Source organism: Rhinopithecus roxellana, chromosome 16, assembly GCF_007565055.1.
Source record: "Rhinopithecus roxellana isolate Shanxi Qingling chromosome 16, ASM756505v1, whole genome shotgun sequence".
NCBI classification, from domain to species: domain Eukaryota; kingdom Metazoa; phylum Chordata; class Mammalia; order Primates; family Cercopithecidae; genus Rhinopithecus; species Rhinopithecus roxellana.
Window position 1 is genome coordinate 104,693,242 of NC_044564.1, and position 72,089 is coordinate 104,765,330.

The window sequence follows — 72,089 nt, forward strand, 5'->3', positions numbered from 1 at the left end:
GCATGGGCTCAGGTACAGGGTTAAAGTTGCTTCCCTGAGCCAAAGATCCAGTCCTCTTGGGTCGAGGTACCAGGCTGGTGCAGGTGCTGAGGAGGCATGACTGCTCTGCCGGCTTGAGTGTAGCTTCTCTACTAGGCTGGGAAGCCTGGTTCCCAAGAGGCAGGTTACTGTGTGGGCTTGGGCACTGCAATTGCAGCTGCTTTCCTGGGTCATAGCTCTAGTTTTCTGGGCCTGAGGCACCAGGTTGGCTTGGGCACCAAGGCTGCAGAGCTGCTTCACCACGTTAGATGTGGCTTCCCCAGCAGAGGGGCACCAGGGTGGTTTACATGATGGGGAGTCATGGCAACTCTGCTGGCTCAGGCACTGCTTTCCTGGGGATGGGATGCCAAGGCTCTAAGTAGTCAGGAGTGGAATGCAGTAGTCACTGGAATGGGGAAGATGGAGTGTCTCCTAGGCAGCCTGTTTCCAGGGGTTGGTGAGCCCAGCTGATGAATGGTGTACTACCATGTGTGAGCATGGTGCAATGATGGTGGAGACTCAGAAATGGAGAGGTGCAGCGGCTACTGACCCCCAGAGGCAATGGCTTCCATTTCAAGATGGCAAGTGCAGTGGCCACTTGGGACACGAGGGTGGGTGGGGTGGGGCACAACATGGGCTTCTTTGCTGGAGTAGAATTGAATTCCAGGCAGCTCCCTTAAACTGGGTTCAGGCTCCATGAGGACTGCAGGGTTCTCTCATAGCAAAGACTGCAGTGGTGGTAATGGGAGTTGCTGGAGGCTTCCTGCTTACCTTTTCTCGGCAGAGAAGTCCCTCCTGGTTTCCAGCTGATCCCATATGGGCAGATGAGGTAGCAGAGGCAGGGTGCTTTGTTCCCTTTTCTATGTAGTCAGCCTGAGTTTCTGTGTTTTATAAAGTTTCTACCACTTCCTCGATGTACTCCAGCACATTCTTTTAATCATTCTTGTTGAAATGTAGTTGTTTGTTCATTGTCTTGGTCCTTTTCTGTGGTAGAAATGATAATTAGGCACTTCCAGTTGGCCATCCTGCTGATGTTACTCTCCCATTCTCTTTTATTCTATGTGTTAAATGTGTTTCTTGGACTGAATTTTTATTATCCTTTTACTTTTTTCTTCCATATGTTCATTTATTAACTTCCTAGTATTTTTATTTTATTGGGCATTGGGCATCTCTCTGTCTCTGTCTCTCTCTTTAAAACACAGAGCCATGTTTCCTGCCATTGGGAAACTTTGAGAAGGTCTCAAATGATTACAATATAATAACTAAGCGCTATAGTATGGGAAAGTGGCAAGGACAGCAGAGAGGAAGGCTTCAATTACTTTGGGGCAGTTTTGGAAGACTCCCTAGAGGGTGAGACATTTCATTAGAGAAGATGAAATGTGACAATGCAGGGAGTGTAACATATGCCGTGGTTCCATAGTGTGGAAAAGCCTTAAATAACAGACAGTTTGATTAGTGATTGCCAATCCGGCTTCTAATTAGAATCATCTGGCAAACTAAAAAAATGTACTGATTTTGAAGTCTAATCGCCAGAGAGTCTTATTGAATTACTTTTAAATTGGGACCAGACATTTCTTTTTCAGCACCATTTAAAGGAATACAAAGCATATGCAAGGTATCCTACATATGCTATTTAAATTTTTTAAAAAATTAATTAATGATGACGGACAGTGTAACATATGATTGTCTTCATTTTGTTGATTAAATTTTTATCTTATTTATTCAGCATTGGAAATGTGCCTGTCCTTCTGCTAGTGCTGGAAATCAAATGCTGGATAGGGTACAGTCCCTACCCTCAAGCATTAGTTTGAGAGAACTCTGTAACAGACATTACTGTCATTTTACAAATGAGGAGTTGTAGGCTTAGAGTGATAGTGACAGAGGACAGACAAATTCTCGCGCAGACAGGGATGAGTCTCCGGTGAAAACCGACCTTCAAGCCAAATACAGCCTGAAGCCTGAAGATGGATATGTTGGCTGGATAGACTCCCTTTCACAGATTGTATTATACAAATGTCTATCTTCTATTCCATGGGGTCCACAGAGTGTGTGCTCCTAGCAGTGAAGGCATATGATAACTGTGTGGTCATCAGCAAATTCCTGAGATACCCCCTCAATATAGATAAGGTGCTTTGGCCAGGCGCAGTGGCTCATGCCTGTAATCCCAGCATTCTGGGCGGCCAAGGCTGGTGGACTGGTGTGAGAACTTCTCACACGACCGGTGTGAGAACTTCCTCAATGCCTTTTAACCAATTGAATGGTGCTTTTTCCAAGACCATGCATGGACCCTATCAGCACCCACTCCCCCATTCTGAGCCCATAAAAGCCAGCTAGACTGAGCCAGACAGATGGCGACCCACTCTCGGGTCCCCTCTTTGCTGAGAGCTTTTTTTTTGTTGTTTGTTTCTTTCTTTTCTTTTTTTTTTTTTTTTTTGAGATGAGATTCCCCCTTGTCGCCCAGGCTGGAGTGCACTGGCGCGATCTCGGCTCACTGCCACCTCCGCCTCCCGCGTTCAGGTGATTCTCCTGCCTCAGCCTCCTGAGTAGCTGGGACTACAGGAGCACACCACCACACCCAGCTAATTTTTGTATTTTTAGTAGAGACAGGGTTTCACCATGTTGGCCAGAATGGTCTTGATCTCTTTACCTCGTGATCTGCCTGCCTCGGCCTCCCAAAGTGCTGGGATTACAGGTATGAGCTACTGCATCTGGCCTGGTTTTGCTGTTTTAATGACAGTATTGGAAGGCTTTGCAGAGGATATGACACTTTTCCCATGTCTTCTGAGATTTTACCAGAGAAGAAGGAGAAATGTGATCATGCAGAAGAAGTAGCATGTACTGTTGCACTTAGGTGTGAAAGAGCTTGAAATAATTGTGTAAATACATAGAGAATGGAAGACAGTATATGGAAAGGGGGATGGAGTCAATATGGGCATAGACAGAAAAGGGTGAAGTATGTAGCTAGAAATGTAGGTGAGGGCCAGATAACGTCCCTGGGTAAAAAAAACAAGCATAAACAAATAAATATGTAAAACGTATTCCAAAGTGGGCTGACAAATATGTTTTATTTGTTAAGGACTTATGTTGACTTCTCTTGGAAAGGCTTAATTACAAATATTCTTTGTCTTATTCCCATAACTTTACATGAACTTCTTAGATTACTTGTCTCTATATTTTTATGAGGTCACAGTCATTTTCTTAAAGAGAAATATTAGATTATTAATGTTGAAACTTCTTTCTAATGCTGAAATTTTATTTCTAGACATAATTGTCATTTCTTTTGTTCTATTTATATTTAAACTTCTTGCCTCAAAATATGTGAGCTTATTTTGTACATGAACTCAAAGATGTCAGATTCTCATCATTTTTCCAGCACCAGGGTCTACTCATACTGATCAAGTTTTTCATAGCCCCAAGCACCTCCATATTCCCCAGGCTATAGATGATAAGATTGAGCATGAGCATTACTACCCCATAGAACAGTCAACCAGTTTCTCTGAAGTAGTGCTATTAGATGTTGCCTTTATGTACACGAAGAGGATTGTTCCATGCAACACAATCACCACTGTTATGTGGGCTGAACGGGTGGAAGAGATCTTTTTCCTTCCTTCAGCTGAATTGATTTCAATACAGCATAGATAGTGAAAAATATAAAAAACTGAATATAAAGAACTGAAATGGTAGTAATAAAGTAAATAAAAAATTTACTTTGGCCAATATTATTATATTCTCATTCAAGGAAATATCTATGCAGGCCAGATGCATCAACTGTAATATTTTATAAAAATGGTTAATGACATGTTTTCCACAAAAGTACATTCATATGTAACTGTTAATACATTTTGTGCCAGTCTGTTGAGAAATCCTAATTCATAAGAGATAGTGGCCATGAAAACACAAAGCACCTTGTTTGGTTTATTTTATATTATTTTTGAGACTGAGTTTTGCTCTTGTTGCCCAGACTGGAGTGCAGTGGCACGATCTTGGCTCACTGCAACCTCGGCCTCCCGGGTTCAAGTGATTCTCCTGCCTCAGCCTCCCAAGTAGCTGGGATTACAGGTGTCTGCCACCGCACCCAGCTAATTTTTTGTATCTTTAGTAGAGATGGGGTTTCATCGTGTTGACCAAGCTGGTCTTGAACCCCTGACCTCCAGTGATCCACCAGCCTTGGCCACCCAGAATGCTGGGATTACAGGCATGAGCCACTGCACCTGGCCAAAGCACCTTATCTATATTGAGGGGGTATCTCAGGAATTTGCTGATGACCACACAGTTATCATATGCCTTCACTGCTAGGAGCACACACTCTGTGGACCCCATGGAATAGAAGATAGACATTTGTATAATACAATCTGTGAAAGGGAGTTGTTTTTTCCCTCTGATAGGAAGTTTATCAGGATTGAGGGAGTAAAAAAGGATGTAAGCCAGATATCCAGGAAGGAGGGATTGCCATGGGATAAATATAGGTTGGAAACGAGGAGTGGTGGGATGATCTAGATTCTGTTCCCCAAGAGGGTCACTGGATACACCACTAAGCATGTGACAAAAAGGAGTTTTTGTCAACTTATGAGTACTCAGAGAGACTTATGGGAATCAACTCAAACTCAGTTGTTCAATTAGTCCTTTCCATGTACTTTTTCATACTGGAGTATGAATAATCCAGAAGAGGACACAGCATGTGAGTTAAACGAGTGGTCCCATATTATGTAAAGTAAGAGGTCATAGAAGTTGGAGGTCCAACAACTATGCTAGTACTAGCTGGAGTAGTGGTAACAGGAATGAGATTAGCTTATGGGATTCCTCTTTTAGCTCTTAAAGCAATTCAGCTATATTGGTAGGTCATTAAATATGCAAACTTCTGTATTTCACTTCCTGAGATTGAGGCATGAGGTCTGAGGAAGGGAAGAGCTATTTGCATTTTAAACGAGTGTCGGTTATTACTGATACAGTTGATCCACAAACTCCACTTTGAAAAATTAGCATCAGAGAGAGCATACTTTAATCTGATCAACAGACTTATTTATTTGGATTTATACCATACAAATCATTAACAATACCATTGGTTTAGGATTTTATAGTTTACAAATATGATCACGCACATTACTCATTTTATCATCACTATAATTCTCTGAGGGAAATGAAATCTTGAAAGATGAAATTTATATAAAATTATAGTGTGAGTGGGCTGCTATTTAAATCTGAGTTTTCTGATTTTAAATCCCATTTTTTTTTAACTGTACTTCATTGGGTGAGAATCAGACATCTTTTAAATAATGCTCTCCAGGTTATTCTAATGTGCAACTGAAGAAGAACGTAACTGATTTAGTCATTGTGCTTCTCAAACTTTAATATTCCCAGGAGTCACCTGGGGAATCTTTGTAAAAGATTCTGATTCAGTGGGTCTGACGTGGGTTCTGAGATCTGCATTTATCAACATGTTCCCAGGTGATGTTGATGCTGTTCATATACAGAACACTTTGAGTAGCAAGGTATCTCTGACCATCTCTCTTTAATACCTTAGAGAAGACCATTGGTGCTTTAATTGTGTGTGGGACAGTAATTAGATAGCTGATGTGAAACAATACTCTAGTGAGACGTGGAGATAAGACTTCTGTATAGCTTATTGCAAACAATTTTGAGTTCTTGATATTTTAGAATTAAAAGCAACCAAATTGCACACAGGAGAACCTGCCTTTTATTTCTGTACATATGAAAGTCATTTTCTTCTACTTGTTTAATTTATTGTTAGTACCAATATTTTCCTAAAGAAGGAATTTTGAGTCAGGTCAAGAATCTGAGTTGTGAACCAAAGAGCATAAAGAAAATGACTTTAACTTAAAAAAATTAATGGATAACTATTAGTGGGTGACCTTCTTGTTTGTAATAAATGTATCACAGAATATCATTTTAAAAACAACTCTGCATCTGCATGGTGTTCTACCTCAGCTGCAAAATATATCCCTAGACAAATAAATTAATTGACTCAATAGATGAGTATACTTGGTATTAATACTTAGTATTTTCAAACAATGGTTTTGGTTATGGTATAGGATTTGCCTTATAATAGTCATTTGCCAATAGGTTATGCTGCTCCTTAATTAAACAATGTTCAACATAGAAGAGAGTTTCTAATCCTGTTGACTTTGGAAAGGAGGATTGTCATCCAATTCAAGATTCCCTAAACTATGCATGCCTCCAAGTAGAGCAGGAAAATGTGGATAGGACAAGATATACTCCTGTTTGGTACTATGTATGATTAGAATTTGATTGACCATAGGAGTGCAATCTCAGTTGGACAGCAAAATTCTAATAGAGGCTTTGAATAAACATCAGTAGTCTGGGGTTCATACTAAACCTGTTTCAGGGAAAGTATGAATTAAATGGAAAGCCATTCCTTCTCTTTTCTCCAAAATGTTTATTCCTATTTTAAAGTTGCTTTAAGAAAATATTTATTTTATGCTGAGAATGAGGTAGTACATTTGGTACTCGAACATCCTCAAGACAGTTATTCCCAAAGAATTTTACTTACAAACATCCCTATGGAATCCACCCAACCCTTTTGATCCATTTTTTTAAAAAAGATAATAGCATAGAGGCCATTATTTGTATTTCTCTTGTAATGCTAGTGTAACTTCTTTTTCTTTTCTTTTCTTTTTTTTTTTTTTTTCCAGATGGAGTCTCACTCTGTCTCCCAGGCTGGAGTGCAGTGGCGTGATCTCAGCTCACTGCAAACTCCACCTCCCGGGTTTACGCCATTCTCCTGCCTCAGCCTCCCGAGTAGCTGGGACTACAGGCGCCCACCACCGCGCCCGGCTAATTTTTTGAAGTTTTTAGTAGAGACAGGGTTTCACCATGTTAGCCAGGATGGTTTTGATCTCCTGACCTCGTGATCCATCCGCCTCAGCCTCCCAAAGTGCTGGGATTACAGGCGTGAGCCACTGCGCCCGGCCAACTAGTGTAACTTCTTTAAACATCAGTTGATAGATTCCAAATGTTTGATCATTGAAAAAGCACTGTGTTTTAAGGCTTCGTGCTAGAGACTTCTGGCACTTATTTTTTTTTTTCCTCTAAAGTGAAGTCTTATATTCTGTTTGGGTAAAGATATTGAAAATTTCAGACTATCAAGAGTCCCTAATAAATTATTTTTATAGGACTTGGAGGATTGGATAATTTTGTTATCATTTTTATACTTGTCTATTGTGATGAAGGGGAAATATAAAATCATCATAGTACATTTATTTATTGGAATATTTGTAACTATTAAATAACATTTTTGAAGAATTTGTATTAATATAAAAATACTTATGTTAATATAGTTAAAAGAAAAACCAAACAGTATTTAGCATTGTTTATAAAACCAAAACCTAAAGCAAGAAAACTTATTCAGAATAAAGACCGAAAAGAAACCTCCAAAAGGCCAGGCACAGTGGCTCCCAGCTGTTGGGAACAGGCCCTCCAAAATCTGGCCATAAACTGGCCCCAAAACTGGCCATAGACAAAATCTCTGCAGCACTTTGACATGTTCGTGATGGCCATGATGCCCACGCTGGAAGGTTATGGGTTTACTGGAATGAGGGTAAGGAACACCTGGCCCACCCAGGGTGGAAAACCACTTAAAGGCATTCTTAAACCACAAACAATAGCATAAGCGATCTGTGCCTTAAGGACAAGCTCCTGCTGCAGATAACCAGCCAAACCCATCCCTTTATTTCGTCCCATCCCTTTATTTCCTGCAAGGAATATTTTAAATCTATAATCTATAGAAACAATGCTTATCACTGGTTTGCTGTCAATAAATAATGTGGGTAAATCTCTGAGGCTCTCAGCTCTGAAGGCTGTGAGACCCCTGATCTCCTAATCCACACCTCTATATTTCTGCATGTGTGTCTTTAATTCCTCCAGTGTCGCTGGGTTAGGGTCTCCCCGACCGAGCTGGTCTCGGCACTAGCACTTTGGGAGGCTGATGCGGGTAGATCATGAACTCAGGAGTTCAAGACCAGCCTGGCCAACATGGTGAAATCCTGTCTCTACTAAAAATACAAAAATTAGCCAGGCGTGGTGGCGGGCACCTGTAATCCCGGCTACTTAGGAGGCTGAGACAGGAGAATCACTTGAAACTGGAAGGTAGAGGTTGCAGTGAGCTGAGATCGTACCACTGCACTCCAGCCTGGGCAACAGGAGTGAAAGTAGGTCTCAAAAAAAAAAAAAAAAAAAAAGAAAAAAGGAATATCCAGAAAATTTATCTTGGTATCTTTTCTGAAATTTCTAAGTTTTTAAAATAAATATGAATACATAGGGATAAAAGAAAAATGTAACTCAAAGTGGAAGCAGGGGCATAATTATATAAGAAAGATGACTCAGTAGAAACTGTCAAATCTTAATTTAAATAGGCAATTTCTTTAGGTATCTGGAGATCACACATAAAGGCTGAGTTGTGCTGCGTGCCCATTAGGATGTTTTTCACATCCAAAGTTATATCAGAAGAAATAACTGTACTTTTAACATTTTTCTGATAGAGGAATACTTTAATGGACCCTTTAATTTTATATAAATGTGACCTATGTCCCAGGTTTAATGAAATAGGTTAAAAAAACAGTAACTAAAACTTTGCCAAATAAAGTAAGTGAACAATCTCATTAGCTTGAAACTCTGTTCTGACATGACTGATTTGGAGGCTTTACTTAAATAATGCTGGATATAGGATTTAGGGGTCCCTTGTGACTTGGCAAGAAAGAGGAGGGAAAAATGAGTAAAGAGCTCACCTTTTTATTTCTTAAAAAAAAAAAAAAAAATACATAGTTACAAAACAAAACACAGAAGTCCAAAACCACTTTCTTCTTAGGAGAGAAGCTATATTAGTCTATTTTTCTGCTGCTGATAAAGACATACCTGAGACTGTGAAGGAAAAGAGGTTTAATTGGACTTACAGTTCTGCATGGCTGGGGAGGCCTCCAAATCATGGTGGGAGGCAAAAGGCACTTCTTACATGGTGGCAGCAAGAGAAAATGAGGAAGAAGCAAAAAAGAAACCTTTGATAAATCTATCAGATCTCATGCGACTTACTCACTATCATGAGAATAGCACGGGAAAGACTGGCCCCCATTATTCAATTACCTCTCCCATATCACTCCCACAACACATGCGAATACTGGGAGAAAGAATTAAAGCTGAGATTTGGGTGGGAACACAGCCAAATCATATAATTCCATTACTGGCCCCTCCAAATCTCATGTCCTCACATTTCAAAACCAATCATGCCTTCCCAGCGGTCCCCCAAAGTCTTAACTCATTCCAGCATTAATCCAAAAGTCCACAGTCCAAAGTCTCATCTGAGACAAGGCAAGTCCCTTTCACTCATGAGCCTGTAAAATCAAAAGCAAGCTAGTTACTTCCTAGATACAATGAGGGTACAGACATTGGGTAAATGCAACCGTTCCAAATTGGAGAAACTGGCCAAAACCAAGGGGTTATAGAGCTCATGCAGGTCTGAAATCCAGCAGGGCAGTTAAATCTTAAAGCTCCAAAATGATCTCCTTTGACTCTGGATCTCACATCTAGGTCACGCTGATGCAAGAGGTGCACTCCCATGGTCTTGGGCAGCTCCCACCCTGTGGCTTTGCAGGGTACAGCCTCCTTCCCAGCTACTTTCACAGGCTGGTATTGAGTGTTTGTGGTTTTTCCAGGTGAACGGTGAAAGCTGTTGGTGGATCTACCATTCTGGGGTCTGGAGGACCATGGCCCTCTTCTCACAGCTTCACTAGGCAGTGCCCCAGTAGGGACTCGGTGTGGGGGCTCCAAAACCACTTTTCCCTTCTACACTGCCCTAGCAGAGGTTCTCCATGAGTATCCCATCCCTGCAACAAATTTCTGCCTGGGCATCCAGGTGTTTCCATACATCTTCTGAAATCTAGGCGGAGGTTTCCAACCCCCAATTCTTGACTTCTGTACACTTGCAGGCTCAACACCATGTGGAAGCTGCCAAGGCTTGGGGCTTACCCCCTCTGAAGTCACGACCTGAGCTCTTCATTGGCCCTTTTTAGCCACATCTAGAGCAGCTGGGATGCAGGGCACCAAGTCCCTAGGCTGCACCAAGCAGGGGATCCCTGGGCCTGTGAAACCATTTTCTTCTAGGCCTCCAGCCTGTGATGGGAGGAACTGCAAGGAAGACCTCTGACATGCCTTGGAGACAATTTCCCCACTGTCTTAGGGATTAACTTTCTCTCCTGGTTGCTTATGCAAATTTCTGTAGCAGGCTTGATTTTCTCCTCAGAAAATGGGCTTTTCTTTTCTATCACATTGTCAGGTTGCAAATTTTCCAAACTTTTATGCTCTGCTTCCCTGATAAAACTGAATGCCTTTAGTAGCACCCAAGTTACCTATTGAATACTTGGCTGCTTAGAAATTTCTTCTGCCAAATATCCTAAATCATCTTTCTCAAGTTCAAAGTTCCAAAAATCTCTAGGACAGGGGCAAATTGCCACCAGTGTCTTTGCTAAAACATGACAAGAGTCACCTTTGCTCCAGCTCCCAACAACTTTTTGTCTCCATCTGAGACCACCTCAGCCTGAACCTTATTGTCCATATCGCTACCAACATTTTGGGTAAAGCCATTCAACAAGTCTGCAGGAAGTCCCAAACTTTCCCACATTTTCCTGTCTTCTTCTGAGCCCTCCAAACTGTTCCACCCTCTGCCTGTTACCCAGTTCCAAAGTGGCTTCCACAATTTCGGGGATCTTTTCGGCAACCGCCCACTCTACTGGCACCAATTTACTGTATTAGTCCATTTTCCTGCTGCTGATAAAGACATACCTGAGACTGGGAAGAAAAAGAGTTTTAATTGGACTTACAGTTCCACATGGCTGGGGAGGCCTCAGAATCACGGTGGGAGGCGAAAGGCACTTTTCACTTGGTGGCAGCAAGAGAAAACGAGGAAGAAGCAAAAGTGGAAACCCCTGATAAACCCGTCATATCTCATGAGACCTATTCACTATCGCGAGAATAGCTGGCAAAGACTGGCCTCCATGATTCAATTACCTCCCACTGGGTCCTTCCCACAATACGCAGGAATTCTAGGAGATACAATTCAAGTTGAGATTTGGGTGGGGACACAGCTAAACCATATCAGAAGCTTAGCCATGTGGTGACAGATCTGAACTTAAGATGGCCAGGAAGCAATTCCTTGTGATCTGGGATGGTTTTTGCATTGCCTCCTCCCATTGTAAATTAGATAAGATTTTTATACTAATAAATCTAGGGAATAGAGGTATATCTGTTTAGGTGAATTTTTTGGAAATGCTTACAGTATGGAGTGAGATGAAGTTATAAATTAGCTTCTGGAGTTACAATAAAAAAGCTGAATAGCTTCTGCATTTCTATTGTATGATTTAAACATTTCTGAATTTGTTGTGAATTTCAAAATGCAACCCACATTTACAATAACATCTAAATTCCAATTTCAGAGCAAAATACAATTATTTCTAGATTAGTTGTACATTAAAACTTGTTTTTTCTTTACTTATTAATTTAACAAAAACAAATGACATATCTATAAAACCCTTATAATGAGGTCTAGAAATTTGTATTCTATTATTATTATTATTATTATTAATCAAGACTTAATGTAGCCTGAGTTCTTTCTACTGTACTAAATACAAGACAACATGATAGGATGAAAAAAGGTCTGGACCAAGTCATTCGAATATATTTGGAGAAAGGATCTCAGCAGTATATAGTAATAGATTGAAAATGTGATAAGACATGTGTTCAAGACTTCTGATTGGTTATGTAAATTACAATAATGGGTCTCATATAATTAAGTCTTTAGGGCATTATTCTTGAAATTTCTAAAAGTTTTGAATATCTTTTGCCTGAAGCAATTTAAAGTTATGACTTAGAAATTTGCAGAAGCCCCAGAGAGCAAGAAATATTTAAATTGCCTCCCTGGGCCCAAGGAAGATTCTTTGGAGAATTTACTGGGTCTTCTCAACGGGACAATGTTTCCACCAGGGCTTCAAGGGCAAATGAAATGTGCCATATTCACAAAATGAACTGCCCAATATTTTCTTCTCCTCTTACTTTTGAACTAGCAGAACAAAATTACTCTCCCTTTGTAAATGTATCTGATGTAATGTATGCAGTTTTGAAACAATTTAGAAATAATACCTTTGTTATCAATGTTTTACAGATAATATACCCTGTGTCATTATGGCTTCCAAACAGTAATCCCTTCTTCAGAAATTCATCAGCTTCACAGGAAATTTTGTTGAACAGCCTAAAAATAGAAGATCAAGGCAAAACAATCTGCTGTGCATTGCAACCTAGGAAGTGAGCTGACCTTCCATTTAGAGGTAATTGCTGAAGCCATACTACTAACACAAATCTAAGGGGGTGGGGTGGGGGGTGGTTAGCCTTATGAAATGAATTGAAATAAGCCATGTCTTTTGAAAATGTGATATTTCTTATTAGAGAAAGTGTACAGGAAGTTAAAAAATCCAAGAGGATTGTCTCAGATATAGTTAGAAAATTGAGAAAAAGAAAAAATATTACTGAAAGACTACTTGCATATCCAAAGTAATCTGAGCATTCAAAACAGATGATGTTTAGGTGTATAGTTGTTTTCATGAACAGTCCTACCGGGGAATAGGTTTATAATTTCTAACTGGGAATAAAGATTTATTGATCAAAATATAGTTTTGTGGTTCTTACTTTATTACAAGCACACAGATATGTATCTAACAGTATCATCTCTCTTCTGCTGCTCAATAGGCTGCCAATCTGTACCCTTGATCCAGAATGCAAAGAAGTCTGTTACCACCAAAGTTCTGATTCTGTGGCCATTTAAATCACAGCACCAATTCAGTTTGATTTTATTCAGTTTAGCAAATGTTCATCCAATACTAACCATAAGTAGACAATGTTCTAGCATAGTCCCTGTCCCAGAACCTCTAACTAGGCATACTATTTGAAACACAAATACTTTATTACTTGTTCTTGAATATATCTTTGAATTTGTGAAAAACATAAATGAAGAGGAGCAATGAGTCTTTAGTTAATAGGAAGAATTTTGACTTCTTATGCTTGCCTGAGTATTTTGGAGAAGTTTGAATATTTTTAATTTTTTTTGTTGCTGGTAATGCATTTGTATGGTGACTTTAGATGTAACATTTGTGAGATACACACACACATTTAGATTTTAGATGAATGAATTGAAATAGTCTCTATTTAAAAATGTCACCCTATACGTTCCTTGTTTTAAACTGCAATGGACTTTTGTTGTAATGGTATAACACTGTTCACTGCAAAGTGAGTAGACTTTGGTAAAATGCACATCCATCTCATATCATGGATGTGATAAAAAAAATAGGTTGAGTTAGATGAAAGGAGACTTGATACCTGAGAAAGTGTGATTGATGAAATTCCGAAGATACTTGTGCAGCGGTTGATACTGGTGACAGAGATATAAAATAATATTTGAGAGAAGAACAAGTCAGTAGAAGATAAAAAGAAACAAAAATAGTGCTTACTACATACTATGTACTTTACATGCATTGCCTATTTATTCTCCCGAGAACCCCATTATAAGCCTATTAAGACCCCCACGTTATAGATGAAGATAGTGAGATTCAGAGAATTTATAAATTGCCCATGGTCACAGCTAGTAACTCACCACGATAGGACTTAAGCACTTGTCCTCTCTATTAGACAAAGTGGACTTGACACAATAATAGCTGCATTGTGGCAGTGGTTAGAAGAATGTTTCTTACCATGAAATTGCTTCTCAGTCACAATTTAACAGGGAATTGGAATTGAGGTGGCTTTATTTATAACATAGCATTTAAAAAGTGAATCTAGGATTTAGATAAAAAAGGATGTATTTCTAGGGTATAAAAGAATCTCAAAGTGTAAAAAGTGGAGTTGATGGAAATAAGGGGCAAAATAGACTGAAAGGAGAAATACCCTTATAATGGCCAAAGGCAGATCTGGTTAGTTAGATGCTGGTTGAAATAGGTTCAAAGAACTCAATTTAGACCTTAAACTTGTGCCAAGCTTTGTGAATAAAGAAAAATGGCCTATGTGTTAAGTGCCTGGTTTGTTTTCAGAAATTCCTTTTGTTTTGTGAACTAAGTGGAGCATTTTCATCAATGGACAATGATACTACTGGAAACTTGTTTGTGTAGAGGGGTGGTGGGGTTGGGAGAAATGACTGTTCCTGAGGAAAAATTAAGAGATAGCTTGAGACTTTCTGAGGCAGGGTTAAGCAAAATCCACCATTCCCAATTCCCGGGGAATGGCTATTTTCCAGTGGATTTTTTCCTGCAGTATTACCCAAAGTGAGATGTGCTGTCAGAACATGTCTCTTTAGTCATAGGCTTTCTTTGCATCATGTTCAATGGGACTTATGCAGCAACCAATTAAAATGGCAACTAAAAGGTCTTTCCATTAGAGAATGAGAAGACAAACCAGCTACTACGAAACAATATATGCAAGTCATATGATAAATAATTCATATCCAAAATATATAAAGAACTCTCAACCAGAAAAAAAACCTCAATTAAAAATGAACAGTAGAACCAGCAGGGTGGTGCATGCCTGTAGTTCTGTATTCTGGTTAAGTTGGTGGTTATAAGAATCTATAGTCTCAGCTACTCAGGAGGCGGAGGAGGGAGAATGGCTTGAGGCCAGGAGTTTGAGGATGGCCTGGGAAAAACAGTGAGACCCCCATTTTGTTAACAAAAAAACGGGGCAAAAGATATGAACAGATACTTTACTAAAGTATGGAAAAAATATAGAAAGAGGTTCAACATCATTAGTCATCAAGGAAATGTAAAATAAAATCATAATTAAATATGAATATATATCTATTAGAATGAATAAATAATTACTGACAATATTAAATGATGAGATGGAAAGCAAGGGGAGCTCTCATACATTGTTGGTTGAAATGCAAAACTGGTACAGCCACTCTGTAAAACTGTTTGGCAGCTTCTTATACATTTAAACATGCTTATTATCTCATTCCTGGATATTTATTCTAAAAAAAAAAAGCTTTTGGTCATACAAAAATTGAGGCAGAAATATTTACAGTAGCTCTTTTCATAATTGCCAAAAACTGGAAACAATCCAAATGTCCTTCAAAAGATGAACAGATAGGCAAAATACAGTAATCTACTCAATAGAATACTATTTAGCAGTAACAATTTGAATGGATCTCAGAGGCTTTAAGTGAAAGAAGCCCAACTCCAGTGGCTCATATGATTCTATTTATATGACATTCTGGTAAAGGTAAAACTATAGGGATAGAAAATATCAGTGGTTGCCAGGATGTATAGGTAGGTGGAAGAGGTGACTAGAAAACAATATCACAAAGAAGCGTTTTGGGGTAACAGAAGAGTTCTGTGTTCTGGTTATGGCCGTGGTTATATGAATCTATACGAGTTTTATAATTCATAGAACCACACTCTGAAAGATAAAAAGTCAATTTATGGTATGACATCTAACTGTATGATAATTTTAAAAAACAGCAAAAAAATTCCGCCTCTAACCAAAGAAAAAGGTGTTTGCAATTTAACACTAGGATTTTGGATTATTGGGCTTTATGTGAATTGGTCGTGTTCTCTGGATAATCAGGAACACAGTAATCACTGGTTGGGTTCATTTCTGATGATTCTATCTCCAGATTGACACACTTCTTTCAGTGTTGGAATACACGTGGGTTATTTTTGAGTTCTTCTGACCTGGGAGTGAGGTTTTAAAGTAAATTACCAAATCTCTTATGCAATATACTCTGTATTGCTTTTATAATTCATTAAAAAACCTCAGGCAAGTATGGGCCACAAGCAGGTAGTCTTGGTGTCTAGGCTGTGCTACACATTAGTTATATGATTTTAGGCTGAACTCTCTCTCACTGAAGGTTTTCTTATCTTTCAAATGATAATGTGGAGTTTAAAGGAAGCAACATGTGAAAAACAAATCACAAAGTTCCTGGCCAAGAGTGATCAATATCACAAGCTTTCCCCTCTTATTTCTCTACCTGCATTGTTAATTCTTTTCATTCCCTTTCCTTATATTCCTTCCTCGTCTTCCCTATTTTCTCTCTTTCTTCAATACTTTTATTGGGTTCATGGCAAATTTTATATTTGTATATTGGTATACTTGCATTTACCATGTAAATAAATTATATTAAAAAATTTTTTTTGACTTCTTACAGGTAAAAGAGAGACAATTGAATGGAATGGGAAAACCAAACCATTCTGGTGGAATTTTTTCTGAAGGGACTTTCTGGACACCCAAGGCTCGAGTTACTCTTTTTTGTGCTAATCTTCTTAATGTATGTGGTCATCCTTCTAGGCAATGGTACTCTCATTTTAATCAGCATCTTGGATCTTCACCTTCACACCCCTATGTACTTCTTTCTGGGGAACCTCTCCTTCTTGGACATCTGCTACACCACCACCTCTATTCCCTCCACCTTGGTGAGCTTGCTTTCAGAAAGAAAGACCATTTCCCTTTCTGGCTATACAGTGCAGATGTTCCTTGGCCTGGCCATGGGAACAACAGAGTGTGTGCTCCTGGGCATGATGGCCTTTGACCGCTATGTGGCTATCTGCAACCCTCTGAGATATCCCATCATCATGAGCAAGGATGCCTATGTACCCATGGCTGTTGGATCCTGGTTTGCAGGCATTGTCAACTCTGCAGTACAAACTACATTTGTAGTACAATTGCCTTTCTGCAGGAATAATGTCATCAATCATTTCTCCTGTGAAATTCTGGCTGTCGTGAAGATGGCCTGTGCTGACATCTCAGGCAATGAGTTCATCATGCTCGTGGCCACAATATTGTTCACATTGATGCCACTGCTCTTGATTATTATCTCTTACTCATTAATCATTTCCAGCATCCTTAAGATTCACTCCTCTGAGGGGAGAAGCAAAGCTTTCTCTACCTGCTCAGCCCATCTGACTGTGATCATAATATTCTATGGGACCATCCTCTCCATGTACATGAAGCCCAAGTCTAAGGAGACATTTAATTCAGATGACTTGGATGCTACCAACAAAATTATATCCATGTTCTATGGGGTGATGACTCCCATGATGAATCCTTTAATCTACAGTCTTAGAAACAAGGATGTGAAGGAGGCAGTGAAACACCTACTGAACAGAAGGTTCTTTAGCAAGTGAGTGCAAAATATACTGGAATATGAACACATTCGATATTGTTGAAACTTCAGAATTATGTTAGAATTTTGGATACTTTTACTGGTTTTCTGCATTTTCATATGTTACATTAAAATAATGAGATACAGCATTTCAAAATTATTGCATGTCCACTCTGGAGAATTTGCAAGATACAGGGCAGTAGAATGAAGAAGAAAGAGGAGTTACCTATTACTCTAGTAGTAGGAAATGGCCACTTTTCAACATTTTGAACAGTAACTTTCATAGTATGTTTTTTTTTTTTTTTTTCCTGCATTGGAATTGGGTGCAATGTGCCTTTTTATGTTCACTTTTTTACATAACATTATTTCATAGACAACATTTCATTGAATCTTTCAAAATAAATAAAGGCCTCTGTTGTAGAAAAAGCAAAACAGAAAATACCCAACATACTGCACTCACATTTTCCAGTGGCAAGCCTTGTGTTATAGTTTCACATTAATCTTCAGATCCTGTTGACTCATTAAATACTATTTTCTTGTTCTGTATTTCATTTTTTTTTTTTTTTGTGAAGCTGAGTATTTGGGACTGTCAAGACGGAGTAGATAAATAGAGTTTAAACGCAGGGCCTATGCAGTCAATCAGGATATCCTGCTTTATGGTCTTCTTTGCTTTAACTTATAAGTTGGCTTTCGCATAAAGAACATTTTGCAAAATTAAAAATGGGTTTGAAAATCAGTCTACTGGTCCACATAATAACGTGGACTAGTTTTGGATTGAATGGAATGTCAATGCCCATTTAGAAGATGCCATTTAGAATGCCCATTTAGAAGATGCCAGATTTCTTTGCTATCCCAAGGAAATTCCAACATTTTTCCAAGTCTTAGAAGAATGTCCAAGTTTTTAATTTTTAGTACGAATACTATTCATGTCTTGTCTCTGTTACTAACCAGGTTGATTTGAGGAAGAAGAGGATTTGGGAATGTCAGACACTATCTTGCTTTTCCTTGGTTTTTATGTCAACTTTTTACTCTATGTGAAGAACATTTTAAATTTACAGCCCAAGATGAATGACAGAGTGTGCTCAGAAGTGAACCACATTCTAGGTAATCAGTTTGGCTGAATCAATTTTTATTAATGGACCAGTGAATGTAGATTATATTGGGCATGAACATGTTTTACACAGACAAATAAGAATTACCTGCTTGTGGAATCTTTTGGGTTTAGTCACTCATTTAATCTTCCCAAGTTCACTTGCTAATTTTAGTGGAAGGAATATTAAACAGTCACAAACTATATTTAAATATATCCATCATAGTTGTTTACAGATTAAATCTGATGGCAAGAGTTGAGATCGTTGATAATTAAATTTACATCCTGACAAAATAGGCTATGAGAATCTATGAGTTCCCATACACCAGTTCATTGGACTTTTTGCACCCACTAAGAATTCCCGGTAGGAAGAAAACCCTGGAAGTCAGGCATTTTATGTTTGACCCACAGGCAGGTTGTCTTGAATGCTCAAATTCTAATTTTGTTTTCCTTCACAACTTAAATCCAGCCACCCTCATTAATTCTCTGGGATGACTGAGGTAACTCCATAGTCTTATATCAGATTTATACCTTTTTTAAATTATACTTTAAGTTCTAGGGTACATGTGCTCAATGTGCAGGTTTGTCACATAGGTATACATGTGCCATGTTGGTTTGCTGTTCCCATCAACTCATCATTTACATTAGGTATTTCTCCTAATGCTATCCCTCTCCCAACACCCCACCCCGTGACAGGCCCTGGTGTGTGATGTTCCCTGCCCTGTGTCCAGGTGTCCTCATTGTTCAATTCCTACCTATGAGTGAGAACATGCGGTATTTGGTTTTCTGTCCTTGTGACAGTTTGCTGAGAATGATAGTTTCCAGCTTCATCCATGTCCCTGTGAAGGACATGAACTCATCCTTTTTTATGGCTGCATAGTATTCCATGGTGTATGGGTCACATTTTCTTACAGCATTATATACTGCTTGAGGATATCTTTTCTTTTCTTGCCTTCTTTTACCTTCTCTTTCTGTCCCTGCCTTCCTTCCTTTATCCTTTTCCCATTCCTCCGTCCTTCTCTTTCTTCTGTCCTTTCATTCTTTTATTTACAGCATGTATCACCATTAGAATAAATGAAAATATATCAATGTCAAAGAGTCTACCAATAAACTCTTCGTTACATGAAAATATCATAAATTGAAAATGCATTTAATATATCTAACTTGCCAAACATCACAGCTTAGCCTGGCCTACCTTAAATATGCTCAGAAGACTTACATTAGCCTATGGGTGGGCAGAATCATGTAACACAAAGCCTATTTTGTATTAAAGTGTTGAATATCCTAAGTAATTTATTGAATACTGTGCTGAAAGTGCAAAATAGAATGGTTGTATGGGTTCTTGAAGTAGTTTTTACTGAATGCATATTATTTCACACTATCTATAAATATATGTTTATTCAGAGTCAGCTTTTACTGTAAACTAAATCCATAAGGTGAATGGACAATTTGTGTGCAGAAAACATCAATTATACTTCCAAAATGATGAGAGAGAGAGAGAGAGAGAGACTGAGACAGAGAGAGAGAGAGAGAGAGAGGAGCTCCCTTCTGATTTTGCGTATGAAATAGAGTCATAGGCCTCCCATAATTAGGTCTTCAGGGCTTTATTTCTGAAGTTACATAAGTTTTATACACCTTTCATCTTGCAGGCAATTTAAAGTTATGCACAGAGGTTTAGAAGAGTCCTTAAGAGCAGATTATTTAAATTGTTTCTTAAATCCTGAGGCAGATCTTTAGGAATTTGTGGGTTTCCACAATGGGGTGGTATTTCAGCATGCACTTCAGAGGCAAATTCAATTTGCCCTATTCCTAAAATTTATTGCCAAATACTAATTTTCTTTCTATTTTTAAACTAGAGGAATCTGATAATACTTTTTCTGAACTAGAGGAATTTCATGACACTTTATCCTAGTAATCATGTCCATAACACCATGTTTCTGTAAACATCAACTAGTCAATCAATTTCTACGACAAAATGATTACTCACTCTTCTTGCCTCTTTGGAGATTCAGCTACTAATGAGTGGCTATGAAGACTGGCTGCAAGTAGAAAAGTAAGACAAAATTGTCTGTTGCTGTTGCAACCTATAGAGAGAGACAACCTCTGGTTTGGAGGTTAGTTATTGCAAAAACAAGAACAATGTTTCAACTGTAAGCCAGACTTGGACTGATCAGTTAAATCAGTTTGAAAATGAGATTTTTTTTTTTCCTCATTTGAGAGTGACTTTGAATACTGGAAATGGAATTTAAGTGTCTATTCGCTGGAATGTAGTAGGAACAAAATAAAAGCCGTGAGACCAGAAGAGCAGTTCTGCTTGCAAAGGCAATTGAACAAAATCTGAATTTGCCCAGCCCTTATGAATTACTTTTTGTCAGTGTGCAGTTTTTTATGACATTACAAAGTACTTGGACACTGTGTCATCTACTTTAGCTAATTAAAGCTCATTACACAGTAAATAGTAGACTGTATGTTCTTTAGTATAGAATTCATATTAAACAAATCCTTGACTGTGGTTCCCTAGTGGTAACTCAGGTCCATTTGATTCAGTTACCCGTGAACAAGTTGGACTGTGTGCTACATACTGTGCCAGGGACCCTTTATACAACAATATCATGTGATGAGAACATTATGACAAATTTGGAAAACTAAAAAAAAGCTAAATAATCTCCTGGGATCTGAAACATATAATTTGCCAAAGGAATGCACAGTCAGAAAGAGACCATCTTAGGGAATATCCTTATGTGCTTGCATTAGTTTTGGTGACTATTTTGAATATTTGCTTTTCTGTCATTAGGTCATAGTAACTTTCCTTTTCCTCTTTTATGTTAATAGGCTTGCTCAAGATGTTAAAATAGTTTTAGTCAAGAAAAACTCAGCCATGTTAAGTTTTCAAACTAGGAACACAGTGGCACCTTATTAAAATCCTATCTTTTATAGTTAATATAAATGATGAGTTAAGGGGTGCAGCACACCAACATGGCACATGTACACATATGTAACAAACCTGCACGTTGTGTACATGTATCCTAGAACTTAAAGTATAATAATAATAATAATAATAATAATAATAATAATAAAGGCTTCAAAAAAAAAGACAAGATTTTATATCCAATAAAACCATCAAGTATAAGAGGACACAATAAACTTATCAACATGAAAAAACCCCTATCTTTTTTATGAAATAGATTGACTCCGATAAAAGGTAATTTTATAAATTTTATAAATGGATAATTTTTCTTTTCTGCCACCTAATTCACTGGCATCCAAAGGGTTGGAGTGACTGTGATAAAATGTATCAGAATTTTTAAAAAATGAAAATAATACCATTTATTGGAACATTGTGTGCAATCTGACTAAGTAAGCTACATATCCCTGACCTCATGGAAGGATGAAAATGACTAGTTCAGGGATGTAAAAAAACTCTTAACAGAATGAAAAGTCATAAAAGACAAGCATGAAGGAAACCACTAACAAGAGGAACCATTCCTGTGCTAAGTGAGTTACACACATCATTTCATTTAATCTTATGCATAAGTACATGGTATAGATGTCGTCCATATCTTCATTCTGCTGATGACGACAGCAATCAGAGACATGTCCAGGTCACCTAGTTAATAAGGGGCAGAGATGACATTTGAACCAAGCCTCCTCCAAAGTCTGTGACCTTGACAATATTATGAAATATGCTTGATAGTGTATCTTGTAGCACAGAGGTAGCTCATGAAACAATGATTTTTGCAGAGAGCAGATTTTTACAGGTGTGCATATAATCTCCATTATTCAAAGAACTCCACATTGCAAAATACTCTTTGGGGTCTCAAGTAGTTAATATCTTAGTCAAGAAAATCTGAAGAATTCTAGAAAATGTAAATTTTATAAAAAGTTACAGAATGATAGGAGGAATTAGAATAGGGAAATCAGGTTGGGTTTGAAGTGATCCTGAGGAGACTAATTATGTCTTGAAATTGAGAAGATGGACTTGAGATTCAGAGCAAACTACCTCATAATGTTAGGTGGAAGAAGGATTCTGAAGATAAAAGACTCCTTGAACCTGAAAACGGAAAAGAATAATAGCCAAAATGTACTGAGATGTAATTTTATTCCAGGAACTTTCTTAGATCATAAAAACATTAACATGTTTAGTGGAAAAAAAGTGACATGGAATTGGATGTTAGACCCTAAGCCAGGTCAAAGAATAGCCTAGAGCTTGTTGGTAGGAAATGAGACATAGTACTGCAAGTCCTATTGATACTAAATAAATTATCTTAAGTATTGGGAATGTGACTATAAAGTACCTGTTCATCCTCAGCAATTACCATTTAGTGTGTGATATTGAACAAGTTAGAACAATTTTCAAACATATGTGGTTATGTCCTACGGCAATGGATGGCATTAATGTAGTGTGCTATTGGAAAGATGAAAGGAGAAAGGCTAGGAATCCACAAACAAGAACTCTTTAGCTTAAATATTATTTTATTAATAGGAAATATATTCACAAGATTCAAAATTTTAAAAATGTACTAAAGGATATACTGTTAACACTCCCACCCCAATTAATAAGCTATATATTCCCTTTTGTGGGAATAACAAGCTATTGTTTATTTTTCTAGAGATACTCTATGTGTGAGCAAAAATATGTGCATGTATATATACACATATACATATATAATCTTTTTTACACAAATGATAGTGTGCCGTATACACTGTTTGACGATTACTTTTCCATTTAATGTTTCTTGAAGAGCTTTCCTCATCAGTGCACAAAACTTCCTTACTGCTTTTGACAGCAGTATAGTGTTGCATTGTTTCTATGTTTTCTTCTTGTGGAAATTTAAATTGTTTGCTACATCTGCTGTTACAAATAATACTTTAATGAATCCACTTGTACTAAAATCACTTTGACATGTGCCAGTATATCTGTATGATAATTACTGAGAAGTAAGTCTGTGGTCAAATGTTATATGTATGTATTAGTTATTTTGATAAATATTGCCACAGAGTGGAAGGTATTAGAGAATTTCTGTTGAAAGTTCCCTGGCATTTTGGTCACTGGTTTCTTAAATATTCTTTTCAGCTAATAAAGTATCAAATAGGATAAAGATATGTCAATTAATGATAACAGGCACAATTTGTGTGTATACTGTATATATAATAATTCATATATTTATGTTATATGTAACATATTTTCTATATATAAAATATATAACTATGTGTTTCATTTTGTATATAACTATCTTATTTCCTTAAGCTACATCCCAGACACAGAATGTGTAGGTCAAAATTCATGAACTTTTGCCTGCGAGATAAAAGGAAGACATTTGATAATCTATAGGGATTGATCTGAGTATATATTACTCACATTCTCATCTGAGGAAAATTTCTGCAAATATACTATAATCAAACACAAAACAATAAATACAATCCTCAAGGATCAGTGATGATCAATGAATAGATGTATTGACAGGTAGACACATTGACTATCCAAGCTTGTATAATCTAAAGGTTGGAAAAGAACTCTCAGAAAGGCAGATTGTAAGGACTTTGTAAGTATTCTACCAGTAAAACCTAGGAATTAGGAGATTAGGATAAAAGTGGGGGAGCAAAAGTATTCTGAGTTTTGGCTTCATGTCCATTTCAGGGATAATTAAGGTGATTAGAGCACACCCTACTGGAGAAAACAGTTTATGGCCTTAGAAGTTAAATTATGAGACGAGAGAAAAAGAAGGCAATCACTTACTGAATGAAAAAAATGAGCAGTGTTCAAGTTAATGAAAACAAATAGTGAATGACAACTTCATCAACTAGCGAAAATAAAAAAGTGGGAAAAAGAAAATGCAATAATTCAAATAATAAAAATAAAGCATGATGGAAAGAATAAGATGTAGTACATTAATAATTGTTAAAGTAAATAGAATAGTCTGAATATTCTCATAAATGACTCCAACATTTAAAAAGTAGTTAAAACGTACTCAGATATTTGTTATTTAAAAGTAGTATGCTTTAAATAAAGTAAAAAAGAGAAGTTAAAAATAAGTTGTACAAAGAGATAGCAGACAAAAGCAAACTAAAAGAATGCGGGAGTGTAATCTCAATATCATAAAAGTAGAATTAAACTTTAAAGTGTCAAATAGAATAAAGATACATCATTAACAATAAGTTATAATTTATGAAGATGATATATTAAGCATAAATCTATCTACACTAAACAACATAGAAACTAAGCCTATATAACAAAAGGATCCTAGGTATACAAGAATTTGATAACAATATTTACATAGAATTCATTAAATCTAGGTGGCAGAAAATAGGTTATTTCAAAGATTTTAATAATATATTTAATAAATTTTACATGTATACATGTTTTGTCCATGTATTTAAAACTATGTATTTTCCCAAAGAGAAATCACATTTTTTTGTTAACATTTACAACATACATCATGTAATTGGCTGCACAAAAGTTCATAACTAGAGAATTATAGGTCAGGTTTTCTACTAAAATAAAATGGGCCTGGGCGTGGTGGCTCATGCCTCTGACCCCAGCACTTTGAGAGGCTGAGGTGGGCAGATCACTTGAGTTCAGGAGTGCAAGACCAGCAAGGGCAACACGGAGAAACCCTGTCTCTACCAAAGACACAAAAATTAGCCAGGCGTGGTGGTGCATGCCTGTAGTCCCAGCTACTCAGAAGGCTGAGACAGGAGAATCACTTGAACCAGGGAGGTAGAGGCTACAGTGAGCCAAGATGGTGCCACTGCACCCCAGATTGAATGACAGAGCGAGACTTTGTCTCAGAAAAAAATATAAATAAATAAATTAAAATAAAAAGGAAAAAAATAATAAAGATAGAATGAAAATACCTAATCACTAAATAATGAAGAAAGATGTTTGGATTTAAGAGGAACTAAACAGAAAAATGAAAATAATTATCTAGAAACCAGTAAAAAAATTCTCATAAAATACTAAATCTATAATAAAACAAAAAGTACTCTAAGTGCCTTCATTAGAGCAAGAAATAGAGGAGTAAGGAGGAGGAAATAAGAATTTTTCTTATTTCAAGAAATTAGAAAAATAGTATTAGAATATAGAAAATAGAAATTAGAAATCAGAAAATTAGAAAAATAGATCCAAATAAACAAGAAACTTATGAAGACAGAAACTTAATGAAATGCAAAAAGTCAAGAGGATAAATCTATCCTAAAGCTGTTTTTTTTTTTTTTTAAAGACTTGTTATATAGGAAAACCCCTTGGGAGTCGAATAAAGGAAAAAAAGAAAGTCAAACAGGCATCATAATGAAAATGAGAACTTTTCATGTGAGGGAGGACACAAGAATTATAAAGATCAAATGCAACTCTGTGACAAAGCATTTGTTACAGAAATGAGTACTTTTCTAGCAAAATATAAAGTATCAAAATCAACTGCTATCAAATTACCATATTGAAATCTTCTTTCTGAACAATCACAGTTGTTTTTTTTTGTTTTTGTTTTTTTTTTTTTTTTTTTTTTTTTTTGAGACGGAGTCTGGCTCTGTCGCCCAGGCTGGAGTGCAGTGGCCGGATCTCGGCTCACTGCAAGCTCCGCCTCCCGGGTTTACACCATTCTCCTGCCTCAGCCTCCCGAGTAGCTGGGACTACAGGCGCCTGCCACCTCACCCGGCTAGTTTTTTGTATTTTTTAGTAGAGACGGGGTTTCACCGTGTTACCCAGGATGGTCTCGATCTCCTGACCTTGTGATCCGCCCGTCTTGGCCTCCCAAAGTGCTGGGATTACAGGCAACAATCACAGTTTTTATCTGATATTTCTTTTGAAATATTAGTACTGTTAATTAGATTACAAGGTATTCTAGTCCGTGAGCCAAATTCTCTTTGCAAAATGAGTATGTGAACTCGAATTCTGAAGCCATACTGCTTGGGGTTAAGTACTGGCTCTTTCATTTATTTGGCTGTATGAAATTGACCTTAAGAAAATTACTTAACTTTTCTGTGCCTTATTTTCCGCTGTACACAATAGGCTTGGTGATACTAATAGGAACAGTAATTACCTCATAGGCTTGCTATTGAGACTCCATTATGTAATGCACAAAGAAAACAATGGAGGATTGGCGCAGAGTAAGAAATGTAGCAATTATTTTGCCTTTGATTTTGTCCATTCATCCAACAGATGTTTTTGAACATTTGCCTTGGTGTCTGTTCTGTTCTACCTACAGAGGCTGTGGAATTAAGCAAGAATAAGTACCAGCCCTAATGAAGTTTACATTTTACTGGGAAAGAGAGACAATATACGTGACCTAGTATAATTTCAAGGAGTGATAAGAGCATTGATCTATTGTGTGGTGATTTATAGCCAATAAAAATAGTTTAGTGTTCAGTTATACATAATACAATGCTCATTTCTATTATAACCTTCAGCTTACATATGTGATGACAAATATGACAAAAAGTTCAGGCTTCAACAAGAAGATTTAGGTTTGAATCTCAGCTCTGCTATATGCTATTTACCTTTGATCAAGTTTACTTAACATACCCACTTTGATTTATTCATCTGTAAAATGTGGATACTAATACCCCTCTCCTAGAACTGTGATGAGATTAAATGAATTAAATGGCTGTAGCACAAAACATGTTAGTTTTGTCTTCCCTTCCTTCTCTCTATTCACTCATTCATTCATTCCCTTCCCTCTTTCCATTCATAATTCCCTCTTTTCTGTCCACTTTTCTTTATGCTCTCTCTTCTTTGTTTGGTCTTTTCCTTTTTTATTTTTCTTTTTCCTTGGGAATTATGGTACATATTCATTGATACATGCTTGAAAGTAATCAGAGTAAGATAAATATTTGTCTTAACATGCTCTGTCTTACGGGTTAAAGAGAGAGTAAAATGGAATGGGAAAACCAAACCATTCTGGTGGAATTTTTTCTGAAGGGACTTTCTGGTTACCCAAGGCTTAAGTTACTCTTGTTTGCGCTAATCTTCATAATGTATGTGGTCATCTTCTGGGAAATGGTACTCTCATTTTAATCAACATCTTGGACCCTCACCTTCACATCCCTACGTACTTCTTTCTGGGGAACCTCTCCTTCTTGGGCATCTGCTACACCACCACCTCTATTCCCTCCACCTTGGTGAGCTTGCTTTCAGAAAGAAAGACCATTTCCCTTTCTGGCTGTGCAGTGCAGATGTTCCTTGGATTGGCCATGGGAACAACAGAGTGTGTGCTCCTGGGCATGATGGCCTTTGACCGCTATGTGGCTATCTGCAACCCTCTGAGATATCCCATCATCATGAGCAAAGATGCCTATGTGTCCACGGTAGTTGGGTCCTGGATCATAGGAGCTGTCAATTCTGCAGTACAAACAGTGTTTGTGGTACAATTGCCTTTCTGCAGGAATAACATCATCAATTATATCACGTGTGAAATTCTGGCTGTCATGAAATTGGCCTGTGCTGACATCTCAGGCAATGAGTTCATCATGCTTACGGCCACAACACTGTTCATACTGACACCTTTGTTATTAATCATTGTCTCTTATGCGTTAATCGTTGTATCTTCCAAATTAGCTCTTCTGAGGGAGCAATCAAAGCTTTCTCTACCTGCTCAGCCCATCTGACTGTGGTCATAATATTCTATGGGACCATCCTCTTCATGTACCTGAAGCCCGAGTCTAAAAAGACACTTAATTCAGATGACTTGGAAGCTACTGACAAAATTGTATCCATGTTCTGTGGGGTGATGACTCCTATGTTGAATCCTTTAATCTACAGTCTTAGAAACAAGGATGTGAAGGAGGCGGTGAAACACCTACTGAACAGAAGGTTCTTTAGCAAGTGAGTGCAAAATGTACTGGAGTGTGAACACACTTGATATTGTTGAAACTTCAGAATTATGTTAGAATTTTGGATACTTTTACTGTTTTTCTGCATTTTCATATATTATGTTAAAATAATGAGATACAGCATTTCAAAATTATTGCATGTTCACTCTAGAGAATTTGCAAGATACAGGGCAGTAGGATGAAGAAAGAGGGGTTACCTATTACTCTAATAGTGGGAAATGGCCCCTTTTCAACATTTTGAACAATATCTTTCATATTATGGTTTTTTTTTAATGCATTGGAATTGGTTGCAATGTGCCTTTTTATGTTCACTTTTTTGCATAACATTATTTCATAGGCAACATTTAATTGAATCTTTCAAAATAAATAAAGCCATCTGTTGAGAAAAAGCAAAATGGAGAAAACCCCAACATACTGCACTCACATTTTCCAGTGACAAGCCTTGTGTTATAGTTTCACATTAATCTCCAGATCCTGTTAAGTCATTAAATACTATTTTCTTTTTCTGTATTACATTTTTTTCATGTGTGAAGCTGAGTATTTGGGACTATCAAGGGAGTAGATAGAGTTTAAAAGCAGGGCCTATGCAATCAATCAGGATATCCTGCTTTATGGTCTTTCTTTGCTTTAACTTATATGTTGGCTTTTGCATAAAGAACATTTTGTAAAATTAAAAATGGGTTTGAAAATCAGTCTACTGGTCCAGATAATAATGTGGACTAGTTTTGGGTTGAATGGAGTGTCCTATCAATGCCCATTTAGAAGATGCCAGATTTCTTTGCTATCCCGAGGGAATTCCAATATTTTTCCAAGTCTTAGAAGAATATCCAAGCTCTTGATTTTTAGTATGAATATTGTTCCAGTCTTGTCTCTGTTACTAACCAGGTTGATTTGAGGAAGAAGAGGATTTGGGAATCTCAGACATTATATTGCTTTTCCTTGGTTTTTATGTCAACTTTTTACTCTATGTGAAGAACATTTTAAATTTACAGCCCAAGATGAATGACAGAGTGTGCTCAGGAGTGAACCACATTCTAGGTAATCAGTTTGGCTGAATCAATTTTTATTAATGGACCAGTGAATGTAGATTATATTGGGCATGAACATGTTTTACACAGACAAATAAGAATTACCTGCTTGTGGAATCTTTTGGGTTTAGTCACTCATTTAATCTTCCCAAGTTCACTTGTTAATTTTAGTGGATGGAATATTAAACAGTCACAAACTATATTTAAATATATCCATCATAGCTGTTTACAGATTAAATCTGATGGCAAGAGTTGAGATCGTTGATAATTAAATTTACATCCTGACAAAATAGGCTATGAGAATCTATGAGTTCCCATACACCAGTTCATTGGACTTTTTGCACCCACTAGGAATTCCAGGTAGGTCGAAAGCCCTGGAAGTCAGGCATTTTATGTTTGACCGACAGGCAGGCTGTCTTGAATCCTCAAGTTCTAATATTGTTTTCCTTCACAACTTAAATCCAGCCACCCTCATTAATTCTCTGGGGTGACTGAGGTAGCTCCATAGTCTTATATCAGATTTATAAATTTTTGATAGAAAATTAGTTAAAGCAAGAAGAAATTTTAAAACGCACATTTCTCCTCACAGGAGAGTATTAGGAGAGTTTTTCTCTCACAGGGTTGTAGAATCAACGTCTGAAGAAAATAAAGGTATGTTACCTGTCTTGATATATTTATGTGTTCAAATTTGCTGGGCAAAATACACTATCATTATAACACTGACATAATGCTTTCTTTTAATACTTGGGCCTCTGGAGGAGTTTTCACTCAGAAAATTTATTTTAAAAGCTTAAGGAGGATGATTTTGTTGTTAGCAACTTGTTTTCTGTAATTTGGAGACAAAGTAAGATAAACTTATCTGATATACCAGGTATGTATCTGTGTGTGTGTGTGCGTGTGTGTGTGTGTCTGTGTGTGTGTGCGTGTGTGTCTGTGCGTGTGCGTGCGTGTGTGTGTCTGTGTGTGTGTGCGCATGTGTGCGTGTGTGCGCGTGCGTGTGTGTGCGTGCGTGTGTGTGTGTTAGTTTGTATATGTCTAGTGTGTGCATGTTCCTGGTGAAAATTCTACCAGATAGCAAAATCTACAAAGGTAAGTATTTCTCTGTATTCTTACCCTCTTTACTCCCATTGCACTCAATTTAGAACATGACATTTATAATATGATTCAATATGTATTTATATCCATGAATAGGAAAATTATATGGAAGGAGGTGCAACAGGAGCAAAACACATACTTTTATATCCCGCTGAAGTCCCAAGGCAGGTTCATGATTGGGATTTAAGAGTAGAGACACAGCAAAAATGGCAAAATTTCATTGCTCTTAATCCAACAAATTATTTCATCATTTTCGTACACTTTTATGCCTGCCCAATTTCCAAATATTCTAAGCTTGAGATTATGTCAACTTTTTAGGGTCCTGGGGACTTCTGAAATGGGCACTTAAAAATGTAGCTTTGGAGGCCAAGGCGGGCGGATCACGGGGTCAGGAGATTGAGACCATCCTGGCTAACATGGTGAAACCCCATCTCTACTAAAAATACAAAAAATTAGCCGGCTGTGGTGGTGGGCGCCTGTAGTCCCAGCTACTCGGGAGGCTGAGGCAGGAGAATTGTGTGAAGCTGGGAAGCAGAGCTTGCAGTGAGCCGAGATCGCGCCACTGCACTCCATCCTGGGCAACAGAGCAAGACTCCATCTCAAAAAAAAAAAAAAAAAAAAAAAGTAGTAATATGTTTGCTATCAGCTAATTCACATACATCATCTCTCTAAAATCCTGTGATCTGGGCTATAGTGTCACTATCTCATAGATGAGGCCACAAAGCTTATGGAAGTTAATACATCTTGCCCAAATCTCAAAGTATGCAAGTTAAAGACAAGCATACACACCTGGCTATTCTTTCTTGAGTTAGTTATTCTTCATACTACAGCATGTTTACTTTTCCAGGTTGCTTGTCATGACATCTAACACCAGTATTTCTTGGCAGCATATCTGAAATGATCAAAGAAACTATTACCTGCTTCTCAACTTTCATAGCAAGTATTTTACATTTCTGGAAAATAACTTACAAAAGAAAATTAATTTAATTATTTATGAAAGAACCTTGACACCATCACATGCTCTGTCCAAAAATGATGCATAATCACAATTGATAGGAATTAAACCTTAAATTAGGGGAAGATCTGACATTAATTGAGATATGAGAAGGGGAGGAATTTAATATTAGCACTAATCTTTCAGAAAAGACTATAAAAATAGCTTGTTTTGTTTTAGTAAAGATAACACACACTTTACAAAAACGGGGGCTCCTAATTTATGGTGTGTAAGTAATATTTTAACTTTGAAATTATGAAATTTTTTATGCTGTTTTTGGATGACAACTACCTTTATTTTATTTATAGATCTAAAATTCCAAAGGAAATATGTGCTTATTGTAAAATAGTCAAATACTACAAAATGTGCAAACTACAGAATTATAGGTCATGTTTTCATATTAAAATAAAATGGGGCTGGGCGCGGTGGCTCATGCCTGTAACCCCAGCACTTTGGGAGGCTGAGGTGGGTGGATCACTTGAGGTCAGAGGTTCAAGACCAGCCTGGCCAACATGGTGAAACCCTGTCTCTACCAAAAATACAAAAATTAGCCAGACGTGGTAGTGCATGCCTGTAGTCCCAGCTAGTCAGAAGGCTGAGACAGGAGAATCACTTGAACTAGGGAGGTGGAGGCTGCAGTGAGCCGAGATCGCACCACTGCACTCCAGCGTGAATGATAGAGGGAGACTCCATCTCAGAAAAATAAATAAATGAGTAAATACATACATACATACATAAAATAAAATGGGAAGTAAATAGTAAAAATAGAATGAAAATGCCTAATCACTAAATAATGAAGAAAGATGCTTGGATTCAAGAGGAACTTAACAGAAAAACAAAAAAATTATCTAGAAACCAGTAAAAAAATTCCCACAGAATACAAAGTCTGTAATAAAACAAAAAATGCTCTAAGTGCCTTCATTAGAGAAAGAAATAGAGAAGTAAGAAGAAGGAAATAAGAATTTTCTTCTTATTTCAAGAAGAAATTTTTCTTCTTATTTCAAGAAGTTAGAAAAATAGAATTAGAAATAGAAATTAGAAATCAGAAAATTAGAAAAATAGATCTGAATAAACAAGAAATTTATGAAGACAGAAACTTAATGAAATGCAAAAAGTCAAGAATAAATCTATCCTAAAGCTGCATTTTTTTCAAAGACCTGTAATATAGGAAAACCTCTTGTGAGTCGAATAAAGGGGAAAAAAGTCAAACTGGCATCATAATGAAAATGAGAACTTTTCGTGTAAGGGAGGACACACGAATTATAAAGATCAAATGCAACTCTGTGACAACATTTGTTATGAGTACTTTTCTAGCAAAATATGGAACACCAAAATCAATGTTATCACGTTACTATATTGAAATCCCCTTTCTGACCACTCACATTTTTTATCTGATATTTCTTTTGAAATATTAATACTGTTAATTAGATTACAAGGTATTCTACCCCATAAGCCAAATTCTCTTTGCAAATTCTCTTTAAGTATTAAGTTATTAAGTTTTGAGTATTAAGTTTTGAGTCATAAGAGTTCGAATTCTGAAGCCATACTGCTTGGGGTTAAGTCCTGGCTCTTTCATTTATTTGGCTGTATGAAATTGACCTTAAGAAAATTACTTAACTTTTCTGTGCCTTATTTTCTCCTCTACACAGTAGGCTTGGTGATACTAATAGGAACAGTAATTACCTCATAGGCTTGCTATTGAGACTCCATTATGTAATGCACAAAGAAAACAATGGAGGATTGGCGCAGAGTAAGAAATGTAGCAATTATTTTGCCTTTGATTTTGTCCATTCATCCAACAGATGTTTTTGAACATTTGCCTTGGTGTCTGTTCTGTTCTACCTACAGAGGCTGTGGAATTAAGCAAGAATAAGTACCAGCCCTAATGAATGAAGTTTACATTTTACTGGGAAAGAGAGACAATATACGTGACCTAGTATAATTTCAAGGAGTGATAAGAGCATTGATCTATTGTGTGGTGATTTATAGCCAATAAAAATAGTTTAGTGTTCAGTTATACATAATACAATGCTCATTTCTATTATAACCTTCAGCTTACATATGTGATGACAAATATGACAAAAAGTTCAGGCTTCAACAAGAAGATTTAGGTTTGAATCTCAGCTCTGCTATATGCTATTTACCTTTGATCAAGTTTACTTAACATACCCACTTTGATTTATTCATCTGTAAAATGTGGATACTAATACCCCTCTCCTAGAACTGTGATGAGATTAAATGAATTAAATGGCTGTAGCACAAAACATGTTAGTTTTGTCTTCCCTTCCTTCTCTCTATTCACTCATTCATTCATTCCCTTCCCTCTTTCCATTCATAATTCCCTCTTTTCTGTCCACTTTTCTTTATGCTCTCTCTTCTTTGTTTGGTCTTTTCCTTTTTTATTTTTCTTTTTCCTTGGGAATTATGGTACATATTCATTGATACATGCTTGAAAGTAATCAGAGTAAGATAAATATTTGTCTTAACATGCTCTGTCTTACGGGTTAAAGAGAGAGTAAAATGGAATGGGAAAACCAAACCATTCTGGTGGAATTTTTTCTGAAGGGACTTTCTGGTTACCCAAGGCTTAAGTTACTCTTGTTTGCGCTAATCTTCATAATGTATGTGGTCATCTTCTGGGAAATGGTACTCTCATTTTAATCAACATCTTGGACCCTCACCTTCACACCCCTATGTACTTCTTTCTGGGGAACCTCTCCTTCTTGGACATCTGCTACACCACCACCTCTATTCCCTCCACCTTGGTGAGCTTGCTTTCAGAAAGAAAGACCATTTCCTTTTCTGGCTATGCAGTGCAGATGTTCCTTGGATTGGCCATAGGGACAACAGAGTGTGTGCTCCTGGGCATGATGGCCTTTGACCGCTATGTGGCTATCTGCAACCCTCTGAGATATCCCATCATCATGAGCAAGGATGCCTATGTGTCCACGGTAGTTGGGTCCTGTATCATAGGAGCTGTCAATTCTGCAGTACAAACAGTGTTTGTGGTACAATTGCCTTTCTGCAGGAATAACATCATCAATCATTTCACCTATGAAATTCTGGCTGTCATGAAATTGGCCTGTGCTGACATCTCAGGCAATGAGTTCATCATGCTCATGGCCACAACATTGTTCATACTGACACCTTTGTTATTAATCATTGTCTCTTACACGTTAATCATTGTGAGCATCTTCCAAATTAGCTCTTCTGAGGAGAGAAGCAAAGCTTTCTCTACCTGCTCAGCCCATCTGACTGTGGTCATAATATTCTGTGGGACCTTCCTCTCCATGTACATGAAGCCCAAGTTTAAGGAGACAATTCAGATGACTTGGATGCCACTGACAAACTTATATTCATAAGCTACAGGGTGATGACTCCCATGATGAATCCTTTAATCTAGTCTTAGAAACAAGGATGTGAAGGAGTCAGTAAAACACCTACTGAGAAGAAAAGTTTTTCACAAGTAAATGAGAAAGGTACGAGTAATTTTATAATCACAATGTGGAAATCAATGAGAAAAACCAGGGTTAAACAGATGGGTACTTGTTGCTGTTTCACATTCATCTCTCAAAGTTCTAAAGCTCCAAAATACACTTCTCTGATTGCAATACCTAATGAAAAGAAGTAAATAAATAAATTTCAGTGTTTGGAAATAGTTTCTATTCTATTCCATTGGTTGATATGTGTATTTTTATCTGAGTACCATGCTCTTTTGATTACAATAACTTTATAACATATTTTAAAATTGCAGCATATGATGCTGTCAGCTTTGTTTTTGCTCCATATTTCTTTCCCAGGCAGGGTGTCTTCTAGTTCCATGTAAATTTTAGGATTGTTGTTTCAATTTTTATGAAAAATGACATTGGAATTTTGATAGGGATTGCATTGAATCTGTAGATTGCTTTAGGTAATATGGGCATTTCACAATATTAATTTTTCCAATCCACGAACATGTAATATCTTTCAGTTTACTTATGTCTTCTTCAATTTTTTAAATCAATGTTTTATAGTTTTCAGCGTGCAGTTCTTTTACGTCTTCGGTTGTCTTTTCTTTTTTATTTTGGAGAGATAGGCAACCAACTCATCTAAAATGATATGTGATCATTAAATAACAAGTAAAAGAATGAGGATTCAAAGCAAAACAACTCTGCATTTTTTACTGGAACATGTTAGCTGTCTTATTAGAAAATTATGCTTATTGGCTTGTATTTTATTAGATGAGGGGTATATAATGATGAGTCTATTTTGAGCTTCTACACCTTGGCCTATAACTTATCCTTAACATCAGAATGTAATGGGATAATATCTATAGACAAATAGAAAATTTCAAATACTCCCTTGTTGCCTATCATTGCTAGGGATTTGGCAGTTCTCTTAAAATTGCTTCATAGCCATACATTTGCACATATACTTCTTTTTGTTCTATCGATTTGTGTATGCCATTGCTTTATAAGACATCCTTGATATTCTTCTTGCAATTACCCTTTTCAGGCTCTTACAGACAGCCTCTATTATTCTAAAAGCTATGTAAAATGAAATCTTTAAAAATGAGATGTTACTCTTGGTCCCTAAATTCTGGGGTAGTTTGAAGAGTCGGGATGTGTTGTCTGTCGTGACTCTGAAAAGACTAACATTAAAAGCCATAGTTTTCATTCTCCACTGGCCTGGGGAAACTGATGTTCTGTTATCTATAAAAACCTGGGGGAAATATATTATTTAATATTATCTTGAGTTATCATAGCCATGAACTACCTTGAGTTCTAAAAATCAAGTCTCCAGGGTTTTCATATATAGTTCATTAAGTGTCTTCTTTATGTGAAGACACTTCTTTGTTGCTCAGACCAATGTCAAGGAAATTTGGAGGTTCTGAGGAAATTCTGGAGGCCATGACCTGCATACAGAATGAATACTGATGTAAGATTAACTAAAACTATAAGGAACTAAAGTCATGTGCCATTTAACAATGTTTTGATCAATGACAGATAACATATGATAGTGGTCTCATGAGATTATATATTTTTACTGTAACTTTTCTGTGTTTAGTTATTTTAGATACACAAATACCATTGTGACACAATTGCTTATAGTGTTCAGTACAGTAGCATGCTGTATTAGCTTTGCAACCTAGGAGCAATAGACTGTGCTATGTAGCTTAAGTGTATAGTAGGCTATACCATCTAGGTTTGTGTAAATATTCCCTATGATGTTTACAACATAATAAGATGTGCCAATTATGCATTTCTCAGACCGTACCCCTATTTTTATGACTGTAATATTTTTTCATGCTGAAATCTCCATGAGTCTAAAGAACATTACTCTCTGTAATACTCTTTAAATTTGCAGACACGTAGATTTGTGTCTAGTTTCCCCAGACCCCATGGAAAATGTTGGTCAGAAACACACAATTTTTAAAGTATTTAACTGCTGTTACATTTTGGCAGAATATTTAATAAATAGATCCATACTTATTGAAAAACAGAGATATGCTCCGTTTTTAATATTTGGATCCAGTTAGAAGGGATGTCAGCTTATTGTTAATAACACTGACTCAATTAGTATAGATAACCTTTTCATCTTCTCAAAAAAAAAAAAAAAAGCTTTATCCTCAAGTATATTTTTTCACCTTAAATTTTCAAATGCTCAGTGATATGAGTTCCAATTACTGGGTTCCAGGCAGAATGTAAGTTGGAACATAAAATATTCAGGACAATTGACCTTGGTCTGTGATAAAATTGGTGAAGCTTTCCACTGAGGTTTGGGCCTCCATCTCCTTGTCTCCAAGGCACAAGAAATCCTGTCTCAGAATCTACTCATAGTGCAGTTACATTGGCCACATCAAAATTTACCAAGAGACTCTATTACAATGATGTTTTCCACAATTTACTTTGAAATTTGTAATTTCCTTTATATGTATTATACACCAGATAGTGGCCAGGTGTTTTTTTACTTATTTCCATCTCTTCTGTGCTGCCTTACTCATATCATTAGAAAAATGTTTTATAGGATTCCTGGGAGCTCATTTATACCTCATAGTATGAAATTACTTTACATTTGCTATAATATTTTGGTGCTAAAATATTTTATGTTTTCTGCAATTTGCTGAAAAGAGAATCTTAATTTTTAAAGAACTCAAAACCTAGTTTTAAATAGCCCATAGCCAATGTCAGGCAACGGTAAATTTTTCAAGTAAAATTTTCTCATTCTACCTTATTTTTCTCAGCTCCTAAATACTCCACTGTGATAATAAATATTGCTTGTGTTTGTGACAGCTATATCCAGGGTTAAAATGTTTTTTGATCCAGAATATCAATTATAAGAAGAATAGGATAGCACAAGGCAGCCAGCACTGACACACTCTCAAGTGCTAAACATGCTAAACATATGCACAGCAATAACCAGAAGCAATCTTCCTTCCACTGCAGATCCAATATCAGGTCCCCAAAACACAGTTGTTTTGTAGTCTTTTATGAAATCGTTAGTCAGGTGCAGCCACATGAGGAGACACAGAAGAGGGTCAGGAAAGCAAAGTTTATTATACTCACAAGTCTTAGAGATAAGGGGCATGATACATCACACAGGGCCACATGGGGAAGCCACCAGGATGGTCAGAAGGTAAAAAACAGGTGTGCGGGGAAGGTTTAGGCCACTGCCTTTATTGGAGTTTCCACAGGAAAGGCAAGTCAAGGCACAGTGAACAGTTTAGGATTGGAAGGTTTGAATAATTTCTGCAGGCTTTGGGCTAAAGGAGTGATCTCTGGTTGTCTGGCAATTGTCACTGGGAACTAGGGTTTAAGAGCCAGATAAAGAAGGTATGGCTCTGGATTAGTTAGTTTCCATGTCAGAGGCAAGGTCCTGGCTGAGTTTTTTGCTATCTCTAAGAATTCACTAGCCCATAGAGGGCAATCTCTTCCCAGCCAGAAATGTTTTTTAAAGTAAATGGACGTAATTATTTCTGTAGAAGTCAGAATATAAAGAGCTAAGATTCTGAAGAAAAGAGAAGTCTATTTAAATGAGCCAAACCTTCTGTACGCCTCTTTTGTTCTCTTGGGACATTTGCTGATTCTTAATTATTGCTTGATAGGCTGAGAAACTGGGCAGAGGGCTGCTATCAAGAGACAGAAAAAGTGAAAATAGATTTTGGCATTGTCTTGGGTCTAGGAAGACAAAACAAAACATGAACTTTGGACCAGCTAAGACACCCTGTTCTTTAGAGGGCAAGGTCTCAAACTGAAGGGATGTACAGATGAGTGCTCCCCACTGTCATCATTGGTTTTCCACATGAGGCATTTGCTGACTCTAGGCTAGTCAGAACAAGAAGCCAGGACTGTACAAAAAATAACTAAGAATGTTAGGTGAGATTGTGGCTGCCTCATGTGGTTATGAGATCAAAATTGGAGTCTGGGACCTAAGGAAAAAAAAGCTTTTTAATGAAATCTCTAGAATCTCAGTTGGGACTCTGGAGACTCCAGAGAAGACAATCTAAGAAAAGGAGGTGAATTAGATTTTGGCTTATATTTACAAAGTCTAAAATCCAACTCTAAGTTATTTCAACCCGTCTTTGACCTAAGACAATCTCCCTTACTCTGGGTTTCTACTGAAGGATAAAGTAAATCTTCTTTAGATAAATAAAACATCACCCAGAGATTCTACATTTTTTTCATCTGCAGTATCTGGCATTTAATAAAAAATTACAAAGAATAAGAAAACAGGACCAGGAGACAAAAACAGACAATTGAAAGACCCTCAGGTGATCTAAATATAGAAGTAATCAGACACAGACTTTAAAAAACTAATGTTAACCTGCCATGAGCATAGATAACAAGATGAGGACTTCAACAGACAACTTAATATTATATTTTAAAAATTGAAATTATGGACTTCCAAACCACAATAACTGGTATTAAGAACTAAATACATAGATTTAATAGCAGAATAGACAAGGTTGAAGAAGGGCTTAACAAGCTGGAAGGTAGATCAGTAGAAAATAATCAGACTGGACACATGGAGAAAACAAAGGAAGTAAAATGCAGAAAGTACTGTGAGAGCTACATGGAATATAATGGAAAAATCTAACATATATCTAACTAGATGCTCAGAGGGACAGGAGAAAGAGAAATGGAATGGAAGAAAAAATGGCAAATGTCGAATGAACTTGTTAAACTTATGAAAGACATCAAGCCACAGATTTAAAGAGATCTACAACATCAAGGAGGATGAGTTAAAAAAAGCCACCTATAAGAACCTTGTTATAAAATTTCAGAGACCAACTCTAAAGAGAAAATATAAAAACAACTAAAAGAAAAAAGAAGACACATTTTTTCAAAGAAGCAGAAACAAAACAGAGGCAACTTCTCAGCAGATACAATGGATACCAAATATAAAGAACAGTATTTTTTAAATGTTGAAAAAAAATTGCCAACCAACAAGTGTACACTCAGTGAAAGTATCCTTTAAAATTGAGAACAAAATGAAAACATTTCCAGACTCTTCCCCCTAACTTCCCTCCATCTACACAAATAATTCTTTTTTAAATTTCTTATTTATTTATTTATTTTATTATTAGTATTATTATTATTTTTAATTTATTTTTATAATACTTCAAGTTCTAGGGTACATGTGCATAACGTGCAGGTTTGTTACATATGTATACTTGTGCCATGTTGGTGTGCTGCACCCATCAACGCGTCAGCACCCATCAATTCATCATTTATATCAGGTATAACTCCCAATGCAATCCCTCCCCTCTTCCCCCTCCCCATGATAGGCCCCGATGTGTGATGTTCCCCTTCCCAAGTCCATGTGATGTCATTGTTCAGTTCCCACCTATGAGTGAGAACATGTGGTGTTTGTTTTTCTGTTCTTGTGATAGTTTGCTAAGAATGATGGTTTCCAGTTGCATCCATGTCCCTACAAAGGACGCAAACTCATCCTTTTTTATGGCTGCATAGTATTCCATTGTGTATATGTGCCACATTTTCTTAATCCAGTCTGTCACAGATGGACATTTGGGTTGATTCCAAGTCTTTGCTATTGTGAATAGTGCCACAATAAACATACGTGTGCATGTGTCTTTATAGCAGCATGATTTATAATCCTTTAGGTATATACCCAGTAGTGGGATGGCTGGGTCATATGGTACATCTAGTTCTAGATCCTTGAGAAATTGCCATGCTGTTTTCCATAATGGTTGAACTAGTTTACAATCCCACCAACAGTGTAAAAGTGTTCCTATTTCTCCACATCCTCTCCAACACCTGTTGTTTCCTGACTTTTTAATGATTGCCATTCTAACTGGTGTGAGATGGTATCTCATTGTGGTTTTGATTTGCATTTCTCTGATGGCCAGTGATGATGAGCATTTTTTCATGCGTCTGTTGGCTGTATGAATGTCTTCTTTTGAGAAATGTCTGTTCATATCCTTTGCCCACTTTTTGTTGGGGTTGTTTGTTTTTTTCTTGTATATTTGTCTGAGTTCTTTGTAGATTCTGGATATTAGCCCTTTGTCAGATGAGTAGATTGCAAAAATTTTCTCCCACTCTGTAGGTTGCCTGTTCACTCTGATGGTAGTTTCTTTTGCTGTGCAGAAGCTCTTTAGTTTAATTAGATCCCATTTGTCAATTTTTGCTTTTGCTGCCGTTGCTTTTGGTGTTTTAGACATGAAGTCCTTGCCCATGCCTATGTCCTGAATGGTATTACCTAGGTTTTCTTCTAGGGTTTTTATGGTATTAGGTCTAACATTTAAGTCTCTAATCCATCTTGAATTAATTTTCGTATAAGGAGTAAGGAAAGGATCCAGTTTCAGCTTTCTACTTATGGCTAGCCAATTTTCCCAGCACCATTTATTAAATAGGGAATCCTTTCCCCATTTCTTGTTTCTCTCAGGTTTGTCAAAGATCAGATGACTGTAGATGTGGGGAATTATTTCTGAGGACTCTGTTCTGTTCCATTGGTCTATATCTCTGTTTTGGTACCAGTACCATGCTGTTTTGGTTACTGTAGCCTTGTAGTATAGTTTGAAGTCAGGTAGCGTGACGCCTCCAGCTTTGTCCTTTTGACTTAGGATTGTCTTGGCAATGCGGGCTCTTTTTTGGTTCCATATGAACTTTAAAGCCGTTTTTTCCAATTCTGTGAAGAAACTCATTGGTAGCTTGATGGGTATGGCATTGAATCTATAAATAACCTTGGGCAGTATGTCCATTTTCATGATATTGATTGTTCCTATCCATGAGCATGGTATGTTCTTCCATTTGTTTGTGTCCTCTTTGATTTCAGTGAGCAGTGGTTTGTAGTTCTCCTTGAAGAGGTCCTTTACATCCCTTGTAAATTGGATTCCTAGGTATTTTATTCTCTTTGGAGCAATTGTGAATGGAAGTTCATTCCTGATTTGGCTCTCTGTTTGTCTGTTACTGGAGTATAAGAATGCTTGTGATTTTTGCACATTCATTTTGTATCCTGAGACTTTGCTGAAGTTGCTTATCAGCTTAAGGAGATTTTGGGCTGAGACAATGGGGTTTTCTAAATATACAATCATGTCATCTGCAAACAGGGACAATTTGAGTTCTTCTTTTCCTAACTGGACACCCTTTATTTCTTTCTCTTACCTGATTGCCCTAGCCAGAACTTCCAACACTATGTTGAATAGGAGTGGTGAGAGAGGGCATCCCTGTCTTGTGCCGGTTTTCAAAGGGAATACTTCCAGTTTTTGCCCATTCAGTATGATATTGGCTGTGGGTTTGTCATAAATAGCTCTTATTATTTTGAGGTACATTCCATCAATACCGAATTTATTGAGGGTTTTTAGCATGAAGGGCTGTTGAATTTTGTCAAAAGCCTTTTCTGCATCTATTGAGATAATCATGTGGTTCTTGTCTTTGGTTCTGTTTATATGCTAGATTACGTTTATTGATTTGCGAATGTTGAACCAGCCTTGCATCCCAGGGATGAAGCCCACTTGATCATGGTGGATAAGCTTTTTGATATGCTGCTGAATCTGGTTTGCCAGTATTTTATTGAGGATTTTTGCATCGATGTTCATCAGGGATATTGGTCTAAAATTCTCTTTTTTTGTTGTGTCTCTGCCAGGCTTTGGTATCAGGATGATGTTGGCCTCATAAAATGAGTTAGGGAGGATTCCCTCTTTTTCTATTGATTGGAATAGTTTCAGAAGGAATGGCACCAGCTCCTCCTTGTACCTCCTTGTACCTTGTAGAATTCAGCTGTGAATCCATCTGGTCCTGGGCTTTTTTTGCTTGGTAGGCTTTAATTATTGCCTCAATTTCAGAGTCTGCTATTTGTGTATTCAGGGATTCAACTTCTTCCTGGTTTAGTCTTGGAAGAGTGTACGTGTCCAGGAAATTATCCATTTCTTCTAGATTTTCTAGTTGATTTGCGTAGAGGTGTTTATAGTATTCTCTGATGGTAGTTTGTATTTCTGTGGGGTTGGTGGTGATATCCCCTTTATCATTTTTTATTGTGTCTATTTGATTCCTCTCTCTTTTGTTCTTTATTAGTCTTGCTAGCGGTCTGTCAATTTTGTTGATCTTTTCAAAAAACCAACTCCTGGATTCATTGACTTTTTGGAGGGTTTTTAGTGTCTCTATCTCCTTCAGTTCTGCTCTGATCTTAGTTATTTCTTGCCTTCTGCTAGCTTTTGAATGTGTTTGCTCTTGCCTCTCTAGTTCTTTTAATTGTGATGTTAGAATGTCAATTTAAATATTTCCTGCTTTCTCTTGTGGGCATTTAGTGCTATAAATTTCCCTCTACACACTGATTTAAATGTGTCCCAGAGATTCTGGTATGTTGTATCTTTGTTCTCATTGGTTTCAAAGAACATCTTTATTTCTGCCTTCATTTCTTTATGTACCCAGTAGTCATTCAAGAGCAGGTTGTTCAGTTTCCATGTAGTTGAGCGGTTTTGAGTGAGTTTCTTAGTCCTGTGTTCTAGTTTGATTGCACTGTGGTCTGAGAGACAGTTTGTTATAATTTCTGTTCTTTTACATTTGCTGAGGAGTGCTTTACTTCCAATTATGTGGTCAATTTTGGAATAAGTGCGATGTGGTGCTGAGAAGAATGTATATTCTGTTGATTTGGGGTGGAGAGTTCTATAGATGTCTATTAGGTCCGCTTGGTGCAGAGATGAGTTCAATTCCTGGATATCCTTGTTAACTTTCTGTCTCGTTGATCTGTCTAATGTTGACAGTGGAGTGTTGAAGTCTCCCATTATTATTACAAATAATTCTTCTTTAGTAGTCTTACCTTGAAAGAAATCCTGGCCTGGCATGGTGGCTCATGCCTGTAATCCTAGCACTTTGAGAGGTCAAGGCAGGCTGATCACTTGAGCCCAGGAGTTTGAGACCAGCCTGGGCAACATGGCAAAATCCCATTTCTACAAAAAATTACAAAAATTAGCTGGGTGTGGTGCCTGTAGCCCCAGCTACTCAGGAGGCTGAGGTGGGAGTATCACCTGAGCCAGTGAAAGTCGAGGCTGCAGTGAGCTGTGATTGCTGACATTCTTCTCAACTGGCTTGGGTTCCAACACTTCAGACAAGGCCGTTTCCTTTAAGAATGCCCACTTCACCCTAATCGGTTTCTCACATACCTTGACTCTTCTCCCCTCCTCAGGTGAGATCTTTTCACTCCATTTAGGTCTTTCTTCAGGGATTCTCTCTTCACCCCTTTCAGACTTGGATACCCATATTCTGAACCTCCCCATCCCACCACGGATGCTTTTCTCACCCCATGAGTACTCTGACAACTCCCTCCAGACCACCTGCCTATGGTGTGCAGGTGTTTCCCTTATCCCATTTGTGTTCTAATATCATCTATCAGTCAGCTTTTCTTTGCAGGTGTGGTCCTCAACCAGGTGCTACACCTTCCTCTTGTGTGGATGCCCCTTTCATGCTGCTTGGACTTTGATGCCCTGAACTGAGCCTCTCTTCCATGTTGACATCTCCCTTATTCTGGACAGGCTTCAAAACATCATGCTGAGCAGAACAAGTAAGGATGCCTTTCTCAATGCCATTGGGTTATAAAAATCTTTACTGGTTTTACTGAACAAGTAAGTTCATAGCCTCAGCTCATAGCCTGAGCTGAGTTCCTCACCCAGCTCAGGCTATGACAGTGTATCAGGCAGCTCAACTATACATTATGCAAATATATATTTTATAAAAAATACAACTATATATTATTCACTAGGCAGTCCAAGGATTTTTCTAATGAAAGCAAAATATTTTAATTGAGACTATAATGAAAGGAAAATATTTTAAATGAGACTATCAATTGCTTTTGAAAGAAATTGAAATTGCCAGTGTTAACAAACAACCCCATCAAAAAGTGGGGAAAGGATATGAACAGACATTTCTCAAAAGAAGATATTCATACAGCCAACAGACACATGAAAAAATGCTCATCATCACTGGCCATCAGAGAAATGCAAATCAAAACCACAATGAGATACCATCTCACACCAGTTAGAATGGCAATCATTAAGAAGTCAGGAAACAACAGGTGTTGGAGAGGATGTGGAGAAATAGGAACACTTTTACACTGTTGGTGGGATTGTAAACTAGTTCAACCATTATGGAAAACAGTATGGCAATTCCTCAAGGATCTAGAACTAGATGTACCATATGACCCAGCCATCCCACTACTGGGTATATACCCAAAGGATTATAAATTAGTCTACTACAAAGACACATGTACACGTATGTTTATTGCGGCACTATTCACAATAGCAAAGACTTGGAATCAACCCAAATGTCCATCTGTGACAGACTGGATTAAGAAAATGTGGCACATATACACCATGGAATACTATGCAGCCATAAAAAAGGATGAGTTTGCGTCCTTTGTAGGGACATGGATGCAGCTGGAAACCATCATTCTTAGCAAACTATCACAAGAAGAGAAAACCAAACACCGCATGTTCTCACTCATAGGTGGGAACTGAACAATGAGATCACTTGGACTCGGGAAGGGGAACATCACACACTGGGGTCTATCATGGGGAGGGGGGAGGGGGGAGGAGGGAGGGATTGCATTGGGGAGTTATACAAGATATAAATGATGAATTGATGGGTGCTGACGAGTTGATGGGTGCAGCACACCAACATGGCATAAGTATACATATGTAACAAACCTGCACGTTATGCACATGTACCCTAGAACTCAAAGTATAATAAAAAAAAAAATAAATAAATAAAAAAAAAAAAAAAAAAAGAAAAAAGAATTTGTACAATTGATATATTTTTCTCAGCAATTGCTTATTTGATAATAATATACATTAGGATTTTTGTCTTACCTGGCCAAAATGATCTCTTCAGAATATTTTATTCAGACTTTATTTTCCCTTATTTTTCTCCACGTTTAAAAATCAGCTGTTATTTTACTAAAATCTTTTAGAATTGTAGTTTGGTAAAGGAAATAATGTATAAATTTCAGTTATCTCCCTGTATTAAATCAGGTACTTAGACTGTATTTTACCATCCTTTAAAATTTTTAATTAATTCAACAGTTAATTACTGCCAACTGTTTTTAATTAACTTGACATTAGATTTTATGCAGAGAACAGTGAGCCATAGTTCTGCCATTGGGAAGAATTTCGGAAGGTAGTAAATGATTAGAGTATAAAAGAAAAATCGCTTAGTGGAGATAAAGTCCAGGGCAGCACGGAGGAGGGAATAGCTAACTCTGGGAAAGCTTTGGATTGTGTTGCAGAGAATATGACACTTGACCTGTCCTTCATAAGATTGTTAGGATTTCACCTGAGAAGGAGAAATATGAAAATGCAGATGGAATAGCATGTGCTATTGTCATTAGGTGTGAAACAAAATGATATAATTTGGTAATTACATAGTAAATAGAACACAGCTTGTGCAAAGAGGTAGGGGGAGGGAAAGGACAGGGAAAGAGGTTGAAATATGTGGCTGGAAGGGAGAGTTGGGACCAGATCCAGTCCCTGGATAAGATAAAAAGCAAGAATAAAAGAACAAAAATACAAAATAGTTTTTTTTTTTAAACAAGAGGGCTGACAAATGTGTTTTAATTGTTAAAATTAATGAGCTAGTTTTCTTAGAAAGACTTACTTAAAATATTTTTCTTGTTTCCAAAAGTTTGCTCTCACACAGCACTTGTTTCTATATTTTAATGAAATCAATCATTTTCATAAAGCAATATAGTTAAACTCTTAATCTGCAAATTTTTTCTAACTCTGAAATTCTGACTCAACATGACCTTAATTGCTTTTCTTCTATCTTTAAAAGTCTTCTCTCAAACTTGTGAGCGTATTTTGTGCATAACCTCAAAGGTGTCAGTGTGTCATCATTTCCTCCAGAACCAGTGTCTACTCATTAATTTCCTCATGGCTCCATGCACCTCTGTATTCCTCAGGCTATAGATGACAGGATTGAGCATGGGGGTGACTATGCCATAGAACAGGGCAATCAGCTTGTCAAAAGCAGAATCTTTGGACTTCGGCTTCATGTACATGAAGAGGATTGTCCCATAAAACACAATCACCACCGTCATGTGGGCTGAACAGGTGGAAAAGGCCTTTTTCCTTCCTTCAACCGAATTGATTCTTAGTACAGTAGAAAGGATAAAGATGTAGGAGATACAAATCAGCAGTGATGGAGAAAACAAAAATATTATATTGCCCAACATTATAATAATCTCATTCAAGGAAATATCTGTGCAAGCCAGCTTGACAAAGGCCAATATTTCACAAACAAAATGATTAATGACATTTTTTCCACAGAAGGGCAACCGTATTGCAAGAACAGTTTCTGTCAATGAGTTGAGAAAGCCTAGTCCCCAAGAGAGAGCCGCCATCTGAATACAAAGTGCCTTGCCCATGATGATGGGGTATCTCAGAGGGTTGCAGATGGCCACATAACGGTCATATGCCATTACTGCTAGAAGCACACACTCGGTGGATCCCATAGTGTAAGAGACAGACATTTGAACCGCACATTTAGTGAAGACGATGGTTTTCTTCTCTGATAGGAAGTGTATCAGCATTGAGGGGATGAAGGAGGATGTGTACCAAATGTCTAGGAAGGAAAGATTCCCAAGGAAGAAGTACATGGGTGTGTGGAGACAAGCATCCAGGAGTGTCAGAATGATCAAGGTGCCATTCCCCAGGAGAATCACCAGGTACATCACCAAGCACGTCACGAAAAGGAATTTTTCAGCTCTCGGGTACTCTGAAAGTCCCTGCAGAATGAACTCACTCTCTGTCCAATTGGTCCTTTCCATGTTGTTTTTTTTTATACCTGGAATTTAACAAGTCTGTATAGCATTAACATATGAAGTGAGAGGTAATTGGTGTGGGAGGAGCAAGTATATCTCTGCTAGCTAGAGTGATGGTAACAGCTTTGAGGTTAGCTTCTGGGATTCCTCTTCTAGATCATAAAACAGTGAATTGAAGACACATGTTAATTATATTGGTAGTTTGTTAAAAAGTGTAGGCCTCCATGTTCCATTTCTTGAGATTGTGATGCAAGAGGTGTGAGGCAGGGAAGAACCATTTGCATTTTTAACAAGCATCTGTTACTTCTCATGCAGTTGATCCACAGATCCCACTTTGAAAATCAGTATTTTGAAGAGAGAATGCTTTAATCTGTTCGACAAAGATTTATAATTTGATCTTATATCATGAAAATAATTAATGCCTTTGGCTTAGTTTTTTTGTAGTTTACAAATATGTTCACATATTATTCATTTTATTACACTTTAATTCCCCGAAGAAAATGAAGGCTAGTGAGAAACTTGCATACAATTACAGTAAGTGAGGGAGTTGTTATGCAAAGCTTCATTTTTTTATCTTTAAATCCCATTTTTTAAAACTGTACCTTATAACCCTCCCAAAATGATGTAAGTTTTATCGAAGGGGTGCGAATCAGGCATCTTTTCTTTTTTATAATACTCTTCAGGTGATTTTAATGTACAACTGAGGAAGAGATCCAGCTATCTTGTGGAGTGCTTTCAAACTTTAGTCTTCATACAAATCACGTGGGGAATTTTGTAAACTATTCTGATTCAAGAAATCTGTGGTGGGTTAGGAGCGCTGCATTTATTAACATGTTCCCAGGTGATGCTAATATTGCTTGTCTACAGAACATACCTGAGTAGCAAGGCCTTTCAGACCATCTGACTCCAATACCACTGCAGTGATATTGCTACTTCAATTGTGTATAAAATAGCAATTGGACAATAGACAATGCTAAACTGAACACTGGTGAAACATGAAGATACCTCTGTGTAGTTTATTGCAATCAATTCTGGTTATATATGCAAGCAACCAAATTGCACAGAGAAGAACCTGCCTTTCACCTCTGTCCATATGAAATTCATTCCTCTTCTTGTTGAATTTGCAGTTAGGGCCAGTGTTTTCCTAAAGAAGGAATATTGGTCCAGTTCAGGCACCTGAGTAGTGCACCAAAGAACGTGGAACAAATGACTTTAATCTGAAAAAATTTAAAGGGTAGATATTAGCAGATTACCTTCTTCTTTATAGCAAATAAATCCCAGAATATCATTTTGAAAACATCTCAACATCCTCATAGTATTACTATCTAGCTTTAAAATATATCCCTAGCGGAAAAAAATTGATACAATGAATGAATTTTGACTTAATATTTTAAAAAAATGGCTGTGTTTCTGGTACAGGATTTGCCATTTCTGTGCTAGTCATTTGCCCACAGGTTGTGCTGCTTTCTATGAAAACTCCAGTTTACAATGGTCAGGCAACATAATCGGCATAAAAGGATGCTTATATTTCTTTTCCTTCTTTTTGAGACAGAGTCTCACTCTGCCGCCCAGTCTGGAGTGCAGTGGCGTTGTAAGAAATCAAACATATATCTCAGTCCTGGGCCCAGTACAAACACATTCCTCCATATATCTCAGTCCTGGGCCCAGTACAAACATTCCTCCATTTGTCTCAACTTCCTGGGCCCAGTACAAACATTCCTCCATTTGTCTCAACTTCCTGGGCCCAGTACAAACATTCCTCCATTTGTCTCAACTTCCTGGGCCCAGTACAAACATTCCTCCATTTGTCTCAACTTTAGAAAAACACCACCTGGAGAGTCCCCGATAAGGTCACAACCGTTTGTGGAGTGGTTTTACTGAAAGCACGGGAACCAATAAAAAAACTGCTAAATGTATAACTTAAAATGTTAACCAATTGTAATGCTGTAACCAAAAGAATTCCCTTGTTTCTCTGTAACCTTACATATCCTGTTTACATCGGGCTATAAAAAGCGAGCACATGCATCGTTTGGGGCCCTCTTGTATGCTGTGGAGCAGAGGGACCAAGTTCGAACTTGCAGTAAAGATCCTTGCCGCTTGGCTTTGACTCTGGACTCTGGTGGTCTTCTTCGGGGAATAAACGGTCTGGGCATAACAGCGTGATCTCGGTTCACTGCAACCTCCGCCTTGCGAGTTGAAGCAATTCTCCTGCCTCAGCCTCCTGAGTAGCCAGGATTACAGGTGCCTGCCACCACTCCCGGCTAATTTTTGTATTTTTAGAAGAGATGGGGTTTCACCATGTTGTCCAGCCTGGTCTGGAACTCCTGACCTCAAGTGATCCGCTCACCTTGGCCTCCCAAACTGCTGGGATTACAGGCATGAACCACCACCCCTGGCTGGATGTTTATACTTCGTTGGCTATGGAAGTGAGGGCTTTCAACTAATTCAAGCTACATCCTACTTTCTAGGCATGAATTACAGAGAAGGTAGAAAGTGTTAGGTAGGCCAGCATACACTTTTTTTAGTAGTAAGATAGGAATTTGAATGACTGTAACTGCATATATTAACCTACTCTGAATCTGCCAATGAAATTTACATAGAGGCCTTGAAAATCTGCATTGAAGTTTTTTCAGGCAAGATATGAATCAGGTAGACTGCCCTCTCTTTTCTTTTCTTGGAATATGTAAACATTGATCCCTATTTGGAAATTAATTTTGGAAAATAATTATGGTATAAATAGTATCTGAACAGCCCTAAGATGGTTGCTGCAATCATAATTTCACTTACAAATATTTATAAGAGAAACCACCAATCTGCTTTGATGCTTTCACATGGGAAAAAAGGGATAATGAACAATATAGAATAAATTATTTGAATTACTCTTGCAATGCTGGTGTAATTTAAGAAGCGAGTAACAAACACTCTGTAGGCATTATGCCTTCATTTTTTCTGCACTTAGGTTTAATTTCCTAACATGGATTCCCAGAATCTTCTTGGGAACAGGAAATGAAGATTGTTAAGACGCTGAATAGTTTCTAATAAATCACTTTCCATGGGACTTCTAGTATCGAATGATTTTATTCTTTCCAGATCTTTGCTATTATTGGATATTATCTTTTAAAAGTTTTATTCTTGTCCAATGTTAGTGGAATTGTCAAATAATTGTAGTACACTCATGTAATGGGCCATTATGCACCTATTAATATGATATTTGAGGGGAATTTGTATGAACACAAAAGTCATGCTTAAATTATTTTAAGATGATTAAGTTAAAACAGAAACAAAAATATATATTATAACATTGTGTGCAAAACCCAAACCTAAACCAAGATAACCCAGATAGAAAATAAAGGCTGGAAAGAAATATCCAAAATGTGAATGGTTATTTTAGATAACTTTTTTCTACTTTTCTGAGTATCTACATTTCTAAATAAATATATATAAAAGTAAAATGTAAGCAAAAGTGAAAAACGCTGAAGCAGTTGTCTGTAATTATATTAGGAAGACTAACTCAGAGTAAACAATGTTAAAACAATTGAAATAGTACAGCAATTTTGTCTAGAGATTGCACAATGTGACTGAATTGTGCTGGTGTGTCCTTTCCAGTTATCCACAGGAACTCACTAGTTTTTGTATTGCATCTAGAGCATTTATATCCCTACACTTAAAATCTTCTAGGTAATCTTTATTGTTTTCTGAAGGTAACCAAGATAAAGAACTTGATACTTAATGAGATGATCTCAAAGGAGATTACAGACCATTAATGCCTAGAACAGAATTGTTACTAGAAGATGAAGTTTGTATTTGCAACAAGCTCTAAACTAGCTGGAATCCTGCCACCCTCAAATACCCCTCTCCCACCCCCTGTAAGAAATAACCAGTCTATCATTCAATGCTCTGGGGCTGCTTTAGTGTTGCGATAGATCTAAGTAAAATTTATGACTTTTTAATTCAAGCCAGAAGTCAAACTCTCTAACTTTCTAGAAAAACATCTAACCTTGTTTTGCTTTGCTTTATTAACTTAGCTACTTGAAGGTCTAACATTTAAAGTACTAATTTTTTTTCAGCAAAACCATGTAACATCTGTACCCTAAATACTCCCTAGAAGAAACAATCATGTAATCTCCAGCTTTTCTAAGGAGAGCAGTTAAGATCATTGATATTACACAAAGTTTAATGGACATGTCAACCATCAATTTATAGATATACTCTAACCCTCAATTAATACACCATGAGGAAAGACATATTATTTTAGCTCACAAAGGGAAGGGCAATTTATAACATGGGAAGTATTAGTATGTATTTGACATTTCATATAATTTTTATCACTTAATTGTCAAAATAACCCAAATACTACTATGACTTTTTTTTTTTTTTTTTTTTTTTTTTACAAATAAATTAATTTGAAATTTCAAAGGATGGCCGAATAGGAACAGCTCCGGTCTGCAGCTCCCAGTGAGATCAATGCAGAAAATGTTCAATATCTGATAATAGTAAAGATGACCACTGTTCTGCAGTGTTCACTTGTTTTTACGGTACAAAAATTTTATAAAACCACAATTTAATTAGATGAACTGAACTTTGAAAAAGGTTCTATATGATAATTATGCACATAGAGAATAAATTTACCCCTTTTGAAAACCATTTATAAAGACATTATCCACAATAATGACTTCAAATGAAAGCCTACCCCAAATTCCTTTCAGGTCTATTGTGGGAATTAAGGCCTAGTATAGTGGAATTTGACTTACTATGTAAATAAGAACTCAAAAAAATTTAGTATTTTTTCTTTTACCCTGGCTGCCTGGGGTTCGAACTAACACTCAGTTATAATTATTTTTCACCTCTCTTTCATATTACTTGTTGTTAATTCTATTTTTACTGCAAATACCTTTAATTATATGCTTTCTCAAACCCTTATTAGCCATAGTTTATATATGAATAATATATAAATCGCCATGTGTTCTTTCTCCTTGTTACTGTTACTTAAGACTTTAGTGGACCAGATATTTAAATACAATAACCATTAGCCTATTATTTATGAGTCTGTTGCATTGTAATCAACTTTCTTTTCCTCACATGAATTAATTCTATGATCTCAAAAGAGACTGCAAACCACTGGATTATTTTGGCGTTAAAGAGAAAAATTTAAATAAAATCTCCTGGTCTGGTAGGTGATGACTGGGTTTTTGTATTTTCTTCCTTGACATATATATTAAATATTTATATTCTTGAAATACCATAAGCAATGACCATGTCAACTCAAAAATCTTTATATTTGTTGATAAGATGTTTTTCTTTTGAAATAATCACAATAAAATCTTCTCTGTTTATCTTACCTCCTGACTGGGTTTGAAAATCATCCATACCATTCCATACCATTCCATAGTAATGGAAAAAATTCCCAGGAATTTGAATTCCACTTATATTTTTCAGATGATACCAGAAGATTCTCAATTTGGATACAGTACCTCCTCTTTCTAAAAAGAAATGTGAGGAAGAGTAGGCATAATCAGGCAATTTGGCTGTACCTGAATATTCTTAAGAGGATATCAAGGAAATAAAACATATTAAGCATAATGATCAATGATGTAACTCTAGTTTTCCCGTAATTTGTTCTTAAGTTGACGCTTACTCAAGGGAGACTCACCTCTTTTGGAGGGGAGTTCAGCACTTACTTTTACAAACTTCTTCAGTCCCTAAGGTTCTAAGTAAAAAAAAATCACAGGATTCTCTAGGGATACAGTCCCTGATTTCTGCATATTCCAAAGACCCAGTTATTCTGATCTAAAGAAAACCTTCCCCAGTCATACATTTCTTGGAGTATTCATTGAATATGTCTGTATTTGATGGCATTATAAGAAGTTGGGGATCCAGTTAGAACGTCCAAAAGTTATCAGAAAAGTTAAACTTTTCTCACAAATTTGTTTTTTTTTTTTGTACTGCGTAAATAATTCTAAGTTAACTCTATAGAATCCTACATTTCAACTGTTTAAATTCTTTCTGTTTTTCATATTTTTGTTAATTCCAGGCAACATGCAAACATTTTTCTTTATACCAGTAGAATTGTAACATAAATAAATTTTAATTAGCGTTTGCCACTTTACACCAATAATTTTCTGATTTTTGATTTTTTATAGTATATGTAACATTCTTTTTGAATATTTAAAGAATATTTTATTAAGTGGAATTACTATAGCCTATAATTTTCATATTATTGGACATATTTATTTTTAATTATTTGAGATTTTTATGTAATTGTTGCCTCAATTTCAGAGCCTGCTATTGGTCTATTCAGGGATTCAACTTCTTCCTGGTTTAGTCTTGGGAGAGTGTAAGTGTCCAGGAAATTATCCATTTCTTGTAGATTTTCTAGTTGATTTGCGTAGAGCTGTTTATAGTATTCTCTGATGGTAGTTTGTATTTCTGTGGGGTCGGTGGTGATATCCCCTTTATCATTTTTTATTGCGTCTATTTGATTCCTCTCTCTTTTCTTCTTTATTAGTCTTGCTAGCGGTCTGTCAATTTTGTTGATCTTTTCAAAAAACCAACTCCTGGATTCATTGATTTTTTGGAGGGTTTTTGTGTCTCTATCTCCTTCAGTTCTGCTCTGATCTTAGTTATTTCTTGCCTTCTGCTAGCTTTTGAATGTGTTTGCTCTTGCCTCTCTAGTTCTTTTAATTGTGATGTTAGAGTGTCAATTTTAGATCTTTCCTGCTTTCTCTTGTGGGCATTTAGTGCTATAAATTTCCCTCTACACACTGCTTTAAATTAGAACTTGGCTATCTAATCTGCTGTTGCTTCAACTAGAGATAAGATAAATTTCTAGAGATAGAACTACAGAATACAAAGATATGAATTATGAGAGAATTCTTAGTACACAGGCAGAATTGTTTTCCCCACTTGCACTTTGTATTTTTCCTGAAATATTTGCACAGAACATTCTTTATACATTTTCTAGAACCAGAAAATATGTTTATTCTCTTCTATTTGTATAAAATGTTACTTTGTTTTACATTTTATTTCTATGATTGGTAATTAGATTGAATATTTTCTTTGTGTTTATTACTGATATTTTCTCTCCCCTTCATTTGTATGAACTATTAATTATATTATATGATTAACACTTTGCTCTTCAAATTTTCTGCAAATATCTTTCAAACTGTGTCTTTTCTTCTTATTTTTAACATGCTTTTAAAAAAATTGAGGTAAGATTTTAATATGATCCTGAAAAACCCTCAATGAAATATTTTTCTATGACTTATTTTTTTGTTCCATCCATATGGTAACTATGTTGGTTTATGTCTCAGACGTAGACCAGATTTACATTGTAAAAATATTAACTGATTTTTCCAAAGTGGATTATTAAAGCTATGTCTCACAGTTTCCCCTTATTCATTCACAAAATATTTATTTAATACCTGTTATGGGCTAGACTCTGTGATTAGCCTTGATACAAACTTAGATATGGTAGAAAAATATAGGGTCATAAATTTTAAAGATAAACATGAGTAGCATTATATTACAGGTTATAATATTTCTTCTACCTTTACTTTTAATTTGCACCCTTTCATACTTAACACTATATCACAAGTAATTTTTTATATATTATCAAATACTCAGGGAACACACGACTTATAAAGGCCACATAGTATTCTGTTCTATTTATATCTCAAGTTTTATTTAATCTATTTTCAATTAATGGGGATTTATCTTCCTTTCATTTCTTTACTATTATAAATAATTCTGTAATAATTATAACATTCTTTAAGGAGGTGCTTCTATTTTTTTTTGCATAACCTTAATCACCTCAATAATGAATTATGAAAGTAGAGGTAAAGATAATTACATACATACTGAAGTATTATCAGCCAGTGAAATCATCAAGTTCTACATGATTGGATCTTAGAGGTGGAGATTATCTTAAACCTAGTCCTAAATCTTATGAGATGACAGAAACACATCTACAGTATGACTGATAACTACCTTACTTCTGCCTGCAGACCCAGTGATGATTAGAACACTTTATGAGGCCACACAAGTTATTTTTGTACAATTCTAATTATCAGTTATTTACAGTCAACTATATATATTATATATCTATAGATAAAGATATATAGATATATTGAAATATAACTCTCTGTATGCAACTCTTTTTCCCTGTAGAACAACAACAAAAAACATACAGACTTTTCTCGTGACAGCTATTTTTTCTTTTTTTTTTTTGAGACAGAGTCCCGCTCTGTTGCCCAAGCTGGAGTGCAGTGTTGTGATCTCAACTCACTTGAACCTCCGCCTCCCGGGTTCAAGCAGTTCTCCTGCCTCAGTCTCCCAAGTAGCTGGGATTACAGATGCCCACAACCATGCCCAGCTAATTTTTTTAAATTTTTAGTAAAGACGAGGTTTCACCATGTTGGCCAGGCTGGTTTTGAGCTTCTGACCTCATGATCTGCCCACCTTGGCCTTCCAAAGTGCTAGCATTACAGGGGTGAGGACAGTTTTTTTTTTTTTAAAGTATTTACAGGCCGGGCGCGGTGGCTCAAGCCTGTAATCCCAGCACTTTGGGAGGCCGAGGCGGGCGGATCACAAGGTCAGGAGGTCGAGACCATCCTGGCTAACACAGTGAAACCCCGTCTCCACTTAAAAAATACAAAAAAAATTAGCCGGGCGAGATGGCGGCGCCTGTAGTCCCAGCTACTCGGGAGGCTGAGGCAGGAGAATGGCGTGGACCCGGGAGGCGGAGCTTGCAGTGAGCTGAGATCCGGCCACTGCACTCCAGCCTGGGCGACAGAGCGAGACTCCGTCTCAAAAAAAAAAAAAAAAAAAAAAAGTATTTACAGATGGCTGTCTCTGTCCTTGCTCTGGTCTATGGTTCTATGTTCCTTCAGCCATTCTCCATGTATTTTTAAAAATATAATTAAGAACATGTATTACTGAAGAAACTACTTAGGAATGTGAGGTTCCTATGATAAATAAGGACCCCTCCTATGCATACTGCTTCTGGTTACTGGTTTTGCAGGGCTCTGTGGGGCAAAGCACTCTCTATCATGTAAGAATTAAGAATGAACTCATTAAGAGCATAAATTCTGGAATTAGCTCTGCTTTGTCAAACACTACCTCTATGATCTTAGGGAGGTTACTGCACCTCCATAAGCTTCAATTTCCTTATATGTAAAATTAGAAACTTAAAAATGCCTACCTGATGTTATTCTGAGAATTAATGAGGTTATGCATATAAAGAATTTAACATCGTTATGGAGGCATAGTAGATACTCAGTAAAAGTGCTTGCTACTCTTCTAATTATATTGATTAGAAGAGTATTGATTGTAAATATGCACGTTGCTTGTATAGAAAGAGAATGATTTTGGAATTGGAAATACATGGGTTAGGACCTCAGTTTCCTGATTTGTAGCTTAATGACCTTGAATAAGCTATAAAATTAGTGTTATAATTATCTTGCAGGACTGTTATGTGGTAAAGTTTAAAGGGTGATTATCTTGATTCTTGGCATTTAATAGGAATTCCATAAAAGACAGTTAACATTGTTATATTTGATTATAAATCAGTGAATCTGAGTATAGTTTGCCTAATGTTGATGCCAAAAATAATCACTTTGAATTGATTTTGGTAAATAAAACAGACATGAAATCATTTTGTTTCAGTATGAAGATATATAAATCAATGGAAAGAATATCAAAATGAATCACTGTTTCCAAAGAATGAAATCTATTCCTGATGAGTTGATAAAAATATGTATTGCTTCTACTAGACAAAATTATAAACATATTGAATTTGATTAAACAAAGTATTAGCAAGTTGTCTAAGATAATTTCATCTAAATTAGAAGAGGCTCTTTTTTTGATAAGTGTATTCGAGTTAGCAAGCACATTAGTAGGCACAAAGATGAGTAGGGTGCAGCTCTCCCAAGTCCTGAGTTACTGCTTATCATGGCATTACTGTCAAACTCATAGGAGCAGAGAGTAGAATGGTGGTTGCTAGGGGTTGGGAGTGGGGAAAATGGGGAGGTATTGGTCAAATGGTACAAACTTTCAGTAACTCGGTGAACAAGATCCAGCCTGGGCAGCATGGTGAAATCCCATCTCTACAAAAAATTAGCTGGGCAAGGGGGTGCATGACTGTAGTCCCAGCTATGGGGATGCTGTGGTGGGAGAGGATCACTTGAGCCCAGGAGATCAATGTTGCAGTGACCCGTGGCTGGGTAACAGAGTGAGACCCTGTCTCGGAAAAAATAAAATAAAAAGATGAACAAGATATCTGATGTACAGCATAGATGGTGATGGATGTGTTAATTAATTTGATTTTGATAATCATTACCCAATGCATACATATATACCTTGGATATATTCAATCTTTGACAATTATAAATAAGATAAAATGGCATTTTGCAGCTGCTTCCTAACTGTTCTCTCAACTTCCACTGTTCCCTTCCTTCAGTATATTTTCCAGGTAGTTGCATGGCAGATATTCTTAAAATGTGATACATTTCAAACCACTACTCTGTTTTTCAGCTGAGATTTGTTAAATGATTGATTGTTGCCTATGTTTTACTTCTTAATTAAAAAACAAAATCCTTGTCAGGGCCTAGTTTCACAATCATAGCAAACTGGTAAATGGTCACAACTTGGTGTCTTGTGAGAATTGTCTTCTGGACTGTGAAATTTGTCTCAAAATGAGAGAAAATGCTACAGTCTGACTGCATGTTCTTCATTTTCATGTGCAGCACAGGTGCCTATAAAATAAAGCAGAAAATGTTTGAGAGCAGCATGGCTCATACTTCCAAAGGTTAGTACCGTCATTCCAGCAACATTCACTAGTATGTCCTAGAACTTCAGCTCTCTAAAAGATATGAGCTCTTTCAAACCAACCCAATATTCATCTTTGGATGTTTCATCAGTAGCCAGGGCTGAGCTAGAGCATCATGCTTCTCCTGGAGCTCTATGTGAAGTCAGTGTGGGTGAAGACTGTAGTATGGCAGAAACACTGGAGGTGGCAGGTCAGCATGGTCCAATTTCCTTCTCACTGCGGATGCCTGTGTCAAATGCTACCAGATGTCAAAGGGACAAGATGCGGATACATTTTTAGTTGAAATTTAATATGTTAAAATTAACATATTAAACAATGTTAATAATGGTATAATTATTTGAGACATTCAAATTTAAGTTCTCAAATTTCATCACAAATTTGAGCAATCATGACAGAAAGTTAAGCAACGTGATCAACCTTTGAACACTTGCTCACATTTGTGTTATATTCCATATAATATACCCTCAGTGAAGCATCTCATGGATGCTTATGATACCTCTAGCCTCTGCTAGAAACCTGGAGTATCCTCACTTAACAGAATATCACCTACATAGATTCAGATGAACAAACAGTTTGTTGTTTGGGTGTGGGCATAGCTTCCACAGTGATTCTGAATCAACAGGATAGTCAGATTACAAAGGCATGCTGATTAGTATGGTCATTTACTTCTCGTTCTTTATTTGCCAGTCATCTTAGTGGCCCTGTGCTCTTACTTTGTGCCATCTTTAAGTGTCTTTGTAGATTATGTAAATCAGAGTTGGGAAAAAGTCTTAATGAATCCTATCCTTGGTGCTGCAGGATTGTCCTTTATATCGTCCCATCCCATGGCTGTCCTGGATATGTGAACAGTACAGGAGAAAAACCTCTCCACTCCAAAAGTTGGATCCATTCTATTTCCTTACAACTCCAATTCTTTTTTTTTTTTTTAAATCACAACATTAATTATGTAGGCCCCGAATTAATTTCCCAGGATGAAATGGAAATACCTGAATAATTTAATGTATTCTGGGGTCACAAACTCAAATATCTTCACTGCGATACAATTGATCTATTTGAATGAAACAGACTGGATGTGAAGCAATGTAGAAGGGTGAGGGCTGTGGCAAATCTCATTAATTCCATGTGATCAAACAAAATGCATGTGTTATCATATTCCCTTTCTCACCAGTTTATCTCTGTGACTCTATGTCTTTATTGGAATAAGTCTTCTTTAGCCTAATTACATTTTCTAAATGACTTGGTGATGGCAGTTCATAGAGGACTGCTCTCTTTACCAAGAATAAAGTGATTATTCATTTCAAATTTTCCACACGAGGATCTCATATGCTCCTTTTTTTACTGTTTAGTTACAACTAAAGAGGAAAAATCAATCTCCTAGGAACAGCCCCAGATTCCCTTCAGGAAACTTGTGGAGGGAAGAGTGTTGTTAAAAAGTTACAGGTTCACTTTAACAAGCTTGACTTTAGACTGTTAGCAGGCACGTGGGATGTCATCCCTATGTAACCTATTTGTACCAGAGAGAAGTAGGTCAGTCAACTTTTAATGATGTCCTCTGAGATGTAGTTGCCTGCTCAGGTATAAATATTCGACTGTGTTTTATATTCCTGTGGGAGAAAGTTACCAGGCTAGAGATAACAGAAAAGAAATGGTCTTCCCGAGTTGGTTGGCCTGTTTGGAAGCACTCTGTTTTACACCGTTAAAGGTCATATAGAGCTGTACATTGTCATTATCTATTTGCTGCAGAGGTGGATAGAGAGGTCTTGGCAGGTCTTTTAGCAATCAGAAAAAAATGGAGCTCTACAGTATGGTAATAAGAAGTGTAAGAATTTTGGAATCTCTTTAGTTGCACTCCACCCTCCACGGTGTGGCTTCCTAGCTGTGTGACCTAGGGCAATTCGTATAACTTTTTTGGACTACATGTTCTTCATTGTGTAAATTATGCATGTCTTCAGGTTTTTATGAGGATTAAATGTATTTGTGACATAAATGATGTTTACTGTGTTCCCTTAACTGAGCTACAGAAAACGTAAGTCACTGAAGTGGTTGTTTCATTTTTAATTAATTTGCAATGAGGAAAAGTTGCTTTCTTCGTTTTCCTATTCCTCTAGAAACCTCATGGATGTTGGTCCAGAGACAGTCAAAATAACTTCCTTTCTGGGCTCAGCAAAATAATTGCTCTATCATCTTTGTTTAGAGTCCTAGTGATCCTGACAACTTTGGACTTTTCACTGGCGTAGAGTTTCCTCTCCAATATGCCCAAGAGGAACCATTTCTGAACTCACTTTCTACATGGGTATCTCTGATATTTTTGTTGTTGGTATCTCCAAATCCCATTCTCGGAGTTAGGATAGTCCCTTTGGCTATGGAGGCTCTTCATTTTGTGATCTCTGAGACAACATAGCCATGACTCTTTTTCCAGCCATTGGACAGCCTGCTTGCCTCTCTTTTAGTGCTTGTATTTCTTTCTTCTTTAGAAAGTGGGTTGAAGTTAGTAATGGTTGCTCTACTTTTCTCATATTCTGTATTACCTACAATATTTGCATCAAGAATTACACCATCTATAACATCAAATGGAATGTCCATTATTAGTGTTTTAATTTGCATCCCCATATACCGGCTGAATTCCATCTACCTGGTGATTCAGTATCACCTCAGGTAAACCTGTTTATAATTAAACTCCCCTATTTCTCCATCTCCTTGGTTTGTTGAACTAAGCATCTTTTCTCTGGAGTGAGAGAAGTGCTGTACATGTGGATGAGTGAGCTGGTACATTTAACCTTCACAGTACATCAGAAAACTGAGCTTCAAAGACATTAAATCACTTGCATAGGCTAGCAAGATAGATGTGGAGGTGAGATTCCAATCTAAACAGTTTGACAGCATATTTAGCCTCTTTACCACTAAGCTTTTCTGTCTCTCTTAATTAACAAAAAATTATTGCACCCTCTCATCTTCCCTAAAGTACATCGCACTGAAAACCCATGACCCTAGGTTTATTCAGCAGTTTTCTGGTTAAAGCCCTTGGTCTTAGCACGTACTGTCCTTTACCTGTGAGTACAGGGATATCCATAAGTTTCTCAAGAGGATGATGCAATACTGGCATCAAGGAAAGGTCAAACTATTATCCACTCTAAATCACGGCCACAATCATTGCAGGACTTGGTCATCATAGTCCCCCAAATTAATCTAATTATCCAGCTTAACAGTGTTAGAGAAATGCAAAGGTAAAATCCAGTAACATCTATTAACTCTCTTGCCTTCTAATACCTTTGGATTATTTTTCATGACTCAGAAGCAACTGGACTTTCAGATGTTTCCCTCCTGACTAGTAGGCATGTAGAGAAAAGAAACATAGCTTTTCCACTTAGAACCTCTAGGAGTCTTAATGTCTTTGGCTGTAAATTAAGAACAAGAAAATATACTTTTCACTATTATTATGAAGATTTAATTAGAAATAATATAATATGAATAAACAGCAAAATGCTTGGCATATCCACTCTGCATTCAAATTACTTAGATTATTTCATTGTCTTTCTTTGCTTTCATTTCATTCTTTTTTCTTCCTTATGAAGTCAAGTTTTCTACAAGAATTTCAGTATAAACATTTTCCAGAAAAAGTTACTTTTTCTGTATCTAGTAAACTTTAATGTACATTGTTCAATTACACTTTATTTCTTAGCAGGATTAATAGTGAATGTATTTAACAAAGATTATGGCATAGCTGCCACCCAATCAGAATGGACACTAGCTATAAACAGCTGATGCAGCTGTACTACTGGCTGCAGTCTTAAGCATGGTTTTATGAGATTTTAATTTGGGGGTTGTAATTTAAATTTTTTTGTTTTTAATTTTTTTCTCTTACCTGTAAGCAAGGGCTGACACTTTGCTGGCACACATTAATTACTACAGCTACACTGGTTGTTTATGACAAATGTTCATTCTAATTTACTAGAACACTTGCCATAGAAGTGAAATATTTTGATCATCACTGCTACTTAATCATTTAGAAGTGTGTTTTAATTGTCTCGGGTTATGGAGCTTTTAAACTAATTAGTTACCTTTCACTTAATTGTATATAGGAAAGAGAATATGACTGTTTAATATTGCTTCCTTAAAATCTACTGATTCTTGCTTTCAGCCTAACGTAATGTCAATTTTTGCAAATGTCTCAAATGTGTTTTAGAAGAATCTATATTTCATAATAGTTGGGCTGATAAGCTTGTTAATGTTTTTGTTCAAATCTGCTGATCCTTATATTTGTCTGTTTATTCTTTCAGTGCTTAAGATGATATATAGTTGGCCGGGCGCGGTGGCTCAAGCCTGTAATCCCAGCACTTTGGGAGGCCGAGACGGGCGGATCACGAGGTTAGGAGATCGAGACCATCCTGGCTAATACGGTGAAACCCCGTCTCTACTAAAAAAATACAAAAAACTAGCGGGGCGAGGTGGCGGGCGCCTGTAGTCCCAGCTGCTCGGGAGGCTGAGGCAGGAGAATGGTGTAAACCCGGGAGGCGGAGCTTGCCGTGAGCTGAGATCCGGCCACTGCACTCCAGCCTGGGCGGCAGAGCGAGACTCCGTCTCAAAAAAAAAAAAAAAAAAAAAATGTGTATTCTAAGCTTTATTCTCCTAATAAAACAGCCTTAATCTATAAAAGAAAACTTAATATAACTATATATCATCCTTTTTTTTTTTTTTTTTTTTTTTTTAGACGGAGTCTTGCTCTGTCGCCCGGGCTGGAGTGCAGTGGCCGGATCTCAGCTCACTGCAAGCTCCGCCTCCCGGGTTCACGCCATTCTCCTGCCTCAGCCTCCCGAGTAGCTGGGACTATAGGCGCCTGCCACCTCGCCCGGCTAATTTTTTGTATTTTTAGTAGACACGGGGTTTCACCGTGTTAGCCAGGATGATCTCGATCTCCTGACCTCGTGATCCGCCCGTCTCGGCCTCCCAAAGTGCTGGGATTACAGGCTTGAGCCACCGCGCCCGGCCTAGAATACACATTTTACTGATTAAATAAACATTTATCATAATGCAACTTCCTCTTTTACTTCTAGTAATGCTTTTTGATCTTCAATCAATTTTGTCACATTAATATAGTAACATCAGCTTTTGGTTATTACTTGCCTAGTATACTTTTTCCTTCTTTGTACTTCAACCCCTATTTTTCCTATGTAGTAGAAAATATACACACTAAAATAATATGAAAGTTATGTATTCCCTTAAAATAAAAAATTATATCTCTATTATACTAATACTACTTTAAAAATTATGAGTTTAGTTCATTTACAATGACTGTGGTTATTGTGAGTGTGGACTCTCACTAATGGCGGTTTGCTTCTATTGTGTTTAGTGATTTGTGAGTGTAAATTCAATTTTTCTTTGGGTATCCTGCAGAATTAAATTGAAGATTATTTCTTCCAGAGAACATTTGATCTGCTTTTGCTGGGAATAAGGAAGTGGTACTAACGTGAAACCATTAAGTGCTGCTGCTAGCTTATATGTTACATATGTGAGCACTAGAAAATAGGACTCATCTTAGGACGTTTGCTCTCCAGCTTTTAAGAAATTATGCTGGTGATACTGTTAAAACAAAGTACTTTACTTCTATCTCCCTGAAAATTGCTATGATACATTTTCAAGTCTATGCTTTCTAGGTTTTGAATAGCTTATTATTGAGTGTTGTGAAATTGTGTAAGTACATCTGGTAAAATCATCCACAGTGACCCTGAAAAGCCCCTTTTGCCCTATTAGAGGGTTCGGGTCTAATGGAGGAGTCCCAGATTCAAATTTCCAAATTTTTACTTAAAATCCATCTGCACAGCTGATAATGGCATTTACCAACAATCTAATCTTATTGCTGCTTTTTTTTGCAGGTCTTCTCACTTTGTTTCATCTCATAGCCTTTTCCTTTATTTGTATGTTTGGGTTTGTATGTCAGGAATGGCTGTAGGATGGTTAGGATGTAATAACAAATTGCTTTTCAACCTTTGTGGCTTATTGCAATAATTGTTTACTTATTGATGCTGCTGCAAGTATAATGTGTCATGAATGACAGGAAGGTTCTGACAAAGTCACTCAGGGACTTAGACTAATGGAGACTTTATTTTGAAATGTGCTTTTCCACGTGGCAAGGGGAAGAGGGAGCAGCAGGGTCTCTCATTGGCAAATAAATATTTCTATCTGGAAACAATAAATGCCACTTCCACTAGAACTTCATTGGCCACAGCAAAGAAAATTTGGGCCCAGTTTCAAGGGGAATAGCAATTTTTCTGTATTCTTAAAAGGAAAACCAGAATGTTCAGTGAATAGCACTAATGACTACCATAGGGCATGAAATAAGAGGTTCCTTAGGGAAAATATCCACTTTTTGTAATGCCAAGTGTATATCAATGTCAGTTTTATTTGATATTCAGTTGTATTACAGTTAGAGGGATTTTTTAGGAAAAAAATTTATTGCTTCATAGCAACAGATGCAGTAAGCAAAGACTATGCCTTAAGCTGGAGATTGAATGTCATCCAGATTTCATTTTGGTACTATTAATCAGAAAGACCTATTTAATTTACTATCCTATAGGAATAACAGAAATGAAGAACGATTTGTAAAATTTTCTTTTATGAGTGTGAGTTCTTATTCTTTTGAACATTCTGCTTTATTTCATTTGGGGTGGAGACAAAGGAGAATTCTAGGCAGGCACTTGAAGAAAATCAAAAGGATTAACTATATCAGTAAAGTGCTAGAGTTCCCTCTTTAAGTCTGTTGTTTGGCTTCAGTCATCTTTTGATCCATCTTTATGAGATCTTCTGTAACTAGCTAAAAATTTTAGACATTTTTTAGCAAACCAAAAACTAGTTTGTTTTCACACTACTATAAAGAACCACCTGATACTGGGTAATTTATGAAGGAAAGAGGTTTAACCGAAGTTCCACAGGCTTAATAGGAAGCATGGTTGGAAAGCCTCAGGAAACTTACAATCATGGCAGAAGGCAAAGGGGAAGCAAGCACATCTTCCCATGGTGGAGAGAAAGAGAGCGCAATGGGGGAAGTGCCACACACTTTAAAACCATCAGGTCTCGTGAGAACTCACTATCACAAGAACAGCAAGGGGGAAACTTGCCCCCGTGATCCAACCACCTCCCATTAGGCACCTCCTCCAATTTGACATGAGATTTGGGTGGGGACACAAATACAAACCATATCACCATGTAACCAGTCATAAAATTAATGGTGTGTGGGAAATACGGGCAAGGACAATGGGCAATGTCATATTCAGGCTTGGTTAGGGAATTCTTTTTTTCTGTAGAGCTGGCTTAAACAGTTGTGATTATGATTTAGACATACTTTTATATTTGGTGTTTCATTTAGCATTATATCATGTTGTGTCAGATGCTCCAACAGCACAGAGCAATATAATAGGTACCCTAAACTCATGTATACTAAAGTGAGTTTATGGACTACTATTTAGAACATGATAAAAAATTGTGAAACCAGTTCTCTTCACACATTAGTTTGTCATACACTCACAGTATCTGTGAGAGAAAGGGAAGAATGTAGTTGTGTGAATTTTTTAGGGGCAAACATCAGTTGTGTGAATTTTGTAGGGGCAAAGATGATTATGATGTACATTCTACCATCACCACAATCTCTTCTTTCTCTGCCCCAAACTCTACAACCACCTACAAGGGAAGGTAATCTTTCAAGAGAGCCATTTCATAAAGCACCTTAAAATTCAAGGAACTGACATTTCCTACTGAAGAATATTGACTTTGGCTGAAGCTGCCCATGCTTAGCAGCAGAGCATGGAGAAATAACAATGTAGGGAAAGGAACTGTATTTTCAGAGTTTAGTGGAACAAAACAGTCTGTGCCTTTCCCAAGGGCTAGATGTTGACAGTATTGTAAGGAGTGAGTGGAATAGTTCTGTAAAGAAGTTCCTTTAAAACAAGTGAATAAGTGTCATTTCTTCTCCCTCCAAAATAAACCAACAGGAACATGCATGTTTACAAGAAAATTAGGCAACCAAACCAGACAAGCTAACATAGCATTTTAATTCATTTACTTAATTTTTAAACTGTATTTTTGAGTTACTTTCTGTGTATGTGTGTGTATTGAATTGCTGTTTGGTATTACTTTTTTTTTTTTTATCCTGAATAACTTCCTTTAGTATTTTCATAAAGCAAGTCTAAGTGTGCTTGCAAAGAATCATCTCAGTTTGTTTATCAGGTAACACGTTTATTTCACCTTTATTTTTGAAATACGGTTTTGCTGAACATGGGCTTCTTGGTTGACATTTATTTTTGTGTTTTATTTCTTCTTCCAGGCGTTTGAATATGTTATCCAATTGCCATATAGCCTCAATTGTTTCTGATGGGAAGTTTGCTGTTAATCTTATAGTGGCTCCCTTACACATGATGAACCAGTTTTCTCTTGAAGTTTATGAGGTGTTTTTTTTTCTTCTTTATCTTACAATATTTTGACTATGGTGTATCTGAGTGTAGATCTCTTTTTAGTTTACCTTACTTAAAGTTCATTGATCTTCTTGGATGTATAGACTAGTGTTTCATCAAATTTGTGATGTTTTTAGCAATTACTTAAATAAGTATTTTTTTCTGCTGTCTTCCTTCTGTTATTTCCATTATGTGTATGTTGGTACACTTAGTATTGTCTCACATTTCCATGAGGCTATGATTATTATATAATGATTATATAATTATTATGATTATGCCATTTGAGAGTATACTAAAGAGACTTAATAGTCTACAGTTTAGAAACAACAAAGCAACTGCAGAAGTAAAAGCAAATGTCTTACACATACATTTTGTTATATAGTTCTGTATGGAAATGGTAGCTTGACCCAGTCTATTGCTTATTATCCATCTGATTTGCTACATTTCTCAAGCAGATAATTGCATATTTCATTGCTTTTAAAGATACCTCATGAGAGACTAAAAACTTGACAGGCCTTATTAATTTACCAGAAATAAGAGCCGAGTGACAGACTCAAGACTCTGAGGATATGGTGCTGGTAGATTATTAGTTCTGCATTATGGAGAAAAATAGATGGAACTAAAACCAATATTGGAAGCAGCTAATTGTCATAGTGAAGAACCAAAGTTGGGGTGATGCTGACAGGAATGGGAAGCAAATAGGGAGGGGTAAATCCCTTATTTTCATCCAAGCTTTCATTCACCCTCTAGCACTTCTTCTGGCGGAGTCTGACAGAAGCTCGTTAACAAAGGAGAAATGTGATTTTCAGTTTGCCAACCGTAACTAACAAGCCAGAACATAGAAAAGTAGATTTGAAGCTGAGAGATGAGAGAGTTAATAGCATCAGTTATTCTCTAAAAAAAAAAAAAGGATAAAAATCTTGTGCCAATTCAAAGGTTTCTGACTTACTAAAGAATACCTAACACTAAAAATAATAAAATAGCTGATGTTTATTGGGCATTTAGGATATTCCAGGCACTGTTAAATGCTGTGCGTGAATTAACTGATTATATCACGAAATTACAATAATTATCTTTTAACAAGACAGGAAAGTGTTGTGGTCTTATTCTCACAACTTAGAAGTAGCTCTAGTCTTTTACTTTGGATTTTTGTTTTATATTTCAACTACCATAGACTCCTCAAAGATCTGGAGGTAAAGGGAATGCTTTCTTCTATTGACCATAACTGACTCAGTTCCCTCAATGGAAGTAGGACTTCCTCACATGGGTGCTGCCCCACAGGGAGCAGAAATAGAGATGATCTCAATTTTGAGCCATTTCTGTCTTACCCCTCAGTGCCCAAAACCCTGTGCTCCTCAGTACACTGGATGACTTGACTTAATTTCTTCTGCCACTTCTTATTCTCATATCACAATTTTTGGCAGTCACTCATTCTGCCTAGTTTTTCTACTATTTAGATTCTGTGTGATCTAAATAGAGTAGATCAAAAGTCCCTGTTTCAACCTTGTCTCTTTTCAAAGTCCAAGAGTAGCACTATGCTACTAGACTACTTATATTTTATTAAATTAAAACTTAGGATGCATTACCAGGGAACTCTTTCATTTATCTTAGTCTCATTATGAATCAAATTCAAGAAAAGTTATGGAAAATAAAAGGTGATGCCTTCGCTGTTAAGGAATGTATATGACTAATGCCAATACAGTTTATTTAGAAGTATTTAATCAATTTCTGGTTTGAATAATCTTTGCTACCTCAGATATGACAAACACACATTTCTCATTTTATATATGAGGTGGCTCACCCATTTGTTCAAAAATATTTATTGAGTACCCATTATATGTCAGGCTATATTACAGGATTTTTAGATGTTGTAGGGTCAGATCCTGTCCTCAGGGAGCTTATATGTGTGGTGGACATTGTACAGTAAATAAATGAGAAATTAAAAATGAATATATAATACATCATGTACTGATTAATATTTACTTTGCATACTAATAAATAATGAACTTAATATAGATCGTAAATTGCTTTTTCAAATGCCTTTTGCCTTGATTATTTTCTGAAGATTGGAGAGTGATTATTTTTTGCTCAGGCTTCCAAAGAGATTTTCAATATTTATCCATGATAGTATGTTTTAACACCATGAACATGTTTTATTTCTGTAGTTATATGTTTTTAAACAAAAATCTAATAGTAAAAAGAAAATATTTCTTTGTCGAGATGAAGTCTCGCTCTGTCACCCAGACTGGAGTTCAGTGGCACGATCTCGGCTCGCTGCAGCCTCCACTTTTCTCATTTAAGCAATTCTCCTGCCTCAGCCTCCCAAATAGCTGGGACTACAGGCCCATGCCACTATACCTGTCTAATTTTTGTATTTTTAGTAGAGACAGGGTTTTGCCGTATTGGCCAGGCTGGTCTCGAGCTCCTGACCTAGGTAACCCACCTGCCTCGGCCTCCCAAAATGCTTGGATTACAAGCGTGAGCCACTGTGTTTGGCCCAAAACTATTTGTACCATATGGTTTTGAATGCCACATGGCAAATTTGTTTTCATGTGGTAATTTTATCTTTCTGAATTTTATGTCTGCAGCAGCGTTGAATATTAAGTCATGTAGTATAAATCAAGTATTCATTTTCCATCAGAAAAATTTTTCCTACACAGTATGTTTTTGACAGCAGCCTTTACATCCTTGTTTCGCAGACTATAGATGAGAGGATTGAGCATGGGAGTCATCACTCCATAGAAGAGGGAGATGAGGGCCTCAATTATGTCTTCACTACCGGAATCAGCAGAGACTTTAGACTCAGGCTTTGCGTACATGAAGAAGATGGTTCCATAGAATATAATCACCACTGTCAGGTGGGCTGAGCAGGTGGAGAAGGCCTTATGTTTTCCTTCAGTGGAAGGAATCCTCAGAATAGTGGCAACAATAAATATGTAAGAGATGGAAATTACTAACAATGGAATGACCAAAACAATCAGATTTGACCCTGTCATACTGATTATATTGATTGAAATATCATCACAGGCCAGTTTCAAGATAGCCAGAATTTCACAGACAAAATGGTTAATGACATTATTAGCACAGAATGGTAACTGCATTGCAAGAGCTGTCTGCACTACTGAGTCCACAAGCCCAGTGACCCAGGACACAGCTGTCATGGCCACATAGGCACCGTTGCTCATGATGACAGGGTATCTTAGTGGGTAGCAGATGGCCACATAGTGGTCAAGTGCCATTATGCCTAAGAGTATGCACTCCGTGACCCCCATGGCAAAAGAAATAAACATTTGCACCATACACCCAGAGAAGGAAACCGTTTTCTTTACTGCCAGAAAGCTGGCAAGAATTAGTGGGATAGAGGAACTTGTGTAGCAAACATCGAGGAAGGAAAGGTTACAGAGGAAGAAATACGTGGGAGTGTGCAGGTGAGAATCACAGATGATAACTGAGATAAGGACTCCATTTCCAAGCAGAATCATCAGGTACATCCACAATATTAGAACGAAGAAAACTGTCTGGAGCTTTGGGTAGGCAGAAAGCCCTACCAGGACAAATTCTGTCAACGTGGAGTCATTGGTCCTTTCCATATTACATACACTGTTCTCCAACAGAAGTCTGTGAATGATAGAACAGAAATATGTTAATACAGTGTCTGTGAGAGCTACTTTTAAGAATCATATTCTGTATTATTGCAGTTCTGTATTTGGATGCAACAATATAAGTTTGGGGAAAATTTCTTCCTGTAAAACCCAGGCCACTAGAGCAGGAATCCTAACCTAATTGTCTCAGAGTTAAGAGAGAACACATATGATTACAGGATCTTTGGATCCCAATCCACTTTATTGCTATTTCCACAAGTTCTGCCTCTTAACCCATTGGCTGCAAATCAGTGTCCTACAGCCTGGATTCAGCAGACAGGTGTGCTTTGTTTGGCAGTGATTGTCTGTACTGTGTTTAAATTCGAAATAGAGATCGACATTCTAATCAACAGATGCGGTATAAAAATCTGTGCCTTCAGCTTGTCTTTGAATAAATTAGAATATTTGAAAACATTAGACCTGTCTCTGTCATGGAGCTTAGTTATATTAATAACTGACGCATTGGATCCAATGCATGTCTCTCCATTCTACCAGACTACTATCCTCACTCTCTCTTGTCACTGGAGGTGAATATAAGTTATTAATGAACATGTCGTTCTCATGTTATTCTCAATTGTTGGTTTCAATTGTTTATATTACCTGGCAGGATCTTATATGGATTTGGAATCTTGACCCATGGCTGCAGGGCCAACTTATCTAGTAGGCACAGTTCACCCACCATATTGTGAGAAACCTAGGAAAATGTTTTGATTTCTTTTAAAATATGAATAAAAAAGTGAACTTTAAATTTTAATAAATACTATATTTGTTTTTATAACGATACAGAAATAAAATATAACTTTTAAATCTTTATGGAAATAAGGCCCCACAAAGGCAAAAAAAAAAAAAAAAAAAAGTGCCTAGGGCACATCAAAATCATCAAGTGGCCCTGTGTGGTTGAGCATCTTTTGAAAACTCAGTCTGGACTACTGGTGGTATAGTAGTGGTTATGTATCTGCATATAACCTCTTTGAGGAGAATAACCTCATTGAGAAAAGGAACATACCTTCATATTCCTCCAATATCTTTTTTCAGTATAATGAGGAAGTATGCATTCAAAGAAATGATTTTTAAAAAATTGAATAAATTAAAAATATTTACAACGCCAGTTTTATCACAGGCTTTGATTAAAATATGTAATGGTGTTTATCGTAGCCTCTACCTATTTTTCACACATGCAACAACTAAAGAATCAATTGTGATCATAGTGCTTGTATTCAAAATATATACATTGAACTAAACCAATGATGTCTAACCATTAATTATTGAAAAATAAAATTTATAACGAATATATATAAAACAAATAAAAAGAAAAATTTCTCCAGTTGAAGTTACACTAGTGTACAGAGGAGAAGAAAACACCATACTTTACTTGTTTATTCACTCTTACTCCCTCAGTTAAGTTTAAGCGGATTCCAGGGAGCACAGTTTTAAAATCGTCAATGCACTACATAAAACATAACATTAATAATCTGCATTTTAATCCTTTAATCAAAAACAATAATAATAAAATAGTAATTTATGTATTGATTATGCCAGATACATTTCTAATTTTTTTTATTCATAACAACCCAAGGAAATGGGACTATTATTGTAGGAGATAAGAATTATCCTTTCTTAAACATTTGGTAAACATCATCAGTGAATTATGGATGAATAGACTTAAGGAAAAAAGTAGTAATTATTTCAAAAGATGCAGAAAACACATTTAGTAAAGTTC

The 72,089-nt window shown here is 36.8% G+C and overlaps 4 protein-coding genes and 1 pseudogene across 4 annotated transcripts; 3 read left to right on the plus strand and 2 right to left on the minus strand.

Moving 5' to 3' along the window:
- Window positions 1-16,244: 16,244 nt before the first annotated feature.
- LOC104660374 (olfactory receptor 13C9) lies at window positions 16,245-17,201 on the plus strand. The gene has a single exon (XM_010360718.1). The coding sequence runs from the start codon at window positions 16,245-16,247 to the stop codon at window positions 17,199-17,201; it is 957 nt and encodes a 318-aa protein (XP_010359020.1).
- Window positions 17,202-27,138: 9,937 nt separating this feature from the next.
- LOC104660375 (olfactory receptor 13C2-like) lies at window positions 27,139-28,090 on the plus strand. Its single transcript, XM_010360719.2, is given in 3 exon segments — window positions 27,139-27,247; window positions 27,250-27,801; window positions 27,804-28,090. Coding segments are annotated over 3 exon segments (948 nt in total).
- Window positions 28,091-33,731: 5,641 nt separating this feature from the next.
- On the plus strand, window positions 33,732-34,681 carry LOC104660376 (annotated as a pseudogene).
- Window positions 34,682-46,532: 11,851 nt separating this feature from the next.
- Window positions 46,533-47,468, minus strand: LOC104660384 (olfactory receptor 13D1-like). Its single transcript, XM_010360726.1, has one exon. The coding sequence runs from the start codon at window positions 47,466-47,468 to the stop codon at window positions 46,533-46,535; it is 936 nt and encodes a 311-aa protein (XP_010359028.1).
- Window positions 47,469-69,355: 21,887 nt separating this feature from the next.
- LOC104660377 (olfactory receptor 13C8) lies at window positions 69,356-70,318 on the minus strand. Its single transcript, XM_010360721.1, has one exon. It carries the CDS (start codon window positions 70,316-70,318, stop codon window positions 69,356-69,358), a length of 963 nt encoding a protein of 320 aa, XP_010359023.1.
- Window positions 70,319-72,089: the final 1,771 nt, after the last annotated feature.

Coding starts and splice junctions, on each gene's coding strand:
- LOC104660374 (XM_010360718.1), top strand. CDS start 16,245: ATGGAATGGGAAAACCAAACCATTCTGGTGGAATTTTTTCTGAAGGGA.
- LOC104660377 (XM_010360721.1), bottom strand. CDS start 70,318: ATGGAAAGGACCAATGACTCCACGTTGACAGAATTTGTCCTGGTAGGG.
- LOC104660384 (XM_010360726.1), bottom strand. CDS start 47,468: ATGGAAAGGACCAATTGGACAGAGAGTGAGTTCATTCTGCAGGGACTT.